The sequence below is a fragment of the Pogona vitticeps genome, chromosome 2, assembly GCF_051106095.1.
Source record: "Pogona vitticeps strain Pit_001003342236 chromosome 2, PviZW2.1, whole genome shotgun sequence".
NCBI lineage: Eukaryota > Metazoa > Chordata > Lepidosauria > Squamata > Agamidae > Pogona > Pogona vitticeps.
In genome coordinates, this window is record NC_135784.1 from 20,286,942 (window position 1) to 20,358,577 (window position 71,636).

Consider the following 71,636-nt stretch of genomic DNA (forward strand, 5'->3'; position numbering starts at 1 on the left):
GCTTCAGTCATGTCGTCTGTTAAGGAATTTATTTGCTCAGCAGGACGACAGTGGTTCGAAGACTGCGTTGGAAGTATTGTTGAGTAAAGAGTAAAATGGCAGACCAACACACACCCCTCCCCAGAGCTGGAAGACACCCAAATGTTATCCAGGTAACAAGCCTTCAGACATGCTCTGAAAGAACGGTGGAGAAGGTCCTAGATGAGGAGATGCCCAGCTCTGATATGCAGTGCCAGAAATTCAGGAAATTCTCCTACGAGGAGGCTGATGGTCCTCGAGAGGTTTGTACCCGACTCCACCACCTTTGCCATCAGTGGCTCAAGCCAGAGCGACACACAAAGGCTCAGATCCTGGACCTGGTCATCTTGGAGCAGTTCCTGGCCGTCCTCCCCCTGGAGATGTCGAGCTGGGTGAGAGAATGTGGAGCCGAGACCACTTCCCAGGCGGTGTCGCTGGCAGAAGGTTTCCTGGGTCTGAGTCAGGCAGAAGAGAGAAAGCAGGAAGAGCTAGAGGTGAGAGCAATCCATGCCAGGGCCTTAGAATCGAAATGGGGAGCCCATGACCCCTGCACACGCTCCCTGTTTGAGGCTGTTCTGCTGGAATTTATTCTTTCTGGTCCTTGAAAGGAAGATGTGGGGTCCGTGTTCATTTTATTTTGAAGCTGAATACGCGTCCCCAAAATTGGGGAGACCCTCTTCCACTTTAAAACAGCGTGCATCCTCCTCATTTGCATAGTTTTCCTATGGCACTGCACTCAATCCAGCCCTGTTGTAGGTGCAATGACACAATATGATGCCTTTCGGTCGGTTCCAGCGGGGATGGCCTTTTCTACTCCAAAGCGTCAAGAAAATGAGGAAAGAAATCCTACAAATTTTACCAATTCTCAAATGTTTTTCTTAGAAAATCTGTGGAAGATGTTTCTTCTCTTCCAGGTCCCTTTCTCATCCGCTGAGATCTTTTCCTCTTTGTTTTCTTTTCTCCCTTCTCACTGAATGTCACGGATCCTCAGTTGGGAAATCTCTCTGTAGAAAATCAGCCCGATTTCCGCAGAGCAGAGGAACCTCAGCAAGACAGTAAACAGGATCCTCAACAGGAAGAGATCAATCAAGGGAACGAAGAAGGTGTCAGCTTTATAGGTAAGATTTTGTGCTAGAAAGTTGTGTGTTTTTTAATGTGGGAAAGGAAAGACGGGCCTGTGTATGTTTTCTCCCTGACTTTTTAGCTGGGGATGGAGTGATATTCTTCTTTTGTTCTTTCTATACTTCAAACCAAGCCTCTTTAGTTTTTCAGTTTTCCGAGACCTATTATATAGCAGCCATTTCCTTTGTTTCTGTCCAGGAGACCATGTGTGAAAAGATGCATTTTTCCCATCTGAAACGGAAAACCTCTCAGGTGTAAATTTTGGATTGGGAGAGTGGTTCCGGTTCTGATAGGGTGTGGTAGTAGCATCTCTTTTTGCTACTCTATCACCCTACATTTTTATGTAACTCACTTTTTATATAGTGTTTATAGCTCAACAGTTTGGTCTAACTCATTTCCACGTGGGTTTTATGTCATTTTTTATATAGAGCCTTTTGGTCAAACTCCGGCTGTGATTCTCACTGATGTTGAGATCATGGTTTCTGACATTAATACGTAGGCGTTGCCGTAAGAGGTCCAAAGAATTCATCCGTTTAATCAAGAAATGCTTTTTAATCTGATCAGGGAAAGAGACACCATATAAATCGTCTATCCCTGGATTGAACTCCCAGCATGAACAGAAAAGTTTCTGAAACATAGGAAAGGGGAGTTCAACAGCAGCAGGGAGACAAATATGTGAGTCTGCAAGAAGGCAATAGGAAGGAGACACCCAGGAAGACCTCAAAGGCCAGGGTGTCTGAATCGAAAGATGCCCTGACTGAGACAGGTGTGTCTGTTGTACGTAAGCGTTTTTGAGAACTGTGCTCCCCCTCTGCCACTGGGTCTTTGCAGCCCAGATGATGCTAAAAGCATTCAAGGTATAGAAAACCATAGCACGCATTCAATTGATCTGGACACTACTGGCACATTGGAAATATCCATCTGGAATACCCCCCCCCAATGCTATAGAATTGGTAGAGAATGATCCCCAGCCGCCAATGGAGTGGGCAAAAGAACCCACAGAACCCTTGGATCCTGATGAGAGGAACCTCTTGGACCGTCTCTTTACTTTATGAAGTTCAAAATGCCCTAATTAAGAGATTTGAGCTTTTAAAGGGCCATGTGATAGAAATAAGGGCAAGGAAGGGAGGATTAAATGGCCACGAGAAACTTCACTGGGACAGAGAACACTCAGACACAATAAATCTAAGAACGGATCCATCTGCTTCTGAATGACAATCCATCAATGGTGGTGGAAGGTGGTGGACCCCTCTTTTCAAAGCTTTATCAGGGAATATGACACAGGACTCCGCCAGGAGACCTGGGAGAAGGAAGAGTTGGAGCTAAACGGTTTTGTAAGCTATTTATCAAAACCTGATTCCAGCTCCAGAGGAGGTCGCTCTAAAGAAGGCCTTTGCATCCTGATTTCTAACTTGGAGCCATCCACATCAGCTTAGTTCCAAATCTCTATATCCTAAGGCAATATTCATTATTGCAGAGGATTTCAATGTACACTTAGGTGCTAATGAGGAAACTTTATATCCCCACTTTCATTGGGTTATTAGATTCAGATGATTATATATTGGGCGTAAGTTGTCGACAATCCAAAGATAAAATATGGAATTATGCAGGATATTGCTTTACTCAGTTCAGAAAAAAGAGGGATCTCCTAATATTAAATGACTTTATGAAGGGAGACGGTTCTGGAGAATGTACTCATTTCACTAAGAGGGGTGGCAGTGTGATCTACATAGCTATCTTGCATTCTGCGTATTAATATATTTGCCCAATTTGAAATTGATAATACGTATTACAGAAAGTGATAATTTATGTCTGGCACTGACACTAATACACCCTCCTCGATTTGAATTACAATTGTACTCCAACAAAAATTTAGAGGTGATACAAGGAGATGTGCAAGTTGTATCTGAAGGCCTTAGGAATGGACCTCAACAGATGGGAAATCTTGACATCTGAGTGTTCAGCCTGGAGGCAGGCGATGCATCACAGCCTCTCCCATTTTGAAGAGACCCTTGTCCAGAAGGCAGAGGCAAGGAGGCAGTCCCGAAAGCAGCAAAATTAGGGAACTGGACAGGAGACAGACTGGATTTGTCTTCTGTGTGGAAGGGACTGTCACTCACATATTGGCCTTCTCAGCCACACTAGACGCTGTTCCAGGACCTCTATTCAGAGCACATTACCATAGTCTCTCTAGATTCTAGACTGAAGGATGCTTTCGTTTATTTATCTTTCTAAGACCTATGGCTAATGTAAATAAAATGATGTTTCACATCACTTTCAAATAAAAAAGACGTTCCTAAGCAAGCAGTAGTTTAGCTGTCAGGTTGCAGCACCCCAGTGCTTTAGCCCCTTCTTCAGCTCTTGCACAAAACCTCCAGACCTGGTAACCTTGAGGGATCAGAAAGGAAGTTGACTCTTCCAGGGTAAGACATACCTTTCCACAAGGAAAAATAAATTTAGGATGGGAGAGATACTGACATACATCTGTATACAGTCGTGGCCCGCTTAACGATTACTCCGTATACCAACGAATCAACGATGATGTTTTTGTGATCGCAGTTGCGATGAAAAACAATGTTTTAAATGGTTTTTTTTCGCTTTGCGAAGATCGGTTCCCTGCTTCGGGAACTGATTCTTCACATTACAACGATCAAAACAGCTGATCGTCGGGTTTTCAAAATGGCCGCTGGGTGCTCAAAATGGCTCCCCGCTGTGTTTCTGGACGAATTCCTCACTGTACAGGCACTGAAAATGTCTGACCCTATGGAGGACTGTGAGTTTTTAGCACATTGGAATGCATTAACCAGGTTTTAATACGTTTCAATGGGTTTTTTATTTTGCTTTACGACATTTTAGCTTTACAGCGATTTCGCTGGAACGAATTAACATCGTTAAGCGAGGTATCACTGTATAGCCTTGCATGCTTCAGTGAGTGGTACTCGTTTTTCTGTTATTTATCCTATATACCTTTTGAGATGCCGGTCTCTCTTTTCCTAACCACGTGTACTCTCTACAGCTAATGTTTGAAGAATTTAGCTTAACAGTTAGGAAGAAGGTAGGAAACACGGGGTGGAGAAGGGGAAAGAAACACAGAGGAAGGCAATGACTTCAGGGCAGGTGGAGAGAGACAAGGAACACCCCCACCAGATTTTGCATTCATTTTGTACAATGTGGGTTAAAACAAAGACAGAACTTGGTTTGTTTAGTGGTAATTAATAAATAAAAAGGTGATCCAGAATAAAAAAAAATTTTTTGCACAGCAGTTAAACTCTAGTATCTGGAAAAAAAGGAGAAATCATAACATTTGGTGTTTTTTAATTGTTGGAGAAATTCTTTTACTCAATAAAAAAATTAAAAGTCTCAGTCTTCTTCCCTCTTGGAATATCATTCACTCACAGTTTCCTGAAATGGCAGATTTTTTAGTATGTGAATGTGTGCCTTTAACTGCGGTGGGAATCCTCAGGTGCTAAACAAAGACTTTAGTATTTAGTCCATGTTTTTAGGATTATGATCTTCTCTTGAGAGGAGCTTCTAGGACTGGCTTCTCAACTCTTTCGTCTCTCCCGCAGGGGCCGGCGCGAGGCCAACGACAAGTAGTCCTTCATCTCTTCCTTGCTGTGGAGACGCCGATCTGGTAGGGCAAATGCCTTGTATATTTCGATTATATACTGTATATTATGCTTACAATTTATGCCTCTTGGAGTTTCTGTGGTTTCTTTAACTGCTTATTTAATGTACTACTATTATATTTTTGAAACAGAATAGTGTATGACACTTAATGGGGCAAAGAGAATGAGTGAGGGTGTATTGTGTGTCTGGTGTGTGTGTTTGTGTGTGTGTGTGTGTGTGTGTGTGTGTGTGTTTTAATTCTTTAAGGTATTTTTAATCATAGTTAATTCCTTTTTAATGTATAATTTATGCTGTTTTTAACTCTACGTTTTCCCCATGGTGAGCTGCCTTGAGTCACGTCCTCGGGAGGAAGGCAGCCCACAAGTATTGGGTTGTTTGAGCTTTTCCAAAAGTGAAGATGGAGACACCAGGAATTACTTTCCCATCTCTCCTCCCAAAGCCCAGATCATTCTAGCATTTATGTATTTATTTATTCATTCGATTTATACCCTACCCCCCTAGACAGCGTCTACTCGGGGCGGCTTACAAAATTGTAAAATCATTAAATAACAATAAAAACATCACAATCAAAAATAAACAACATTCATAGTCATAAAAATCATTTGAACAATAATATAGCATGATCAAGATGGGGAATCCAAGAACATAAAGAAAGAATTCAGGAATTGACATGAGGGAAAGCCTGTGTGAAGAGTCAAGTTTTTAAATGGCTCTTAAAAACACCCAGCGAGGGAGCCAGGTGGATCTCTGATGGAAGGCGGTTCCGTAGTGGAGGGGCCACTGCGGAGAAGGCCCGGTTTCTTTCTTTCCGGGCCTCTCTCGGCGTTAGGCCCCTCAACCGACCCTCCTGGCTATGCCGAGTAATTCGAATAGATCTGGGTTTGGAGAAGGCGATCTGCCAAATACCGAGGTCCCAACCCATTTAGGGCTTTATACGTCATCATTAACACTTTGAAGTCGATGCGAAAGCGAATGGGCAGCCAGTGTAAGGCAGCCAGAATGGGAGAGATATGGTGGTGTTTTCTCACCCCACTAAGAAGTCTGGCCACCGCGTTCTGCACCATTTAAAGCTTCCGCATCAATCTCAAAGGTAACCTCATGTAGAGCGCATTGCAGTGGTCTAATCGTGAGATTACGAGTGCGTGGATGGGAGTAGTGAGGGCCCCCCATCAAGGTAGGGTCGCAGTTGGGCAATCCGCCACAGATGACAACAGGCGGAGTGGGCCACGGACGCCACCTGGGTTTCCATGGTAAGTGCCGGGTCCAGATGTATCCCCAAGCTGCGGACCTCACTCTGTGTGGTGAGAGACAACCCCCAAAGGGAGGGAGTCTCCCAAACCGCCAATGGGGGGGCCACCCACCCTCAAGACCTCTGTCTTGTCTGGGTTCAGCCTCAACCCATTCAGCTGCATCCATTGCAGTACGGCCTCCAGGCAGCGCTGAAGGGACAGAACGGCATCCACTGAAGTACGTGAAAAGGAGATGTAAAGCTGGGTGTCATCAGCATACTGATGGCACGACGTCCCACAGCCTCTTATGACCCCACCCAGCGGCCTCATATAGATATTAAACAGCATTGGGGAGATAATCGACCCCTGTGAAACCCCACGGTTCAGAATCCACGGGGCCGAGACATTCTCCCCAATCTGTACTCTCTGGGGACTGTTCTCCAAGAAGGAACGGAGCCATGCAAAGACCAGGCCACCAATTCCCAGCTCAGAGAGCCTCCCTAGGAGGATACTGTGGTCGACGGTATCAAAGGCGGCTGAGATATCAAGGAAAACCAATGAGGACGTATTGCCCCTGTCGGCCTCCCTCAGCAGGTCATCCAACTGTGCGACCAGTGCCGTTTCTGTACTGTGGCGCGGCCTGAATCCCGACTAAAATGGATCCAGAGCGTTAGTTTCATTCAGAAGCGCCTGAAGCTGATCAGCAACCACCCTCGCTACCACTTTGCTAAGGAAGGAAACATTGGAGAGAGGCCTATAATTGCTGATTTCGTCGACCGCCAAATTTGGTTTCTTCCTAATGGGCCTAATGAGTGTCTCCTTAAGGGCAAGAGGAACCTTGCCCTCCCGGAGAGACCCATTAATTATCGCTGTGGCCTGTTCCGTTGTTATAGGCTTGGCTGCTTTAATTATCCTATTGCTGACAGAGGGTCCCTGGTTGCCTCAAGGAAGCTGACAAGGAGGGACGGTGGGTCACCAGTAGCCCTTTCCCTCCCCCTGTTCTATCCCGGCAACTGTGGTTTGGAGGCCTCTCTTCCTGGAGGGAGCATTTGGCCAAAGTGACTGGTAGCCCTTAGTAAATGTTCCCTCCAGTATTAAGTTGAAACCTATAATATGAGATCCACCAACTTCTCTTCAGTTGTTCCTTGGGATTGAGGAGGTTATCTTTATTAATCCTATGAAGAAGGCCTTCTTTCTTTTCCATTTTTAGGGTCCAGTGACCTTTGAGGAGGTGGCCGTGCACTTCACCCAGGAGGAGTGGGCAATGCTGCATCCTGACCAGAGGGCCCTCCACCAGGAGGTCATGGAAGAGAACTGGCAAATGGTATCCTCTCTTGGTAAGGCTCTCTTCTTGTTTGGTTGACGCTAATCTCCATTATTACCAGTGCAATAACAACTAGCAACAATAACAGCAACAGTAGTGTTTCCATGGTAGAATGGTGTCCCAAATCGGTTTAGCCACTGCAATGTTGGCAGATTTGTTACTGCAGTGATCCCACGGAAAATAAAAGTAAAGCCATCAAAATAACAAGAAAATACAGTGGTGTCCCAAATGACGACGATAATCCATTCCGGGAAAATCGCTGTTAAGCGAAATCATCGTCATGCAAAAAGCCTTTCCCCGTTGGAATCCATTGAAACCCATTTAATGCATTCCAATGGGGAAATTACCTCGTCGTCCAGTGAAGATCGCCCACAGGGAAGCCATTTTCCTAGCGCTGATCAGCTGTTAAATGGCTGCCCTGCGAAGCATGGGTCCGGAACACACAGGGCAGCCATTTTAAGAACCCGGCGATCAGCTGGAAAAATCGTCGACTTGAGAACAAACGGTTCGCGAAGCATGGACCTATTCAACGTCCAGTGGAACTCCCCCATTGGAATGACTGTTTTGCAAATCGCTATAGCGATCGCAAAAAGTCACCGTCCTGCGGATTCATCATACAGCGGTGTCCTCATCTAGCGAGGTACCACTGTAATAGTAAACCATATTAAGCTAAAACAAAATCTGTATTAAGATTTAAAGTCCTCATACAGTCCTAATTCTGTATAAAGACCTTGACCTGGACCTTATAAAGAGTATAATGTTGGTACCAGGAGTCCATGGAGGAAATCAGGATATTTCTCTTAGCTTTCTTAAATAAGTTTATAGATGTGATGGAAAATTAAAAGCGGAAAAAGAACAATGTATTATAGTATTTGAAAGACTGACAATTTCGTCTTTCCATTAGAGATTTCTTGCCTCAATATCTACATCTTTAAAAACGGCTCGTTTTTTTTTCATCTTTAGATTTGTTGATCTCTCTAGTTCAGCCTTTTTTACATTTGTTGTCCTTTCCTGCAGATGAATGGAGGGAGAAAAATGTACGCCCCAGATATGAAAAGACATGTACACAGAAATTAGAGGTTGCAGGACATCCGAGAACCCACACAGAAGAAACTTGTACCAAAGAGAAGCCGTACAAATGCATCATATCTGGAAAATATTTTCGTCTGATGGTAGCACGGATGGTTCACAGAAGGGTCCGCACTGAAAAGAATAGCTTTTTCCGCAAAATGTCTGGGAAATGCTTAAACTCCAAGGCAGGCTTTCTGGGCCATCGAAGAGTTTCCACAGGAAAAAAACTGTACAAATGGCAAGTGGGTAGGAAATATTTTGTTCATGATTCAAACTTTAAGAACCATAAGAGAATTCACACAGGAGAGACACAGTACAAATGTCAGCAATGTGGGAAATCTTATGCGCAGAATTCACAGCTCGTGAGTCATATGAAGTTCCACAAGGGAGAGAAACTATACAAGTGTCAGGAGTGTGGAAAATGTTTTGTGTGGAATTCACACCTTGTGAGTCATATAAGGATCCACACAGGAGAGAAACCCTACAAATGCCAGACGTGCGGGAAATCTTTTGCTCAGAATTCACACCTTCTGATTCATATGCGAGTTCACACAGGAGAGAAACCCTACAAATGCCAGGAGTGTGGGAAATGTTTTGCTCGGAATTCACACCTTCTGCGTCATATAAGGATCCACACAGGAGAGAAACCCTACAAATGCCAGACTTGCGGGAAATCTTTTGCTCAGAATTCACAGCTTGTTGGTCATATGCGAGTTCACACAGGAGAGAAACCCTACAAATGCCAGGAGTGTGGGAAATGTTTTGTTCTGAATTCAGGACTTGGGAATCATATGCGAGTTCACACAGGAGAGAAACCCTACAAATGCCAGGAGTGTGGGAAATGTTTTGTTCTGAATTCAGGACTTGGGAATCATATGCGACTTCACACAGGAGAGAAACCCTACAAATGCCAGGAGTGTGGGAAATGTTTTGTTCTGAATTCAGAACTTGGGAATCATATGCGACTTCACACAGGAGAGAAACCCTACAAATGCCAGGAGTGTGGGAAATGTTTTGCTCTGAATTCATACCTTCTGCGTCATATAAGGATCCACACAGGAGAGAAACCCTACAAATGCCAGGAGTGTGGGAAATGTTTTGCTCAGAATTCACATCTTGTCAGTCATATGCGGGTTCATACAGGAGAGAAACCCTACAAATGCCAGGAGTGTGGGAAATGTTTTGCTCAGAATTCACAGCTTGTCAGTCATATGCGGGTTCATACAGGAGAGAAACCCTACAAATGCCAGACTTGCGGGAAATCTTTTCCTCATAATTCAGAGCTTGTGAGACATATGCGAATTCACACAGGAAAGAAACCATACAAGTGCCAGGAGTGTGGGAAATGTTTTGCTCAAAATTCACAGCTTGTCAATCATATGCGGGTTCACACAGGAGAGAAACCCTACCAATGCCAGGTGTGTGGGAAATATTTTGCTCGGAATCCACAGCTTCTCAGTCATATGCGGGTTCACACAGGAGAGAAACCCTACAAATGCCAGGAATGTGGGAAATGTTTTGCTCGGAATGCACACCTTGTGCGTCATATGAGGATCCACAAAGGAGAGAAACCCTACAACTCCCATAATTGTGGGAAAAGTTTCACTTCGAATTCACCAGTTATGAGTAATATGAGGATCCACACAGGAGAGAAACCCTACAAATGCCAGGAGTGTGGGAAATGTTTTGCTCGGAATTCAACGCTTGTCAGTCATATGCGGGTTCACACAGGAGAGAAACCCTACAAATGCCAGGAATGTGGGAAATGTTTTGCTCAGAATTCAACGCTTGTCAGTCATATGCGAGTTCACACAGGAGAGAAACCCTACAAATGCCAGGAATGTGGGAAATGTTTTGCTCAGAATTCAACGCTTGTCAGTCATATGCGGGTTCATACAGGAGAGAAACCCTACAAATGCCAGGAATGTGGGAAATGTTTTGCTCTGAATTCACAGCTTGTCAGTCATATGCGGATTCACACAGGAGAGAAACCCTACAAATGCCAGGAATATGGGAAATGTTTTGCTCGGAATACACCGCTTGTCAGTCATATGCGGGTTCACACAGGAGAGAAACCCTACAAATGCCAGGAGTGTGGGAAATGTTTTGCTTGGAATTCACACCTTCTGCATCATATGAGGATCCACAAAGGAGAGAAACCCTACAAATGCCTGGAGTGTGGGAAATGTTTTGCTTGGAATTCACAGCTTGTCAGTCATATGCGGGTTCACACAGGAGAGAAACCCTACAAATGCCAGGAATGTGGGAAATGTTTTGCTTGGAATTCACACCTTGTATATCATATGAGGATCCACAAAGGAGAGAAACCCTACAAATGCCAGGAGTGTGGGAAATGTTTTGCTTGGAATTCACACCTTCTGCATCATATGAGGATCCACAAAGGAGAGAAACATTACAAATGATAGGAGTGTGATGTTTCACTTAGAATTCACAGCTTCTGAGACATAAGGGAGTCCACACAGGAGAGAAACTATACAGATGCCAGGCGTGTGAGAAATGTTTTGGTCAGATTTCACAACTTGTGAGTCATAAGATTGTCCACACTGGAGAGAACTCACAGAATTGCTAGGAGTGTGGGGATTGTTTTGCACACAGCTCAACTCTTGTGAGGCATAACGGGGGTCCGCACAGGAGAGAAACCAAATAAATGTCAGGAGTATGGGAAACGTTTTGCTGACAGTTCAGAGCTTGTGAGTAATCAGTGTCTCCACATTGGAGAGAAACCATACAAATGCTAGGAGTGTGATATGTGTTTTGTCCAAGTCTGAAGCGTAAAGGAATCCATACGTGGAGGAACACCTGGCTCAGTTTATTCATTTATTTATTAATTTACAATATTTCTACAGCACCTTTCTCCTTGAAAAGGACCAAAGGCAGCTTACAACAGTTGAAGACAGTATTCAGAGATTGGAACAATGAGTGTACAACAGTGGTTGACATCATTAGACAGAGCTAAAAATACATATAAAGAGGCATCTCATTAAAAGGGCATTTTAAAGCTAAGAACTATATGTGTACAAATATTTAAAAGGGAGGGGAAAAGTCACTTTGAGAATTAGAAAGCCCGAAACTGGAAAGCACAATAATAATCCCTCTAAAAATCACACATACAGGTGGCTAAATTACCGAGGGAAGGCTTGCCTGAAAAGGAAATTACTGAGGGAAGGCTTGCCTGAAGAGCAAGATGGGACCAGATTGGCCTCCTGTGGGAGGGAGTTCCAAAGTCTGGCAGCATCCACAGAGAAGGCCCGTTCCTGTGTTCCCATCCGATACAGTGTTGAGGGTGGGGGACGGAGGGAAAAGCCTCGCTTTGTGATCGTAAACCCCAGGCCAGCTCATAATGGGAGATTGCTTGTAGGTTAAAACTAGCAGTGCCGCATTCAGCAATGTGGCTGCTGTGTTTTGGATCTGCTGAGGCTTCTTGACACTTTCCATTGGCAGCCCCACATAAAGTGTGTTGCAGTAATCCAAGTTCTGTGATTACGTATTATCCCCTGTCTATGAAGGCTTGACGGTATTTATTTATTTATTTTATTTACAATATTTTTAGCCGCACCATTGCCAATGGCTTCTGGGCGGCGTACAACATTAAAACCTAAAAACATTAAAAACATTTTAAGAAACAGTATAAAATACCATATATTAAAATATTTCTTAAAACAATTAAAACATTAAAAGTAATTAATTAAAATGCTGGGTGAACAGAAAGGTCTTTGCCTGGCGCCGAAAGGCCAAGAGTGTCGGAGCCAGGCGGATCTCTCTAGGGAGGGTGTTCCAAAGTTGGGGGGCAACAACCGAGAAGGCCCTATTCCGACATGCCATCCCCTTCACCTCTTTCAGAGATGGCACCTTCAGAAGGGCCTCCTGGCCTGATCTTAGAGGACGGGCAGGCACATACGGAAGAAGGCGGTCCTTTAGGTAACCAGGTCCTAAGCCGTTTAGGGCTTTATATGTCAAAGTAAGCACTTTGAATTGGGCCCGAGCAGCAACCGGCAGCCAGTGTAAATTTTTCAGAACCGGCGTGATATGAGTCCGTGCGGCGGCACCACTTACCAGCTGCGCAGCCCGGTTCTGAGCCAGTTGCAGTCGTCGGACCGTCTTCAAAGGCTGCCCCACGTATAGCGCATTGCAGTAATCCAGTCTGGTTGTTACCAGTGCATGAGTGACTGCTGCCAGGCTCCGCTCATCCAGGTAAGGGCGAAGTTGATATATTCTCCGCAGCTGTAAGAAGGCACCCCTGGACACCGAGTCCACCTGGGCTTCCAAGGTCAGACTGGGGTCATTTGTGCTTGGGGTGTGCCGGGTCACACCATTCCAGCAGAAAATAACTCCTCATGCAGGACGAAACCTCTGATAAAGGTCCAGTCACCCCAACTTAGCTGCTTTCTACATGGTACCTTCTAAAATCAGACCATGATCCAAGATGGGTAATAGGAAGAGTGTGATTGCTTCAGATCCTTCCTTCCTCAATTACTTGCCTTGCACAATATTTTTATAGACAAAAATCTCGGGGGCGGGGAGAGTCCCAACAAATGTATGGGGTTTTGCCATAAGGATACAGTCCTGCCCCTTCCACTAAAATATTGGGATTAAAAACGTCCTATGCTAGCGTGGTGGATTAGGCTGATGGTGAGAAACCTGAGGGAAATATTCGGATCGTGAGAAGGCCATCCCCATTCTGAGAAGTGGAATTTTTAGCAGATACATGGAGTAGAAGAACAGTACCTTAAAACCCAACCTCTCAGTCCATTAGAATTACAGCGAGAAAAGTATCCATTGCAGAACTCCAGATACTGGGCATGGGGAAGAGTTTTGGGTGCCATGAGAGGAAGTGGCCTGAGTACACCACGACAAGGTGAGGTGAGAAGGCTGGAGGACCAGCGATGGCTCTGTTGCTGGCAGAGGAGAAGCTGTAGAAAAATAAATAAACAAGCAACCCCTCTTGGGGGACACCGTATGCAGGTGCTTATATGCAAATGCCTAAAGCATCTGAGCAAAGATTGGACAGCTGGAACATTTAGTGCCTAGGGATAACATTGATATATTGGGCATAATGGAAATCTGGTTGAATTTGGAGAACCAGTGGGATACTTCTATCCCTGGCTATAAACTCTCTAGGAGGGAGAGGGAGCGGCATGTCAGAGGTGGGGTGGCCCCTTCTATGTCAAAGAAGAGGTAGAATCCGGCAGAATGGAGATGGATAACAGATCTGACTCCAACTGAGAATCACTGTGGGTTAAACTGCCAGGCCCAAGGAGTGATGTGATAGTGGGAGGAGGAATGGTATTATCCTCCAGATCAAAAACTTGAGGGGGACCTTGAAATGAAGAGACAAATCAGGGAACTGCCCAAGAGGGACAGGACTGTAATCAAGGGAGACTTCAATTATCCTCAGTTCTGTCTCATAAGAAAACTAGTTAGAAAAAAGTTGAAAGGGTAGGTTAAAAAGAATCCAGTCTCTCCAGAGCGCATCTCTTAGGCATCCTTCAGTCTCGAGAGACTATGGTAACGTGCTCTGTATGAGTGTCCTTTCTGGAGCACGAAGCCTGAGTAAAATAATATGGAGGATAGGCTGTTACCCAAGCAGCAAATCCCCCCTCTTCACATAGCAGCTTTAAATATGTTAGAAGCAGGAAACCTGACAGAGAAGCACCTGGCCCTCAGGCTAGTGAGGGAGGTTGTTACTGCGAACCCGCGTAGAATCCAGCAGAGTTAATATTTTCAGGTCCAGAAGGCGAAATAAATCACTCAGACACATTCAGCTTTCTCCAGCACATGTATTTACAGCATATGTACAAGTGCAGAAAGCAGCAGCATGACAGCATGGCAAATGAAGGTGGTGATGCATGTTCTATACAGTCCATATATATATACAGTTGAGCCTCTGCTCTTATCCAATCACATCAGGGTCATGCAATGTTGTACTCATGTTGCATCATCCGAGGCACCACCTCTCCAGAGTCACTGTGACTCAGCACATTACACACCTGTATAACATGGCAGCCCATTATTACTTCTGCTCTGCTCTGTTCTGTTCAGGCCTGTAAATTTTCAATACTCTTGACACCCCTCCTAATTTACATCTGAACAGAAACCATACCCAGTTCCTTAGTTATTTCATCATGTCTTTGTGCATTCAAAGGTTTCATCATAATGTCAGCAACATTCTTTTCTGTTTTCCAGTACTGTACTGTAGTTCTATTAACGTTTCTTTTATAGCTTCTCTTACATTATGATATTTAACATCTACATGTTTGCTCCTATTCCTCATTTTTTCAGTTACAGCCATCTGTATGTAAGTTGTGTTGTCTTCCAACTCTTTTATTGTGTTATGTGTTTCAACCTTTAAATCTTTAATTCTTTGCTTGTACCAGACTACTTCAGAACATAATTCTGATAAAGCAGCAAATTCAGCTTCTGCTGTAGAAGTAGCAACTGAATTTTGCTTCCGAGATTTCCATCGTACTAGGGTGTTTGGAAACATTACTAAAAATCCAGACATTGTTTTCCTGTCACTTTCATCATTCGCCCAGTCGCTATCAACACAAGCCATTAAATTCAATTCTTTTGAAGGCTTTATAAATAAACATTTGTCACTTGTTCCTTTTATATACTTAAATACTCTTTTAACACCTTGCCAGTGTTTTACAGTTGGCTTTGACACATGTCTGCTAAGTATATTCACTGCTGCTGCAATGTCTGGCCTGGTCCAATTAGCTAAATACATTAAACTCCCAATTGCAGATTGGTAAATTTCTTGATTTTCGAATTCTTTGCTTAATTCATCAGACTTTTGGAAATCTATAACCATAGGGGTTTGTACACTTTTACAATCTTGCAAATTGTATCGTTCTAGCATCTGCTCAATTTTCATTTTTTGACTCAGTACAAAACCTTTGTTTTGTTTCTTTATTTGCACCCCTAAATAATTTTGTATTGAACCCAAATTTTTTAATTTAAATTTCTTTTTCAGTTGCCTTTCAAACATGTTTATCTGGCTCTGATCCTATGACATGAAACATAGGTCATCCACATATGCCAACAATATATTCAGTTCATTTCCATTCTCTTTTATATATCGGCATGGATCAGCCAGACTGTTCTTGTAATTCATTTTTTCTAACACTGCGTGAAGACATTGATTCCAGTTTCGAGTCTATTGTCGTAACCCGTAAATAGCCTTATTCAATTTCTAAACCATCCCTGGTTTTGACCCTTCAAAGCCAGGTGCTTTTGCCATGTATAACTCTTCTTTCAAGTCTGCATTTAAATATGCAGTTGTTATATCGTAATGGTTTATAAAATAATCCCTGGATGCTGCTAAGGCCAACGCTATTGTCATGGTTTCTGCTCTCACAGTAGGCGAAAACACCTCATCATAATGCAGGTTTTCCTTTTGTGTAAAGCCCTGAGCCACTTTGTACCTAAATTCTCCATTATCTTGCAGTTTTCTTTTGAAAACCCACTTGCTGCCAGTCACCTTATGCTCAGGTGGTAGCCTAGTCTCAGTGAAGACCTTGTGGTCATCCATGGATTTCACTTCCTCTTTCATGGCCTCCTGCCATTTCTTCCTCATAACTTTTAGGCTCCTGGTACACATGGCACACCCTTATTTCCCCTACTCCAAACCTTGTGGGTGGAATCCCTTTGTTGGCCCTCTCAGTTAGGACACAGTGGCCTTGCTCAGTCCTGGCTCCAGGCCTTCTTTGAGGACTATCCAGGGAGAGGGCTTCTTTCCACCCCCTTAACTCTTGTGGAGTCCCTCATGGTCAATTGTCTCCCTGTTGCCATTTAATATCTATATGATGCCTCTGCAATAGGCCTCTTTCATCAGGAGTTTTGTGTCACGATTATGTGGACAGCATACAATACTTTCTCTCCTTCCAACCCCTTTGTATTGGATGTAGTCTCATCCCTGAACAGTGGGAACAACAGACTGAGGTTGAACCCAGAAAAGACGAAGGTCCTTTGGATGGATGCCCCTGGTGTCAGCAAATTATGCAGTCAAATAATTGTGGGGGAATGCCCCTCCCCAAGCTTGCTAAGCTGTTGGCTGATTCTACAGTCGTAGAGAACGCTCTCCTGGATGACGTCACAGCTGCTTCTGAGAGGAGTAGCAGCTACCCATTCTTCCTCTTTCTCATAGTGATAGGGAGATAACTTCAAGGCCTTTCTTTGGGCCAATCCTAAAATGGCATTATGTAACCATTGTCCTATATCTATACTGTCAACTATCTGTGAGCTTGTAAGTTTAATAAAAGAGAGTCCTCCTGGGGGCGTTGCCCCAGTGCTGGATCCAGAGCTGGATCCAGAGGTGTATGTGGAGGACTCTGCTGGCAGACATCCCTGCGTGTGTGGCTGAATTCTTTAACTTCTCTCTCTAAGACTTTTTGCTATCCTAATTATCTGGTGGTCACCTAGACTTCTCATTTCATGACCCCTACAATAATGACAAGCAGTACAAAGTACAGTACATCTCTAAAGCCTGAGTCATTCCTCAATCACCATGCCATCACCAGTTTACTAAACCAGTGCACCATTAGCAGACAACTTACTAAGGAATATCCCCGTGTGGGATCGGCCCCGATCCCCCTGCTGATGAAACTGGTCTTTCCACCTCTCTGAGAGTCAGGGTGAGATTCCCGATGAGCACTTCACCTGCGAACTGGGGAGTTGGGAGTGGTGATGTAGATGATACATTTGAAGCTGCAGGTATAACCAGGGCTGGGTGGGTTTTTTATGGAGGAGCTGGAGGACTCTTGGGCGGATGCTATCGACCGGCAGGTGTTCAAGGCCCAAGAGGATTTGGCATAATTGGAACACTTGACAGCCAGCTTGAAAAAATATCAATTGCAGAACTCCAGATACTGCGCATGGGAAGAGTTTTGGGTGCTGCGAGAGGAATTGGCCCGAGTACACCCCGACAAGGTGAGGTGATAAGGCTGGAGGACCAGCGATGGCTCAGTTGCTGGGAGAGCTCTTTGGCTGCTGGGATTGGAAGTCACCAGATTCAAGGATGCCAATCTGGAAAGGAGGGAAACCATCCCCTAGAGGGGGCCGCTTCTACAGGCGATGGGCACAATATCCAGTTGCCCTGTTGATCCTCCTCATGGGGAGGCAGCAATTCAATTGTCAGGAATATAGAGTGAGAGGTTTGTGACAGCTGTGAAGACCGCACGGTGACTTACCTGACTGGTGCAAAGGTTACAGACATCACGTATCCTCTGGATCGGCTGGTACAGAATGCCGGGGAGAAAGTAGTGGTGTTGTATGTCAGCACCAAGGACATGGGGGAATGTAGCCAAAAGGCCCTGGATGCCAAATTTAGGTTGCTAGGGAAGAAGCTCAAAGCCAGGACCTCAATGGTAGTGTTCTTGGAAGTCCTCCCTCTTCCGCGCACAGGGCCAGCTGGGGCAGGTGGAGCTCAGGGGTCTCAACACGTGGAGGTCAGGGGGAGGAGTTTAGATTTATTAGACACTGGGGAACAATTTGGGAGAAGCCGGGCCTCTACAAGAGGGACGGGCTTCACTTGAACAAACACAGAACCAGACTGCTGGTGCGTATCATTAAAAAGTTGGCAGAGCAGCTTTTTAAACTGAATCCCAGGGAAAAGCTGAATGATACCGAGTGGTGTCTGGTTCAGGACGCCTCATCCCTGTGGAATGAGGGTGGAGAGGGTTGTTGTTTAGTTGTTAAGTCATGTCTGAATCTTCGTGACCCCATGCCAGGCGAGGTGAAGAGGACAAAGCAAAGTGTGATGCTTATATACCGCCCCATAGCGCTTCAAGCACTCTTTGGGCGGTTTACAATTTAATTATGCAGGCTACACATTGCCCCCCCCCCAACGAGCTGGGTACTCATTTTACCGACCTCGGAAGGATAGAAGGCTGAGTCAACCTTGAGCCGGCTACCTGGGATTTGAACAGTACAGCGGTTTAACCACTGTGCCACGAGGACAGTGTAATAATTAGGAGTGTGATGGGACGTGAGAGTTGGTCCATTGGAATGAGAAGCTGTGGGAGGAAAAAAAAGAAACAGCACTTCTTGAGGGACATTGTATGGGGGTGCTTATACAGTATGCAAATGCCAGAAGCATTTGAGCAAAGATGGGAGATTTGGAACATTTAGTGGCTAGGGTTAACACTGAAATAGTGGCCATAACAGAAGCCTGGTGGAATTCGGAGAACCAAGGGGACACTTCTATCCCAGGCTATAAACTCTATAGGAGGGAGAGGGGGATATGTCGGAGGTGGGGTGGCCCCTTCTATGTCAAAGAAGGGTTAGAATCCAGCAGAATGGAGATGGATGGTGGGTCTGACTCCATCATAGAATACCTGTGGGTTAAACTACTAGGCCCAAGGAGCGATGTGATAGTGGGAGGGGGTTTCTGTCACCCTCCAGATCAAAAACTTGAAGGGGACCTTGAAACAAGGAGACAAATCGGAGGAGTCCAAGAGAGACAGGATTGTAATCATGGGGGTGTGAGTAGAAAATTGCTGAGAGTTTGACTTCTTCACTAAGGAGGAGTAAGGGGCATCGGTGTGTGAGTTGTAATTAAATCCTTGCTGAAAGTTTGACTTCTTCACTAAGGAGGAGTAAGGAGCCATCTGTGTGTGTGGGTCTAATTAAATTCCTGAGCTGATAAGATATAGCTGACTTAGGAAGATGCAGACTCCGTAAAAGCGAGGCTGCGCAGTAGAAATAGAATGTTTTTGCAACCTAATGAAATTGTAGTAAGTTTGTGAGCCATAACGGACCGCCCGGACGGACAGCCTATATAATGTGTACTCTTCCTTTGTTCCCCAGAGAAACCAACGCCTTGCGTGGCTTGGCTTGCTTTCTCTCCGCTTTCTGCAGCAGCGAATAATAAATAGCCTCCACTTTGTAGCCTTCGTGTCTCTGTCCATTTCTGTTGGGGGAATTCATAAGGGTCTTGAATTCTGATTAACAGGGGACTTCAATTATCCTCACATTGACTGGGGCAATGCATGCTCGGGTCAAGAAAGAGAGACTGGATTTCTTGACATGTTAAATGACTGTGAAGCCAATCTCTCCAGAGTGCCTGGAGCCTGTTTAAAACAACGATAGTAAAAACTAAAAATCCCAACACTTGTTTGAGGTATAGAAAGAACTAAAGAACAGCATCCCTCCACTCCCAGTCCCGTAAATCCAAGAGAGGAATATACATAGACCTTTCCTTTCACAGAGGAGAAAAATACATATCCTCATAGTATTACACATCAAAACGGCAAAACAGCAACTTCCTCAGTTCCCCAATTGTTTTATCACTGGAGACTCCTTTTGCTATCAAACGAAGGTTTCTCAGCCATGGGGAAAGTTTTTTTGCTTTTCTGCTTCCTCACCTCCACCCCCTTTCTTGCCACAGACTTGGGAAAACTTGTTCCAGGGCCACCGCTTGGGAAGTGGTCACAGCTCCATATTCTCTCACCCACTTCAACCTCCCCGTGAAGTTAATGGTCAGGAAGCACTTCAGGATCACTAGGTCCAGGATCTGAGCCTTTGTGTGTTGCTTTTGTCCAACATTTTATTTTGCACCTAACAATGCCTCTAATGGGGGTCTCAGAGCCAGTAGTATTTTCCTGCTGGCCAAAGGCTGCCTGAACAGACCAGACCACTGAAGCTCTGCCAATCCCATCCCAAGACTCAGATGGAGGGAAGGAAGGTGGGATTCTGCCTTCCCCTGAAAGCCACAGACGGATGGGCTTGAAAACATGGGAGAGTCAGATAGGGAAGCATCTACGAGGCTGAAGTTAGCTTCTTATTCGGCCAGCTTCTTATTCACTTCTTATTCGTGTCCCAGCTTCTTATTCAGAACATGTTGTATTTAAACTATGAAACCAAGTTGGATCACTCAAATATCAGTGTATTAATAATGATGTGTAGCCTGTATAATTAAAATTGTAAACCGCCCGAAGAGTGCTTGTAGCGCTATGGGGCGGTACATAAGTCAAATAAACAAATAAATAAACAAAAAATAAACAAAAAATAAACAAATAAACAAATAAATAAATAAATCATATCTCTAACACAAAATACAATAGTATTTTGCCTGGACCAATGCTGTTTTGGGCATGGAATAGGCTGGCAAAGTGGGCACCGCTGCATATTTTACCATTTTGAATAAGAAGCTGGAGTTCTGCAAGGGTTAATGATCCTTGGGCCACAAATTTCACACCGGAAACCAGCAGAGGGGGGTCACTTACATATGACCCACTTGTACTTTGCCTGGCCCAATGCTGTTTTGGGCAAGGAATAGGCTGGCAACCTCCCCCCTTTTTCTATTACTTTAAACAATAGTCAGGAAAGTCACTAAGATTATTTTGACATGATCTCCCACCAGTCAATCCATGCTGCTTTGGATCATGTAAATTGCTATATTAAGATTTCCATACTAATAACGTAAGGGTCACAGGTTGCCAGCTTCTTTCCTACATTCAGTTTTATAAAGAGGGACTACTAGTTAATTTTGTTAACCAAACCTCCGCCCGGTGCCAATGATGCTTCCCTGGCCCTATTTCAGGGTATCCGGAAGCGAAGAGTTAAACACACAGAGTCTCTATTCCTAGAAGGGAAACTTGGAAGAGGGAGCGGAGCCAGTCCCCATAGAAACGGTCCCATTTGAAAAAGCGTCCCTTCCGGTCTTCTTTTACTTCTTCCGGACAGAAAGCGGGCCTTCGGCTGCTAGAAAGGCTGCCTGGGATCCGAGGAACGCCTTGCAAGAAGGAGGGAGGGTGAGTCGGGGTTGGAGGGGGGAGGGAACTGGGGGAGACTGGGAGGGAGGGGAGGGGCGGGAGGGGGAGAGAAGGAGGGAAGGGCCCCCCAACTCCGAGGCCATCCGAGGGAAGGGAAGCCCCCCCCCCAAGACCGGGCAGGAGAGGCAGCCAGAGGGGAGCCCCCAAGCAAGGGCTGTTTGCGGCCCAAGCCTTTCTGCTGCCTGAAGGGCCACATCCACCACCACCCCCTCCTTCCACCTCTCCTGCCCACAAAAGGGCTGATCCTGCACCTTCCGAGCCACTTCCAGGGGGGGAGAAGGTTCCCCTGTTTGCCTCCCTTGGAGGGCGAAAGGGTGGCGCTTGGTGGCCCCCCCCCCCCCCCCATTTAATGGAGGACACCTTCAGCCAACAACTCATGAGATCCCGAAACTCTGGGATTCCCTCGCCTGGGATACGAGGCTGGTTCCCTCTTGGCTGACCTTCCACAGGGGGATGAAGGCCATCCTCTCCAGGCAGGCTTTCCTTGAGGGACTGACTGGTGGGTCTGAGAGGGACCTTTCGAGGGATTCTTATGGCTTTGAAATGTCTTTTTAGTCTTGGGTTTGATTTACAATCTTTAATCTATTCTTTGTTCCATTTTTAAAAGGTCTGTGGATACTTACTGTTGTTGCTTCTAAATATTCTTTTTCGTGATGTAAATCACCTTGGATCCTATTTAAGCACATAGATTGGATAAAATTATTTTAAATAATAAATAAAATAATTAATAAATACAGGAGGGAAATTATGAGCTGTCTATGTAAAGGATTCTGTTTGATGCAGATTTGTCCTGTTCTAGCCAGGAAATTAGACTAGCCGCCCAGAATAGACTTCAGTCTAAATGGGTATAAATTTAATGAATAAAAATGAAATAAATGAACTCGTACCTGGTGAAATATGTAGTAGAACAGTCACCTGCTAAAGATCTCTTCCTGAATAAGCAGGGAATATTTTTATGAGATTATTTTTCAAAACCAATTGAATGTAAAACAATGACTGTAAGAAACCAAAATACAAGTGAGTGTTTCACAAGATTGTGTAGATGATCTGAACGGAGGCACTGCTTTGATTGATGCCTAGCCTTTTAAAAGCCAAGCAATGGTTGCCTGAGGATTTTTTTCCACATCAAAAGGAGCTCTGTGAACACCTAATATTAAGGCAGCAAAGTATAAAAGAAAGTCAGAGGAAAGGCTTATGTTTTGGCTTAAGGTGAAGAATGAATCTGAATAGTTAGAAAGGGATCAGGAAAAAAGGGAAGATGGCCCCACTACTGCGTCTCTGACGATCTCAAGCCCATTGGTCTGTTCCTCTCAGGTGAACGGACAAGAGCCCCATCCTTCTGTCTTCCCTGTTGGAGATGATACTTGGTTGGTTTCCCTTTGTAGCATTTTTTTTTGGTCTGGCACATGCTCACTTGGGAGTGTCTTTGCTTTGCAGAGCTTCAGTCATGTCGTCTGTTAAGGAATTTATTTGCTCAGCAGGACGACAGTGGTTCGAAGACTGCGTTGGAAGTATTGTTGAGTAAAGAGTAAAATGGCAGACCAACACACACCCCTCCCCAGAGCTGGAAGACACCCAAATGTTATCCAGGTAACAAGCCTTCAGACATGCTCTGAAAGAACGGTGGAGAAGGTCCTAGATGAGGAGATGCCCAGCTCTGATATGCAGTGCCAGAAATTCAGGAAATTCTCCTACGAGGAGGCTGATGGTCCTCGAGAGGTTTGTACCCGACTCCACCACCTTTGCCGTCAGTGGCTCAAGCCAGAGCGACACACAAAGGCTCAGATCCTGGACCTGGTCATCTTGGAGCAGTTCCTGGCCGTCCTCCCCCTGGAGATGTCGAGCTGGGTGAGAGAATGTGGAGCCGAGACCACTTCCCAGGCGGTGTCGCTGGCAGAAGGTTTCCTGGGTCTGAGTCAGGCAGAAGAGAGAAAGCAGGAAGAGCTAGAGGTGAGAGCAATCCATGCCAGGGCCTTAGAATCGAAATGGGGAGCCCATGACCCCTGCACACGCTCCCTGTTTGAGGCTGTTCTGCTGGAATTTATTCTTTCTGGTCCTTGAAAGGAAGATGTGGGGTCCGTGTTCATTTTATTTTGAAGCTGAATACGCGTCCCCAAAATTGGGGAGACCCTCTTCCACTTTAAAACAGCGTGCATCCTCCTCATTTGCATAGTTTTCCTATGGCACTGCACTCAATCCAGCCCTGTTGTAGGTGCAATGACACAATATGATGCCTTTCGGTCGGTTCCAGCGGGGATGGCCTTTTCTACTCCAAAGCGTCAAGAAAATGAGGAAAGAAATCCTACAAATTTTACCAATTCTCAAATGTTTTTCTTAGAAAATCTGTGGAAGATGTTTCTTCTCTTCCAGGTCCCTTTCTCATCCGCTGAGATCTTTTCCTCTTTGTTTTCTTTTCTCCCTTCTCACTGAATGTCACGGATCCTCAGTTGGGAAATCTCTCTGTAGAAAATCAGCCCGATTTCCGCAGAGCAGAGGAACCTCAGCAAGACAGTAAACAGGATCCTCAACAGGAAGAGATCAATCAAGGGAACGAAGAAGGTGTCAGCTTTACAGGTAAGATTTTGTGCTAGAAAGTTGTGTGTTTTTTAATGTGGGAAAGGAAAGACGGGCCTGTGTATGTTTTCTCCCTGACTTTTTAGCTGGGGATGGAGTGATATTCTTCTTTTGTTCTTTCTATACTTCAAACCAAGCCTCTTTAGTTTTTCAGTTTTCCGAGACCTATTATATAGCAGCCATTTCCTTTGTTTCTGTCCAGGAGACCATGTGTGAAAAGATGCATTTTTCCCATCTGAAACGGAAAACCTCTCAGGTGTAAATTTTGGATTGGGAGAGTGGTTCCGGTTCTGATAGGGTGTGGTAGTAGCATCTCTTTTTGCTACTCTATCACCCTACATTTTTATGTAACTCACTTTTTATATAGTGTTTATAGCTCAACAGTTTGGTCTAACTCATTTCCACGTGGGTTTTATGTCATTTTTTATATAGAGCCTTTTGGTCAAACTCCGGCTGTGATTCTCACTGATGTTGAGATCATGGTTTCTGACATTAATACGTAGGCGTTGCCGTAAGAGGTCCAAAGAATTCATCCGTTTAATCAAGAAATGCTTTTTAATCTGATCAGGGAAAGAGACACCATATAAATCGTCTATCCCTGGATTGAACTCCCAGCATGAACAGAAAAGTTTCTGAAACATAGGAAAGGGGAGTTCAACAGCAGCAGGGAGACAAATATGTGAGTCTGCAAGAAGGCAATAGGAAGGAGACACCCAGGAAGACCTCAAAGGCCAGGGTGTCTGAATCGAAAGATGCCCTGACTGAGACAGGTGTGTCTGTTGTACGTAAGCGTTTTTGAGAACTGTGCTCCCCCTCTGCCACTGGGTCTTTGCAGCCCAGATGATGCTAAAAGCATTCAAGGTATAGAAAACCATAGCACGCATTCAATTGATCTGGACACTACTGGCACATTGGAAATATCCATCTGGAATACCCCCCCCCAATGCTATAGAATTGGTAGAGAATGATCCCCAGCCGCCAATGGAGTGGGCAAAAGAACCCACAGAACCCTTGGATCCTGATGAGAGGAACCTCTTGGACCGTCTCTTTACTTTATGAAGTTCAAAATGCCCTAATTAAGAGATTTGAGCTTTTAAAGGGCCACGTGATAGAAATAAGGGCAAGGAAGGGAGGATTAAATGGCCACGAGAAACTTCACTGGGACAGAGAACACTCAGACACAATAAATCTAAGAACGGATCCATCTGCTTCTGAATGACAATCCATCAATGGTGGTGGAAGGTGGTGGACCCCTCTTTTCAAAGCTTTATCAGGGAATATGACACAGGACTCCGCCAGGAGACCTGGGAGAAGGAAGAGTTGGAGCTAAACGGTTTTGTAAGCTATTTATCAAAACCTGATTCCAGCTCCAGAGGAGGTCGCTCTAAAGAAGGCCTTTGCATCCTGATTTCTAACTTGGAGCCATCCACATCAGCTTAGTTCCAAATCTCTATATCCTAAGGCAATATTCATTATTGCAGAGGATTTCAATGTACACTTAGGTGCTAATGAGGAAACTTTATATCCCCACTTTCATTGGGTTATTAGATTCAGATGATTATATATTGGGCGTAAGTTGTCGACAATCCAAAGATAAAATATGGAATTATGCAGGATATTGCTTTACTCAGTTCAGAAAAAAGAGGGATCTCCTAATATTAAATGACTTTATGAAGGGAGACGGTTCTGGAGAATGTACTCATTTCACTAAGAGGGGTGGCAGTGTGATCTACATAGCTATCTTGCATTCTGCGTATTAATATATTTGCCCAATTTGAAATTGATAATACGTATTACAGAAAGTGATAATTTATGTCTGGCACTGACACTAATACACCCTCCTCGATTTGAATTACAATTGTACTCCAACAAAAATTTAGAGGTGATACAAGGAGATGTGCAAGTTGTATCTGAAGGCCTTAGGAATGGACCTCAACAGATGGGAAATCTTGACATCTGAGTGTTCAGCCTGGAGGCAGGCGATGCATCACAGCCTCTCCCATTTTGAAGAGACCCTTGTCCAGAAGGCAGAGGCAAGGAGGCAGTCCCGAAAGCAGCAAAATTAGGGAACTGGACAGGAGACAGACTGGATTTGTCTTCTGTGTGGAAGGGACTGTCACTCACATATTGGCCTTCTCAGCCACACTAGACGCTGTTCCAGGACCTCTATTCAGAGCACATTACCATAGTCTCTCTAGATTCTAGACTGAAGGATGCTTTCGTTTATTTATCTTTCTAAGACCTATGGCTAATGTAAATAAAATGATGTTTCACATCACTTTCAAATAAAAAAGACGTTCCTAAGCAAGCAGTAGTTTAGCTGTCAGGTTGCAGCACCCCAGTGCTTTAGCCCCTTCTTCAGCTCTTGCACAAAACCTCCAGACCTGGTAACCTTGAGGGATCAGAAAGGAAGTTGACTCTTCCAGGGTAAGACATACCTTTCCACAAGGAAAAATAAATTTAGGATGGGAGAGATACTGACATACATCTGTATACAGTCGTGGCCCGCTTAACGATTACTCCGTATACCAACGAATCAACGATGATGTTTTTGTGATCGCAGTTGCGATGAAAAACAATGTTTTAAATGGTTTTTTTTCGCTTTGCGAAGATCGGTTCCCTGCTTCGGGAACTGATTCTTCACATTACAACGATCAAAACAGCTGATCGTCGGGTTTTCAAAATGGCCGCTGGGTGCTCAAAATGGCTCCCCGCTGTGTTTCTGGACGAATTCCTCACTGTACAGGCACTGAAAATGTCTGACCCTATGGAGGACTGTGAGTTTTTAGCACATTGGAATGCATTAACCAGGTTTTAATACGTTTCAATGGGTTTTTTATTTTGCTTTACGACATTTTAGCTTTACAGCGATTTCGCTGGAACGAATTAACATCGTTAAGCGAGGTATCACTGTATAGCCTTGCATGCTTCAGTGAGTGGTACTCGTTTTTCTGTTATTTATCCTATATACCTTTTGAGATGCCGGTCTCTCTTTTCCTAACCACGTGTACTCTCTACAGCTAATGTTTGAAGAATTTAGCTTAACAGTTAGGAAGAAGGTAGGAAACACGGGGTGGAGAAGGGGAAAGAAACACAGAGGAAGGCAATGACTTCAGGGCAGGTGGAGAGAGACAAGGAACACCCCCACCAGATTTTGCATTCATTTTGTACAATGTGGGTTAAAACAAAGACAGAACTTGGTTTGTTTAGTGGTAATTAATAAATAAAAAGGTGATCCAGAATAAAAAAAAATTTTTTGCACAGCAGTTAAACTCTAGTATCTGGAAAAAAAGGAGAAATCATAACATTTGGTGTTTTTTAATTGTTGGAGAAATTCTTTTACTCAATAAAAAAATTAAAAGTCTCAGTCTTCTTCCCTCTTGGAATATCATTCACTCACAGTTTCCTGAAATGGCAGATTTTTTAGTATGTGAATGTGTGCCTTTAACTGCGGTGGGAATCCTCAGGTGCTAAACAAAGACTTTAGTATTTAGTCCATGTTTTTAGGATTATGATCTTCTCTTGAGAGGAGCTTCTAGGACTGGCTTCTCAACTCTTTCGTCTCTCCCGCAGGGGCCGGCGCGAGGCCAACGACAAGTAGTCCTTCATCTCTTCCTTGCTGTGGAGACGCCGATCTGGTAGGGCAAATGCCTTGTATATTTCGATTATATACTGTATATTATGCTTACAATTTATGCCTCTTGGAGTTTCTGTGGTTTCTTTAACTGCTTATTAAATGTACTACTATTATATTTTTGAAACAGAATAGTGTATGACACTTAATGGGGCAAAGAGAATGAGTGAGGGTGTATTGTGTGTCTGGTGTGTGTGTTTGTGTGTGTGTGTGTGTGTGTGTGTGTGTGTGTTTTAATTCTTTAAGGTATTTTTAATCATAGTTAATTCCTTTTTAATGTATAATTTATGCTGTTTTTAACTCTACGTTTTCCCCATGGTGAGCTGCCTTGAGTCACGTCCTCGGGAGGAAGGCAGCCCACAAGTATTGGGTTGTTTGAGCTTTTCCAAAAGTGAAGATGGAGACACCAGGAATTACTTTCCCATCTCTCCTCCCAAAGCCCAGATCATTCTAGCATTTATGTATTTATTTATTCATTCGATTTATACCCTACCCCCCTAGACAGCGTCTACTCGGGGCGGCTTACAAAATTGTAAAATCATTAAATAACAATAAAAACATCACAATCAAAAATAAACAACATTCATAGTCATAAAAATCATTTGAACAATAATATAGCATGATCAAGATGGGGAATCCAAGAACATAAAGAAAGAATTCAGGAATTGACATGAGGGAAAGCCTGTGTGAAGAGTCAAGTTTTTAAATGGCTCTTAAAAACACCCAGCGAGGGAGCCAGGTGGATCTCTGATGGAAGGCGGTTCCGTAGTGGAGGGGCCACTGCGGAGAAGGCCCGGTTTCTTTCTTTCCGGGCCTCTCTCGGCGTTAGGCCCCTCAACCGACCCTCCTGGCTATGCCGAGTAATTCGAATAGATCTGGGTTTGGAGAAGGCGATCTGCCAAATACCGAGGTCCCAACCCATTTAGGGCTTTATACGTCATCATTAACACTTTGAAGTCGATGCGAAAGCGAATGGGCAGCCAGTGTAAGGCAGCCAGAATGGGAGAGATATGGTGGTGTTTTCTCACCCCACTAAGAAGTCTGGCCACCGCGTTCTGCACCATTTAAAGCTTCCGCATCAATCTCAAAGGTAACCTCATGTAGAGCGCATTGCAGTGGTCTAATCGTGAGATTACGAGTGCGTGGATGGGAGTAGTGAGGGCCCCCCATCAAGGTAGGGTCGCAGTTGGGCAATCCGCCACAGATGACAACAGGCGGAGTGGGCCACGGACGCCACCTGGGTTTCCATGGTAAGTGCCGGGTCCAGATGTATCCCCAAGCTGCGGACCTCACTCTGTGTGGTGAGAGACAACCCCCAAAGGGAGGGAGTCTCCCAAACCGCCAATGGGGGGGCCACCCACCCTCAAGACCTCTGTCTTGTCTGGGTTCAGCCTCAACCCATTCAGCTGCATCCATTGCAGTACGGCCTCCAGGCAGCGCTGAAGGGACAGAACGGCATCCACTGAAGTACGTGAAAAGGAGATGTAAAGCTGGGTGTCATCAGCATACTGATGGCACGACGTCCCACAGCCTCTTATGACCCCACCCAGCGGCCTCATATAGATATTAAACAGCATTGGGGAGATAATCGACCCCTGTGAAACCCCACGGTTCAGAATCCACGGGGCCGAGACATTCTCCCCAATCTGTACTCTCTGGGGACTGTTCTCCAAGAAGGAACGGAGCCATGCAAAGACCAGGCCACCAATTCCCAGCTCAGAGAGCCTCCCTAGGAGGATACTGTGGTCGACGGTATCAAAGGCGGCTGAGATATCAAGGAAAACCAATGAGGACGTATTGCCCCTGTCGGCCTCCCTCAGCAGGTCATCCAACTGTGCGACCAGTGCCGTTTCTGTACTGTGGCGCGGCCTGAATCCCGACTAAAATGGATCCAGAGCGTTAGTTTCATTCAGAAGCGCCTGAAGCTGATCAGCAACCACCCTCGCTACCACTTTGCTAAGGAAGGAAACATTGGAGAGAGGCCTATAATTGCTGATTTCGTCGACCGCCAAATTTGGTTTCTTCCTAATGGGCCTAATGAGTGTCTCCTTAAGGGCAAGAGGAACCTTGCCCTCCCGGAGAGACCCATTAATTATCGCTGTGGCCTGTTCCGTTGTTATAGGCTTGGCTGCTTTAATTATCCTATTGCTGACAGAGGGTCCCTGGTTGCCTCAAGGAAGCTGACAAGGAGGGACGGTGGGTCACCAGTAGCCCTTTCCCTCCCCCTGTTCTATCCCGGCAACTGTGGTTTGGAGGCCTCTCTTCCTGGAGGGAGCATTTGGCCAAAGTGACTGGTAGCCCTTAGTAAATGTTCCCTCCAGTATTAAGTTGAAACCTATAATATGAGATCCACCAACTTCTCTTCAGTTGTTCCTTGGGATTGAGGAGGTTATCTTTATTAATCCTATGAAGAAGGCCTTCTTTCTTTTCCATTTTTAGGGTCCAGTGACCTTTGAGGAGGTGGCCGTGCACTTCACCCAGGAGGAGTGGGCAATGCTGCATCCTGACCAGAGGGCCCTCCACCAGGAGGTCATGGAAGAGAACTGGCAAATGGTATCCTCTCTTGGTAAGGCTCTCTTCTTGTTTGGTTGACGCTAATCTCCATTATTACCAGTGCAATAACAACTAGCAACAATAACAGCAACAGTAGTGTTTCCATGGTAGAATGGTGTCCCAAATCGGTTTAGCCACTGCAATGTTGGCAGATTTGTTACTGCAGTGATCCCACGGAAAATAAAAGTAAAGCCATCAAAATAACAAGAAAATACAGTGGTGTCCCAAATGACGACGATAATCCATTCCGGGAAAATCGCTGTTAAGCGAAATCATCGTCATGCAAAAAGCCTTTCCCCGTTGGAATCCATTGAAACCCATTTAATGCATTCCAATGGGGAAATTACCTCGTCGTCCAGTGAAGATCGCCCACAGGGAAGCCATTTTCCTAGCGCTGATCAGCTGTTAAATGGCTGCCCTGCGAAGCATGGGTCCGGAACACACAGGGCAGCCATTTTAAGAACCCGGCGATCAGCTGGAAAAATCGTCGACTTGAGAACAAACGGTTCGCGAAGCATGGACCTATTCAACGTCCAGTGGAACTCCCCCATTGGAATGACTGTTTTGCAAATCGCTATAGCGATCGCAAAAAGTCACCGTCCTGCGGATTCATCATACAGCGGTGTCCTCATCTAGCGAGGTACCACTGTAATAGTAAACCATATTAAGCTAAAACAAAATCTGTATTAAGATTTAAAGTCCTCATACAGTCCTAATTCTGTATAAAGACCTTGACCTGGACCTTATAAAGAGTATAATGTTGGTACCAGGAGTCCATGGAGGAAATCAGGATATTTCTCTTAGCTTTCTTAAATAAGTTTATAGATGTGATGGAAAATTAAAAGCGGAAAAAGAACAATGTATTATAGTATTTGAAAGACTGACAATTTCGTCTTTCCATTAGAGATTTCTTGCCTCAATATCTACATCTTTAAAAACGGCTCGTTTTTTTTTCATCTTTAGATTTGTTGATCTCTCTAGTTCAGCCTTTTTTACATTTGTTGTCCTTTCCTGCAGATGAATGGAGGGAGAAAAATGTACGCCCCAGATATGAAAAGACATGTACACAGAAATTAGAGGTTGCCGGACATCCGAGAACCCACACAGAAGAAACTTGTACCAAAGAGAAGCCGTACAAATGCATCATATCTGGAAAATATTTTCGTCTGATGGTAGCACGGATGGTTCACAGAAGGGTCCGCACTGAAAAGAATAGCTTTTTCCGCAAAATGTCTGGGAAATGCTTAAACTCCAAGGCAGGCTTTCTGGGCCATCGAAGAGTTTCCACAGGAAAAAAACTGTACAAATGGCAAGTGGGTAGGAAATATTTTGTTCATGATTCAAACTTTAAGAACCATAAGAGAATTCACACAGGAGAGACACAGTACAAATGTCAGCAATGTGGGAAATCTTATGCGCAGAATTCACAGCTCGTGAGTCATATGAAGTTCCACAAGGGAGAGAAACTATACAAGTGTCAGGAGTGTGGAAAATGTTTTGTGTGGAATTCACACCTTGTGAGTCATATAAGGATCCACACAGGAGAGAAACCCTACAAATGCCAGACGTGCGGGAAATCTTTTGCTCAGAATTCACACCTTCTGATTCATATGCGAGTTCACACAGGAGAGAAACCCTACAAATGCCAGGAGTGTGGGAAATGTTTTGCTCGGAATTCACACCTTCTGCGTCATATAAGGATCCACACAGGAGAGAAACCCTACAAATGCCAGACTTGCGGGAAATCTTTTGCTCAGAATTCACAGCTTGTTGGTCATATGCGAGTTCACACAGGAGAGAAACCCTACAAATGCCAGGAGTGTGGGAAATGTTTTGTTCTGAATTCAGGACTTGGGAATCATATGCGAGTTCACACAGGAGAGAAACCCTACAAATGCCAGGAGTGTGGGAAATGTTTTGTTCTGAATTCAGGACTTGGGAATCATATGCGACTTCACACAGGAGAGAAACCCTACAAATGCCAGGAGTGTGGGAAATGTTTTGTTCTGAATTCAGAACTTGGGAATCATATGCGACTTCACACAGGAGAGAAACCCTACAAATGCCAGGAGTGTGGGAAATGTTTTGCTCTGAATTCATACCTTCTGCGTCATATAAGGATCCACACAGGAGAGAAACCCTACAAATGCCAGGAGTGTGGGAAATGTTTTGCTCAGAATTCACATCTTGTCAGTCATATGCGGGTTCATACAGGAGAGAAACCCTACAAATGCCAGGAGTGTGGGAAATGTTTTGCTCAGAATTCACAGCTTGTCAGTCATATGCGGGTTCATACAGGAGAGAAACCCTACAAATGCCAGACTTGCGGGAAATCTTTTCCTCATAATTCAGAGCTTGTGAGACATATGCGAATTCACACAGGAAAGAAACCATACAAGTGCCAGGAGTGTGGGAAATGTTTTGCTCAAAATTCACAGCTTGTCAATCATATGCGGGTTCACACAGGAGAGAAACCCTACCAATGCCAGGTGTGTGGGAAATATTTTGCTCGGAATCCACAGCTTCTCAGTCATATGCGGGTTCACACAGGAGAGAAACCCTACAAATGCCAGGAATGTGGGAAATGTTTTGCTCGGAATGCACACCTTGTGCGTCATATGAGGATCCACAAAGGAGAGAAACCCTACAACTCCCATAATTGTGGGAAAAGTTTCACTTCGAATTCACCAGTTATGAGTAATATGAGGATCCACACAGGAGAGAAACCCTACAAATGCCAGGAGTGTGGGAAATGTTTTGCTCGGAATTCAACGCTTGTCAGTCATATGCGGGTTCACACAGGAGAGAAACCCTACAAATGCCAGGAATGTGGGAAATGTTTTGCTCAGAATTCAACGCTTGTCAGTCATATGCGAGTTCACACAGGAGAGAAACCCTACAAATGCCAGGAATGTGGGAAATGTTTTGCTCAGAATTCAACGCTTGTCAGTCATATGCGGGTTCATACAGGAGAGAAACCCTACAAATGCCAGGAATGTGGGAAATGTTTTGCTCTGAATTCACAGCTTGTCAGTCATATGCGGATTCACACAGGAGAGAAACCCTACAAATGCCAGGAATATGGGAAATGTTTTGCTCGGAATACACCGCTTGTCAGTCATATGCGGGTTCACACAGGAGAGAAACCCTACAAATGCCAGGAGTGTGGGAAATGTTTTGCTTGGAATTCACACCTTCTGCATCATATGAGGATCCACAAAGGAGAGAAACCCTACAAATGCCTGGAGTGTGGGAAATGTTTTGCTTGGAATTCACAGCTTGTCAGTCATATGCGGGTTCACACAGGAGAGAAACCCTACAAATGCCAGGAATGTGGGAAATGTTTTGCTTGGAATTCACACCTTGTATATCATATGAGGATCCACAAAGGAGAGAAACCCTACAAATGCCAGGAGTGTGGGAAATGTTTTGCTTGGAATTCACACCTTCTGCATCATATGAGGATCCACAAAGGAGAGAAACATTACAAATGATAGGAGTGTGATGTTTCACTTAGAATTCACAGCTTCTGAGACATAAGGGAGTCCACACAGGAGAGAAACTATACAGATGCCAGGCGTGTGAGAAATGTTTTGGTCAGATTTCACAACTTGTGAGTCATAAGATTGTCCACACTGGAGAGAACTCACAGAATTGCTAGGAGTGTGGGGATTGTTTTGCACACAGCTCAACTCTTGTGAGGCATAACGGGGGTCCGCACAGGAGAGAAACCAAATAAATGTCAGGAGTATGGGAAACGTTTTGCTGACAGTTCAGAGCTTGTGAGTAATCAGTGTCTCCACATTGGAGAGAAACCATACAAATGCTAGGAGTGTGATATGTGTTTTGTCCAAGTCTGAAGCGTAAAGGAATCCATACGTGGAGGAACACCTGGCTCAGTTTATTCATTTATTTATTAATTTACAATATTTCTACAGCACCTTTCTCCTTGAAAAGGACCAAAGGCAGCTTACAACAGTTGAAGACAGTATTCAGAGATTGGAACAATGAGTGTACAACAGTGGTTGACATCATTAGACAGAGCTAAAAATACATATAAAGAGGCATCTCATTAAAAGGGCATTTTAAAGCTAAGAACTATATGTGTACAAATATTTAAAAGGGAGGGGAAAAGTCACTTTGAGAATTAGAAAGCCCGAAACTGGAAAGCACAATAATAATCCCTCTAAAAATCACACATACAGGTGGCTAAATTACCGAGGGAAGGCTTGCCTGAAAAGGAAATTACTGAGGGAAGGCTTGCCTGAAGAGCAAGATGGGACCAGATTGGCCTCCTGTGGGAGGGAGTTCCAAAGTCTGGCAGCATCCACAGAGAAGGCCCGTTCCTGTGTTCCCATCCGATACAGTGTTGAGGGTGGGGGGACGGAGGGAAAAGCCTCGCTTTGTGATCGTAAACCCCAGGCCAGCTCATAATGGGAGATTGCTTGTAGGTTAAAACTAGCAGTGCCGCATTCAGCAATGTGGCTGCTGTGTTTTGGATCTGCTGAGGCTTCTTGACACTTTCCATTGGCAGCCCCACATAAAGTGTGTTGCAGTAATCCAAGTTCTGTGATTACGTATTATCCCCTGTCTATGAAGGCTTGACGGTATTTATTTATTTATTTTATTTACAATATTTTTAGCCGCACCATTGCCAATGGCTTCTGGGCGGCGTACAACATTAAAACCTAAAAACATTAAAAACATTTTAAGAAACAGTATAAAATACCATATATTAAAATATTTCTTAAAACAATTAAAACATTAAAAGTAATTAATTAAAATGCTGGGTGAACAGAAAGGTCTTTGCCTGGCGCCGAAAGGCCAAGAGTGTCGGAGCCAGGCGGATCTCTCTAGGGAGGGTGTTCCAAAGTTGGGGGGCAACAACCGAGAAGGCCCTATTCCGACATGCCATCCCCTTCACCTCTTTCAGAGATGGCACCTTCAGAAGGGCCTCCTGGCCTGATCTTAGAGGACGGGCAGGCACATACGGAAGAAGGCGGTCCTTTAGGTAACCAGGTCCTAAGCCGTTTAGGGCTTTATATGTCAAAGTAAGCACTTTGAATTGGGCCCGAGCAGCAACCGGCAGCCAGTGTAAATTTTTCAGAACCGGCGTGATATGAGTCCGTGCGGCGGCACCACTTACCAGCTGCGCAGCCCGGTTCTGAGCCAGTTGCAGTCGTCGGACCGTCTTCAAAGGCTGCCCCACGTATAGCGCATTGCAGTAATCCAGTCTGGTTGTTACCAGTGCATGAGTGACTGCTGCCAGGCTCCGCTCATCCAGGTAAGGGCGAAGTTGATATATTCTCCGCAGCTGTAAGAAGGCACCCCTGGACACCGAGTCCACCTGGGCTTCCAAGGTCAGACTGGGGTCATTTGTGCTTGGGGTGTGCCGGGTCACACCATTCCAGCAGAAAATAACTCCTCATGCAGGACGAAACCTCTGATAAAGGTCCAGTCACCCCAACTTAGCTGCTTTCTACATGGTACCTTCTAAAATCAGACCATGATCCAAGATGGGTAATAGGAAGAGTGTGATTGCTTCAGATCCTTCCTTCCTCAATTACTTGCCTTGCACAATATTTTTATAGACAAAAATCTCGGGGGCGGGGAGAGTCCCAACAAATGTATGGGGTTTTGCCATAAGGATACAGTCCTGCCCCTTCCACTAAAATATTGGGATTAAAAACGTCCTATGCTAGCGTGGTGGATTAGGCTGATGGTGAGAAACCTGAGGGAAATATTCGGATCGTGAGAAGGCCATCCCCATTCTGAGAAGTGGAATTTTTAGCAGATACATGGAGTAGAAGAACAGTACCTTAAAACCCAACCTCTCAGTCCATTAGAATTACAGCGAGAAAAGTATCCATTGCAGAACTCCAGATACTGGGCATGGGGAAGAGTTTTGGGTGCCATGAGAGGAAGTGGCCTGAGTACACCACGACAAGGTGAGGTGAGAAGGCTGGAGGACCAGCGATGGCTCTGTTGCTGGCAGAGGAGAAGCTGTAGAAAAATAAATAAACAAGCAACCCCTCTTGGGGGACACCGTATGCAGGTGCTTATATGCAAATGCCTAAAGCATCTGAGCAAAGATTGGACAGCTGGAACATTTAGTGCCTAGGGATAACATTGATATATTGGGCATAATGGAAATCTGGTTGAATTTGGAGAACCAGTGGGATACTTCTATCCCTGGCTATAAACTCTCTAGGAGGGAGAGGGAGCGGCATGTCAGAGGTGGGGTGGCCCCTTCTATGTCAAAGAAGAGGTAGAATCCGGCAGAATGGAGATGGATAACAGATCTGACTCCAACTGAGAATCACTGTGGGTTAAACTGCCAGGCCCAAGGAGTGATGTGATAGTGGGAGGAGGAATGGTATTATCCTCCAGATCAAAAACTTGAGGGGGACCTTGAAATGAAGAGACAAATCAGGGAACTGCCCAAGAGGGACAGGACTGTAATCAAGGGAGACTTCAATTATCCTCAGTTCTGTCTCATAAGAAAACTAGTTAGAAAAAAGTTGAAAGGGTAGGTTAAAAAGAATCCAGTCTCTCCAGAGCGCATCTCTTAGGCATCCTTCAGTCTCGAGAGACTATGGTAACGTGCTCTGTATGAGTGTCCTTTCTGGAGCACGAAGCCTGAGTAAAATAATATGGAGGATAGGCTGTTACCCAAGCAGCAAATCCCCCCTCTTCACATAGCAGCTTTAAATATGTTAGAAGCAGGAAACCTGACAGAGAAGCACCTGGCCCTCAGGCTAGTGAGGGAGGTTGTTACTGCGAACCCGCGTAGAATCCAGCAGAGTTAATATTTTCAGGTCCAGAAGGCGAAATAAATCACTCAGACACATTCAGCTTTCTCCAGCACATGTATTTACAGCATATGTACAAGTGCAGAAAGCAGCAGCATGACAGCATGGCAAATGAAGGTGGTGATGCATGTTCTATACAGTCCATATATATATACAGTTGAGCCTCTGCTCTTATCCAATCACATCAGGGTCATGCAATGTTGTACTCATGTTGCATCATCCGAGGCACCACCTCTCCAGAGTCACTGTGACTCAGCACATTACACACCTGTATAACATGGCAGCCCATTATTACTTCTGCTCTGCTCTGTTCTGTTCAGGCCTGTAAATTTTCAATACTCTTGACACCCCTCCTAATTTACATCTGAACAGAAACCATACCCAGTTCCTTAGTTATTTCATCATGTCTTTGTGCATTCAAAGGTTTCATCATAATGTCAGCAACATTCTTTTCTGTTTTCCAGTACTGTACTGTAGTTCTATTAACGTTTCTTTTATAGCTTCTCTTACATTATGATATTTAACATCTACATGTTTGCTCCTATTCCTCATTTTTTCAGTTACAGCCATCTGTATGTAAGTTGTGTTGTCTTCCAACTCTTTTATTGTGTTATGTGTTTCAACCTTTAAATCTTTAATTCTTTGCTTGTACCAGACTACTTCAGAACATAATTCTGATAAAGCAGCAAATTCAGCTTCTGCTGTAGAAGTAGCAACTGAATTTTGCTTCCGAGATTTCCATCGTACTAGGGTGTTTGGAAACATTACTAAAAATCCAGACATTGTTTTCCTGTCACTTTCATCATTCGCCCAGTCGCTATCAACACAAGCCATTAAATTCAATTCTTTTGAAGGCTTTATAAATAAACATTTGTCACTTGTTCCTTTTATATACTTAAATACTCTTTTAACACCTTGCCAGTGTTTTACAGTTGGCTTTGACACATGTCTGCTAAGTATATTCACTGCTGCTGCAATGTCTGGCCTGGTCCAATTCGCTAAATACATTAAACTCCCAATTGCAGATTGGTAAATTTCTTGATTTTCGAATTCTTTGCTTAATTCATCAGACTTTTGGAAATCTATAACCATAGGGGTTTGTACACTTTTACAATCTTGCAAATTGTATCGTTCTAGCATCTGCTCAATTTTCATTTTTTGACTCAGTACAAAACCTTTGTTTTGTTTCTTTATTTGCACCCCTAAATAATTTTGTATTGAACCCAAATTTTTTAATTTAAATTTCTTTTTCAGTTGCCTTTCAAACATGTTTATCTGGCTCTGATCCTATGACATGAAACATAGGTCATCCACATATGCCAACAATATATTCAGTTCATTTCCATTCTCTTTTATATATCGGCATGGATCAGCCAGACTGTTCTTGTAATTCATTTTTTCTAACACTGCGTGAAGACATTGATTCCAGTTTCGAGTCTATTGTCGTAACCCGTAAATAGCCTTATTCAATTTCTAAACCATCCCTGGTTTTGACCCTTCAAAGCCAGGTGCTTTTGCCATGTATAACTCTTCTTTCAAGTCTGCATTTAAATATGCAGTTGTTATATCGTAATGGTTTATAAAATAATCCCTGGATGCTGCTAAGGCCAACGCTATTGTCATGGTTTCTGCTCTCACAGTAGGCGAAAACACCTCATCATAATGCAGGTTTTCCTTTTGTGTAAAGCCCTGAGCCACTTTGTACCTAAATTCTCCATTATCTTGCAGTTTTCTTTTGAAAACCCACTTGCTGCCAGTCACCTTATGCTCAGGTGGTAGCCTAGTCTCAGTGAAGACCTTGTGGTCATCCATGGATTTCACTTCCTCTTTCATGGCCTCCTGCCATTTCTTCCTCATAACTTTTAGGCTCCTGGTACACATGGCACACCCTTATTTCCCCTACTCCAAACCTTGTGGGTGGAATCCCTTTGTTGGCCCTCTCAGTTAGGACACAGTGGCCTTGCTCAGTCCTGGCTCCAGGCCTTCTTTGAGGACTATCCAGGGAGAGGGCTTCTTTCCACCCCCTTAACTCTTGTGGAGTCCCTCATGGTCAATTGTCTCCCTGTTGCCATTTAATATCTATATGATGCCTCTGCAATAGGCCTCTTTCATCAGGAGTTTTGTGTCACGATTATGTGGACAGCATACAATACTTTCTCTCCTTCCAACCCCTTTGTATTGGATGTAGTCTCATCCCTGAACAGTGGGAACAACAGACTGAGGTTGAATCCAGAAAAGACGAAGGTCCTTTGGATGGATGCCCCTGGTGTCAGCAAATTATGCAGTCAAATAATTGTGGGGGAATGCCCCTCCCCAAGCTTGCTAAGCTGTTGGCTGATTCTACAGTCGTAGAGAACGCTCTCCTGGATGACGTCACAGCTGCTTCTGAGAGGAGTAGCAGCTACCCATTCTTCCTCTTTCTCATAGTGATAGGGAGATAACTTCAAGGCCTTTCTTTGGGCCAATCCTAAAATGGCATTATGTAACCATTGTCCTATATCTATACTGTCAACTATCTGTGAGCTTGTAAGTTTAATAAAAGAGAGTCCTCCTGGGGGCGTTGCCCCAGTGCTGGATCCAGAGCTGGATCCAGAGGTGTATGTGGAGGACTCTGCTGGCAGACATCCCTGCGTGTGTGGCTGAATTCTTTAACTTCTCTCTCTAAGACTTTTTGCTATCCTAATTATCTGGTGGTCACCTAGACTTCTCATTTCATGACCCCTACAATAATGACAAGCAGTACAAAGTACAGTACATCTCTAAAGCCTGAGTCATTCCTCAATCACCATGCCATCACCAGTTTACTAAACCAGTGCACCATTAGCAGACAACTTACTAAGGAATATCCCCGTGTGGGATCGGCCCCGATCCCCCTGCTGATGAAACTGGTCTTTCCACCTCTCTGAGAGTCAGGGTGAGATTCCCGATGAGCACTTCACCTGCGAACTGGGGAGTTGGGAGTGGTGATGTAGATGATACATTTGAAGCTGCAGGTATAACCAGGGCTGGGTGGGTTTTTTATGGAGGAGCTGGAGGACTCTTGGGCGGATGCTATCGACCGGCAGGTGTTCAAGGCCCAAGAGGATTTGGCATAATTGGAACACTTGACAGCCAGCTTGAAAAAATATCAATTGCAGAACTCCAGATACTGCGCATGGGAAGAGTTTTGGGTGCTGCGAGAGGAATTGGCCCGAGTACACCCCGACAAGGTGAGGTGATAAGGCTGGAGGACCAGCGATGGCTCAGTTGCTGGGAGAGCTCTTTGGCTGCTGGGATTGGAAGTCACCAGATTCAAGGATGCCAATCTGGAAAGGAGGGAAACCATCCCCTAGAGGGGGCCGCTTCTACAGGCGATGGGCACAATATCCAGTTGCCCTGTTGATCCTCCTCATGGGGAGGCAGCAATTCAATTGTCAGGAATATAGAGTGAGAGGTTTGTGACAGCTGTGAAGACCGCACGGTGACTTACCTGACTGGTGCAAAGGTTACAGACATCACGTATCCTCTGGATCGGCTGGTACAGAATGCCGGGGAGAAAGTAGTGGTGTTGTATGTCAGCACCAAGGACATGGGGGAATGTAGCCAAAAGGCCCTGGATGCCAAATTTAGGTTGCTAGGGAAGAAGCTCAAAGCCAGGACCTCAATGGTAGTGTTCTTGGAAGTCCTCCCTCTTCCGCGCACAGGGCCAGCTGGGGCAGGTGGAGCTCAGGGGTCTCAACACGTGGAGGTCAGGGGGAGGAGTTTAGATTTATTAGACACTGGGGAACAATTTGGGAGAAGCCGGGCCTCTACAAGAGGGACGGGCTTCACTTGAACAAACACAGAACCAGACTGCTGGTGCGTATCATTAAAAAGTTGGCAGAGCAGCTTTTTAAACTGAATCCCAGGGAAAAGCTGAATGATACCGAGTGGTGTCTGGTTCAGGACGCCTCATCCCTGTGGAATGAGGGTGGAGAGGGTTGTTGTTTAGTTGTTAAGTCATGTCTGAATCTTCGTGACCCCATGCCAGGCGAGGTGAAGAGGACAAAGCAAAGTGTGATGCTTATATACCGCCCCATAGCGCTTCAAGCACTCTTTGGGCGGTTTACAATTTAATTATGCAGGCTACACATTGCCCCCCCCCAACGAGCTGGGTACTCATTTTACCGACCTCGGAAGGATAGAAGGCTGAGTCAACCTTGAGCCGGCTACCTGGGATTTGAACAGTACAGCGGTTTAACCACTGTGCCACGAGGACAGTGTAATAATTAGGAGTGTGATGGGACGTGAGAGTTGGTCCATTGGAATGAGAAGCTGTGGGAGGAAAAAAAAGAAACAGCACTTCTTGAGGGACATTGTATGGGGGTGCTTATACAGTATGCAAATGCCAGAAGCATTTGAGCAAAGATGGGAGATTTGGAACATTTAGTGGCTAGGGTTAACACTGAAATAGTGGCCATAACAGAAGCCTGGTGGAATTCGGAGAACCAAGGGGACACTTCTATCCCAGGCTATAAACTCTATAGGAGGGAGAGGGGGATATGTCGGAGGTGGGGTGGCCCCTTCTATGTCAAAGAAGGGTTAGAATCCAGCAGAATGGAGATGGATGGTGGGTCTGACTCCATCATAGAATACCTGTGGGTTAAACTACTAGGCCCAAGGAGCGATGTGATAGTGGGAGGGGGTTTCTGTCACCCTCCAGATCAAAAACTTGAAGGGGACCTTGAAACAAGGAGACAAATCGGAGGAGTCCAAGAGAGACAGGATTGTAATCATGGGGGTGTGAGTAGAAAATTGCTGAGAGTTTGACTTCTTCACTAAGGAGGAGTAAGGGGCATCGGTGTGTGAGTTGTAATTAAATCCTTGCTGAAAGTTTGACTTCTTCACTAAGGAGGAGTAAGGAGCCATCTGTGTGTGTGGGTCTAATTAAATTCCTGAGCTGATAAGATATAGCTGACTTAGGAAGATGCAGACTCCGTAAAAGCGAGGCTGCGCAGTAGAAATAGAATGTTTTTGCAACCTAATGAAATTGTAGTAAGTTTGTGAGCCATAACGGACCGCCCGGACGGACAGCCTATATAATGTGTACTCTTCCTTTGTTCCCCAGAGAAACCAACGCCTTGCGTGGCTTGGCTTGCTTTCTCTCCGCTTTCTGCAGCAGCGAATAATAAATAGCCTCCACTTTGTAGCCTTCGTGTCTCTGTCCATTTCTGTTGGGGGAATTCATAAGGGTCTTGAATTCTGATTAACAGGGGACTTCAATTATCCTCACATTGACTGGGGCAATGCATGCTCGGGTCAAGAAAGAGAGACTGGATTTCTTGACATGTTAAATGACTGTGAAGCCAATCTCTCCAGAGTGCCTGGAGCCTGTTTAAAACAACGATAGTAAAAACTAAAAATCCCAACACTTGTTTGAGGTATAGAAAGAACTAAAGAACAGCATCCCTCCACTCCCAGTCCCGTAAATCCAAGAGAGGAATATACATAGACCTTTCCTTTCACAGAGGAGAAAAATACATATCCTCATAGTATTACACATCAAAACGGCAAAACAGCAACTTCCTCAGTTCCCCAATTGTTTTATCACTGGAGACTCCTTTTGCTATCAAACGAAGGTTTCTCAGCCATGGGGAAAGTTTTTTTGCTTTTCTGCTTCCTCACCTCCACCCCCTTTCTTGCCACAGACTTGGGAAAACTTGTTCCAGGGCCACCGCTTGGGAAGTGGTCACAGCTCCATATTCTCTCACCCACTTCAACCTCCCCGTGAAGTTAATGGTCAGGAAGCACTTCAGGATCACTAGGTCCAGGATCTGAGCCTTTGTGTGTTGCTTTTGTCCAACATTTTATTTTGCACCTAACAATGCCTCTAATGGGGGTCTCAGAGCCAGTAGTATTTTCCTGCTGGCCAAAGGCTGCCTGAACAGACCAGACCACTGAAGCTCTGCCAATCCCATCCCAAGACTCAGATGGAGGGAAGGAAGGTGGGATTCTGCCTTCCCCTGAAAGCCACAGACGGATGGGCTTGAAAACATGGGAGAGTCAGATAGGGAAGCATCTACGAGGCTGAAGTTAGCTTCTTATTCGGCCAGCTTCTTATTCACTTCTTATTCGTGTCCCAGCTTCTTATTCAGAACATGTTGTATTTAAACTATGAAACCAAGTTGGATCACTCAAATATCAGTGTATTAATAATGATGTGTAGCCTGTATAATTAAAATTGTAAACCGCCCGAAGAGTGCTTGTAGCGCTATGGGGCGGTACATAAGTCAAATAAACAAATAAATAAACAAAAAATAAACAAAAAATAAACAAATAAACAAATAAATAAATAAATCATATCTCTAACACAAAATACAATAGTATTTTGCCTGGACCAATGCTGTTTTGGGCATGGAATAGGCTGGCAAAGTGGGCACCGCTGCATATTTTACCATTTTGAATAAGAAGCTGGAGTTCTGCAAGGGTTAATGATCCTTGGGCCACAAATTTCACACCGGAAACCAGCAGAGGGGGGTCACTTACATATGACCCACTTGTACTTTGCCTGGCCCAATGCTGTTTTGGGCAAGGAATAGGCTGGCAACCTCCCCCCTTTTTCTATTACTTTAAACAATAGTCAGGAAAGTCACTAAGATTATTTTGACATGATCTCCCACCAGTCAATCCATGCTGCTTTGGATCATGTAAATTGCTATATTAAGATTTCCATACTAATAACGTAAGGGTCACAGGTTGCCAGCTTCTTTCCTACATTCAGTTTTATAAAGAGGGACTACTAGTTAATTTTGTTAACCAAACCTCCGCCCGGTGCCAATGATGCTTCCCTGGCCCTATTTCAGGGTATCCGGAAGCGAAGAGTTAAACACACAGAGTCTCTATTCCTAGAAGGGAAACTTGGAAGAGGGAGCGGAGCCAGTCCCCATAGAAACGGTCCCATTTGAAAAAGCGTCCCTTCCGGTCTTCTTTTACTTCTTCCGGACAGAAAGCGGGCCTTCGGCTGCTAGAAAGGCTGCCTGGGATCCGAGGAACGCCTTGCAAGAAGGAGGGAGGGTGAGTCGGGGTTGGAGGGGGGAGGGAACTGGGGGAGACTGGGAGGGAGGGGAGGGGCGGGAGGGGGAGAGAAGGAGGGAAGGGCCCCCCAACTCCGAGGCCATCCGAGGGAAGGGAAGCCCCCCCCCAAGACCGGGCAGGAGAGGCAGCCAGAGGGGAGCCCCCAAGCAAGGGCTGTTTGCGGCCCAAGCCTTTCTGCTGCCTGAAGGGCCACATCCACCACCACCCCCTCCTTCCACCTCTCCTGCCCACAAAAGGGCTGATCCTGCACCTTCCGAGCCACTTCCAGGGGGGGAGAAGGTTCCCCTGTTTGCCTCCCTTGGAGGGCGAAAGGGTGGCGCTTGGTGGCCCCCCCCCCCATTTAATGGAGGACACCTTCAGCCAACAACTCATGAGATCCCGAAACTCTGGGATTCCCTCGCCTGGGATACGAGGCTGGTTCCCTCTTGGCTGACCTTCCACAGGGGGATGAAGGCCATCCTCTCCAGGCAGGCTTTCCTTGAGGGACTGACTGGTGGGTCTGAGAGGGACCTTTCGAGGGATTCTTATGGCTTTGAAATGTCTTTTTAGTCTTGGGTTTGATTTACAATCTTTAATCTATTCTTTGTTCCATTTTTAAAAGGTCTGTGGATACTTACTGTTGTTGCTTCTAAATATTCTTTTTCGTGATGTAAATCACCTTGGATCCTATTTAAGCACATAGATTGGATAAAATTATTTTAAATAATAAATAAAATAATTAATAAATACAGGAGGGAAATTATGAGCTGTCTATGTAAAGGATTCTGTTTGATGCAGATTTGTCCTGTTCTAGCCAGGAAATTAGACTAGCCGCCCAGAATAGACTTCAGTCTAAATGGGTATAAATTTAATGAATAAAAATGAAATAAATGAACTCGTACCTGGTGAAATATGTAGTAGAACAGTCACCTGCTAAAGATCTCTTCCTGAATAAGCAGGGAATATTTTTATGAGATTATTTTTCAAAACCAATTGAATGTAAAACAATGACTGTAAGAAACCAAAATACAAGTGAGTGTTTCACAAGATTGTGTAGATGATCTGAACGGAGGCACTGCTTTGATTGATGCCTAGCCTTTTAAAAGCCAAGCAATGGTTGCCTGAGGATTTTTTTCCACATCAAAAGGAGCTCTGTGAACACCTAATATTAAGGCAGCAAAGTATAAAAGAAAGTCAGAGGAAAGGCTTATGTTTTGGCTTAAGGTGAAGAATGAATCTGAATAGTTAGAAAGGGATCAGGAAAAAAGGGAAGATGGCCCCACTACTGCGTCTCTGACGATCTCAAGCCCATTGGTCTGTTCCTCTCAGGTGAACGGACAAGAGCCCCATCCTTCTGTCTTCCCTGTTGGAGATGATACTTGGTTGGTTTCCCTTTGTAGCATTTTTTTTTGGTCTGGCACATGCTCACTTGGGAGTGTCTTTGCTTTGCAGAGCTTCAGTCATGTCGTCTGTTAAGGAATTTATTTGCTCAGCAGGACGACAGTGGTTCGAAGACTGCGTTGGAAGTATTGTTGAGTAAAGAGTAAAATGGCAGACCAACACACACCCCTCCCCAGAGCTGGAAGACACCCAAATGTTATCCAGGTAACAAGCCTTCAGACATGCTCTGAAAGAACGGTGGAGAAGGTCCTAGATGAGGAGATGCCCAGCTCTGATATGCAGTGCCAGAAATTCAGGAAATTCTCCTACGAGGAGGCTGATGGTCCTCGAGAGGTTTGTACCCGACTCCACCACCTTTGCCGTCAGTGGCTCAAGCCAGAGCGACACACAAAGGCTCAGATCCTGGACCTGGTCATCTTGGAGCAGTTCCTGGCCGTCCTCCCCCTGGAGATGTCGAGCTGGGTGAGAGAATGTGGAGCCGAGACCACTTCCCAGGCGGTGTCGCTGGCAGAAGGTTTCCTGGGTCTGAGTCAGGCAGAAGAGAGAAAGCAGGAAGAGCTAGAGGTGAGAGCAATCCATGCCAGGGCCTTAGAATCGAAATGGGGAGCCCATGACCCCTGCACACGCTCCCTGTTTGAGGCTGTTCTGCTGGAATTTATTCTTTCTGGTCCTTGAAAGGAAGATGTGGGGTCCGTGTTCATTTTATTTTGAAGCTGAATACGCGTCCCCAAAATTGGGGAGACCCTCTTCCACTTTAAAACAGCGTGCATCCTCCTCATTTGCATAGTTTTCCTATGGCACTGCACTCAATCCAGCCCTGTTGTAGGTGCAATGACACAATATGATGCCTTTCGGTCGGTTCCAGCGGGGATGGCCTTTTCTACTCCAAAGCGTCAAGAAAATGAGGAAAGAAATCCTACAAATTTTACCAATTCTCAAATGTTTTTCTTAGAAAATCTGTGGAAGATGTTTCTTCTCTTCCAGGTCCCTTTCTCATCCGCTGAGATCTTTTCCTCTTTGTTTTCTTTTCTCCCTTCTCACTGAATGTCACGGATCCTCAGTTGGGAAATCTCTCTGTAGAAAATCAGCCCGATTTCCGCAGAGCAGAGGAACCTCAGCAAGACAGTAAACAGGATCCTCAACAGGAAGAGATCAATCAAGGGAACGAAGAAGGTGTCAGCTTTATAGGTAAGATTTTGTGCTAGAAAGTTGTGTGTTTTTTAATGTGGGAAAGGAAAGACGGGCCTGTGTATGTTTTCTCCCTGACTTTTTAGCTGGGGATGGAGTGATATTCTTCTTTTGTTCTTTCTATACTTCAAACCAAGCCTCTTTAGTTTTTCAGTTTTCCGAGACCTATTATATAGCAGCCATTTCCTTTGTTTCTGTCCAGGAGACCATGTGTGAAAAGATGCATTTTTCCCATCTGAAACGGAAAACCTCTCAGGTGTAAATTTTGGATTGGGAGAGTGGTTCCGGTTCTGATAGGGTGTGGTAGTAGCATCTCTTTTTGCTACTCTATCACCCTACATTTTTATGTAACTCACTTTTTATATAGTGTTTATAGCTCAACAGTTTGGTCTAACTCATTTCCACGTGGGTTTTATGTCATTTTTTATATAGAGCCTTTTGGTCAAACTCCGGCTGTGATTCTCACTGATGTTGAGATCATGGTTTCTGACATTAATACGTAGGCGTTGCCGTAAGAGGTCCAAAGAATTCATCCGTTTAATCAAGAAATGCTTTTTAATCTGATCAGGGAAAGAGACACCATATAAATCGTCTATCCCTGGATTGAACTCCCAGCATGAACAGAAAAGTTTCTGAAACATAGGAAAGGGGAGTTCAACAGCAGCAGGGAGACAAATATGTGAGTCTGCAAGAAGGCAATAGGAAGGAGACACCCAGGAAGACCTCAAAGGCCAGGGTGTCTGAATCGAAAGATGCCCTGACTGAGACAGGTGTGTCTGTTGTACGTAAGCGTTTTTGAGAACTGTGCTCCCCCTCTGCCACTGGGTCTTTGCAGCCCAGATGATGCTAAAAGCATTCAAGGTATAGAAAACCATAGCACGCATTCAATTGATCTGGACACTACTGGCACATTGGAAATATCCATCTGGAATACCCCCCCCCAATGCTATAGAATTGGTAGAGAATGATCCCCAGCCGCCAATGGAGTGGGCAAAAGAACCCACAGAACCCTTGGATCCTGATGAGAGGAACCTCTTGGACCGTCTCTTTACTTTATGAAGTTCAAAATGCCCTAATTAAGAGATTTGAGCTTTTAAAGGGCCACGTGATAGAAATAAGGGCAAGGAAGGGAGGATTAAATGACCACGAGAAACTTCACTGGGACAGAGAACACTCAGACACAATAAATCTAAGAACGGATCCATCTGCTTCTGAATGACAATCCATCAATGGTGGCGGAAGGTGGTGGACCCCTCTTTTCAAAGCTTTATCAGGGAATATGACACAGGACTCTGCCAGGAGACCTGGGAGAAGGAAGAGTTGGAGCTAAACGGTTTTGTAAGCTATTTATCAAAACCTGATTCCAGCTCCAGAGGAGGTCGCTCTAAAGGAGGCCTTTGCATCCTGATTTCTAACTTGGAGCCATCCACATCAGCTTAGTTCCAAATCTCTATATCCTAAGGCAATATTCATTATTGCAGAGGATTTCAATGTACACTTAGGTGCTAATGAGGAAACTTTATATCCCCACTTTCATTGGGTTATTAGATTCAGATGATTATATATTGGGCGTAAGTTGTCGACAATCCAAAGATAAAATATGGAATTATGCACGATATTGCTTTACTCAGTTCAGAAAAAAGAGGGATCTCCTAATATTAAATGGCTTTATGAAGGGAGACGGTTCTGGAGAATGTACTCATTTCACTAAGAGGGGTGGCAGTGTGATCTACATAGCAATCTTGCATTCTGCGTATTAATATATTTGCCCAATTTGAAACTGATAATACGTATTACAGAAAGTGATCATTTATGTCTGGCACTGACACTAATACACCCTCCTTGATTTGAATTACAATTGTACTCCAACAAAAATTTAGAGGTGATACAAGGAGATGTGCAAGTGGTATCCGAAGGCCTTAGGAATGGACCTCAACAGATGGGAAACCTTGACATCTGAGCGTTCAGCCTGGAGGCAGGCGATGCATCACGGCCTCTCCCATTTTGAAGAGACCCTTGTCCAGAAGGCAGAGGCAAGGTGGCAGTCCTGAAAGCAGCAAAATCAGGGAACTGGACAGGAGACAGATTGGATTTGTCTTCTGTGTGGAAGGGACTGTCAGTCACATATTGGCCTTCTCAGCCACAATAGACGCTGTTCCAGGACCTCTATTCAGAGCACATTACCATAGTCTCTCTAGAGTCTAGACTGAAGGATGTTTTCGTTTATTTATCTTTCTAAGACCTATGGCTAATGTAAATAAAATGATGTTTCACATCACCTTCAAATAAAAAAGAAGAAGTTCCTAAGCAAGCAGTAGTTTAGCTGTCAGGTTGCAGCACCCCAGTGCTTTAACCCCTTCTTCAGCTCTCGCACAAAACCTCCAGACCTGATAACCTTGTGGGATCAGAAAGGAAGTTGACTCTTCCAGGGTAGACATACCTTTCCACAAGGAAAAATAAATTTAGGATTGGAGAGATACTGACATACCTCTGTATACAGTCGTGGCCCGCTTAACGATTACTCCGTATACCAATGAATCCACTTCACGACGATGTTTTTGCGATCACAGTTGCGATCAAAAACAATGTTTTAAATGGTTTTTTTTTTCGCTTTGCGAAGATCGGTTCCCTGCTTCGGGAACCGATTCTTCACATTACGAGGATCAAAACAGCTGATCGTCGGGTTTTCAAAATGGCCGCTGGGTGCTCAAAATGGCTCCCCGCTGTGTTTCTGGACGGATTCCTCACTGTATAAGCACTGAAAATGTCCGACCCTATGGAGGGTCTTCACTGGATTGTGAGTTTTTAGCACATTGGAATGCATTAACCGGGTTTTAATACGTTTCAATGGGTTTTTTATTTTGCTTTACAACATTTTAGCTTTACAGCGATTTCGCTGGTACGAATTAACATCGTTAAGTGAGGTACCACTGTATAGCCTTGCATGCTTCAATGAGTGGTACTCGTTTTTCTGTTATTTATCCTATATACCTTTTGAGATGCCGGTCTCTCTTTTCCTAGCCACGTGTACTCTCTACAGCTAATGTTTGAAGAATTGAGCTTAACGTTTAGGAAGAAGGTAGGTATCATGGGGTGGAGAGGGGGAAAGAAACACAGAGGAAGGCAATGGTTTCACAGCAGGTGGAGGGAGACAAGGAACACCCCCACCAGATTTTCCATTCATTTTCTACAGTGTGGGTTAAAACAAAGAAAGACAGAACTTGGTTTGTTTGTTTTTATCTCCTGAAAAAGGGTGGTAATAAATAAAGAAAAAGATGATCCAGAATAAAAGAAAAATTCTGGCGCAGCAGTTAAACTCTAGTATCTGGAAAAATGGAAAAATCATAACATTTGATTTTTTTAATTGTTAGAGAAATTCTTTTACTCAATAAAAAACAAATATAAAAAGTCTGAGTCTTCCTCCCTCTTGGAATATCATTCATGCACAGTTTCCTGAAATGGCAGAATTTTTAGTATGTGAACTGAATCCTCAGGTGCTAAATTAAGAGTTTAGTTTTTGGTCCACGTTGTTAGGATTATGATCTTCTCTTGAGAGGAGCTTCTAGGACTGGCTCCTCGACTCTTTTGTCTCTCCCGCAGGGGCCAGAGCGAGGCCAACGACATGTAGTCCTTCAACTCTTCCTTGCCATGGAGCAGCCGATCTGGTAGGACAAATGCCTTGCGTATTTCGATTATATACTGTATTTTGTTAGGGTTTTGGCAACAGTAAAATACGCAGAGTTATTGAAGACACTTTACCAGTTCTTCTTTGTTGCAAGACAGTTGTATTTACACGTATTTACAGTTATATACAGGCAGGTATCTTAACAGCACAGCAGGAACTCTTTATACAAACGGACAGCATGCGTGGCAGCAAGTGATAGTGGAGGAAGAGAAAGAAGCAAACATATTTTGTCCAATCAGAAAACAGATGACTTCATGCTTTGCACCTGGTCTTCTCCTGGTTTCAAGTCATTACATCATGTCCAGAGTGATTCAGCACTCTCACATCTGTGCACAATGGCAGCTCGCTAATGAAACACATATACAGGTTCAGGCTTATAAAATTTCTATACTCTGACATATATTATGCTTACAATTCATGCTTCTTAGAGTTTCTGTGGTTTCTTTAACTGCTTATTTAATGTACTACTATTATATTTTTGAAACAGAACAGTGTATGACACTTAATGCGGCAGAGAGAATGAGTGAGAGTGTAGTGTGTGTGTGTGTGTGTGTTTAATTCTTTAAGGTATTTTTAATCATAGTTAATTCCTTTTTAGTGTATAATTTATGCTGTTTTTGACTCTACGTTTTCCCCATGGTGAGCTGCCTTGAGTCACTTCCCCGGGAGGAAGGCAGCCCACAAGTATTGGGTTGTTTGAGGTTTTCCAAAAGTGAAGGTGGAGACACCAGGAATTACTTTCCCATCTCTCCTCCCAAAGCCCGAATTATTCTAGCATTTATGTATTTATTTATTCATTCGATTTATACCCTGCCCCCCTAGACAGCGTCTACTCGGGGCGGCTTACAAAATTGTAAAATCATTAAATAACAATAAAAACATCACAATCAAAAATAAACATCATTCATAATCATAAAAATCATTTGAACAATAATATAGCATGATCAAGATGGGGAATCCAAGAACAGAAAGATAGAATTCAGGAACTGACATGAGGGAAAGCCTGCCTGAAGAGCCAAGTTTTTAAATGGCTCTTTAAAAACACCCAGTGAGGGAGCCAGGCAGATCTCTGATGGAAGGCGGTTCCGTAGTCGAGGCACCACTGCGGAGAAGGCCCGGTTTCTTTCTTTCCGGGCCTCTCTCGGCGTTAGGCCCCTCAACCGACCCTCCCGGCTATGCTGAGTAATTCGAATAGATATGGGTGGGAGAAGGCGATCTGCCAAATACCGAGGTCCCAACCCGTTTAGGGCTTTATACGTCATCATTAACACTTTGAAGTCGATGCGGAAGCGAATGGGCAGCCAGTGTAAGGCAGCCAGAATGGGAGAGATATGGTGGTGTTTTCTCACCCCACTAAGAAGTCTGGCCACCGCGTTCTGCACCATTTAAAGCTTCCGCATCAATCTCAAAGGTAGCCTCATGTAGAGCGCATTGCAGTGGTCTAATCGTGAGATTACGAGTGCGTGGATGGGAGTAGTGAGGGCCCCCCATCAAGGTAGGGTCGCAGTTGGGCAATCCGCCACAAATGAAAATAGGCAGAGTGGGCCACGGACGCCACCTGGGTTTCCATGGTAAGTGCCGGGTCCAGATGTATCCCCAAGCTGCGGGCCTCACTCCGTGTGGTGAGAGACACCCCCCCAAAAGAGAGGGAGTCTCCCAAACCGCCTATGGGGGGGCCACCCACCCTCAAGACCTCTGTCTTGTCCGGGTTCAACCTCAATCCATTCAGCTGCACCCATTGCAGTACGGCCTCCAGGCAGCGCTGAAGGGACAGAACGGCATCCACTGAAGTAGGTGAAAAGGAGATGTAAAGCTGGGTGTCATCAGCATTCTGATGGCACGAAGCCCCACAACCTCTGATGACCCCACCCAGCGGCCTCATATAGATATTAAACAGCATTGGGGAGATAATCGACCCCTGTGGAACCCCACAGTTGAGACTCCATGGGGCCGAGACATTCTCCCCAAACTGTACTCTCTGGGAAAGGTCCTCCGAGAAGGAACGGAGCCAGACAAACATCAGGCCACCAATTCCCAGCTCAGAGAGCCTCCCCAGGAGGATACCGTGGTCGACGGTATCAAAGGTGGCTGAGATATCGAGGAGGACCAACGAGGACATATTGCCCCTGTCGGCCTCCCTCAACAGGTCATCCAACAGTGCGACCAGTGCTGTTTCTGTACCGTGGCGCGGCCTCAATCCCGACTAAAATGGATCCATAGCGTTAGTTTCATCCAGAAGCTCCTGAAACTGATCAGCAACCATCCTCTCTACCACTTTGCTAAGGAAGGAAACATTGGCGACAGGCCTATAATTGCTGATTTTGTCGACCGTCAAATTTGGTTTCTTCCTAATGGGCATAATGAGTGTCTCCTTGAGGGCAAGAGGAACCTTGCCCTCCTGGAGAGACCCATTAATGATCGCTGTGGCTCATTCCGTTGTTATAGGCCTGGCTGCTTTGATTATCCTGTTGCTGATAGAGGGTCCCTGGTTGCCTCAAGGAAGCTGACAAGGAGGGACGGTGGGTCACCAGTAGCCCTTTCCCTCCCCCTGTTCTTTCCCAGCAATAGCAGTTTGGAGGCCTCTCTTCCTGGAGGGAGCATTTGGCCAAAGTGACTGGTAGCGGTAGCCCTTAGTAAATGTTCCCTCCAGTATTAAGTTGAAACCTACAGTATTAGATCCACCAACTTCTCTTCAGTTGTTCCTTGGGATTGAGGAGGTTATCTTTATTAATCCTAAAAAGAATGCCTTCTTTCTTTTCCATTTTTAGGGTCCAGTGACCTTTGAGGAGGTGGCCGTGCACTTCACCCAGGAGGAGTGGGCACTGCTGGATCCTGACCAGAGGGCCCTCCACCAGGAGGTCATGGAAGAGATCTGGCAAATGGTATCCTCTCTTGGTAAGGCTCTCTTCTTGTCTGGTTGACACTGATCTCCATCATTACCAGTGCAATAACGACTAGCAACAATAACAGCAACAGTAGTGTTTCCATGGTAGAATGGTGTCCCAAATCACTTTAGCCACTGCAATGTTGGCAAATTGGCTGCAGTGATCCCATGGAAAATAAAAGTAAAGCCATCAAAATAACAGGAAAATACAGTGGTGCCCCGTATGACGACGATAATCCATTCCGGGAAAATCGCTGTTAAGCAAAATCGTTGTCATGCAAAAAGCCTTTCTCCATTGGAATGCATTGAAACCCATTTAATGCGTTCCAATGGGGAAATTATCGTATTTTTTGCTCCATAAGATGCACCGGATCTTAAGACGCACATAATTTTTAGAAAAGTAAAACAGGGAAATATGTTCTGAACCAAATAGTGTAATAAAATATTTAATAAACTATAACAGAATAACATTTGAACCATGTAAAGTGAACAGCAGTCAACAGTGGTATTAAGAACCATTACCACTGTCTTTAACAAATGGAGAGACTTAAAGCTTTGTGTACTCATGTACCATAAATTTAATTCAAGTACATATAGACCATTATCAGCCAGTGATAAGACCTATACCACGCTACTTATATTTTACATTTCCTTTCATCCACCTCCTCCCCATGCTTATAGAAATGACAGATGAGATTGTTGTGCAACTCTGCCCATCTACAGCTCAAGCCTATATTAAATTAGAAATGGTTTGTCTGATTTGGACTCCATTGAGAGGTCCCTTTTAGTTGTGTGGAGGATAAATAGTGGAATTAAACTATTTGACAGCTGGTTTTCCTTATTTACTTTAGGTTATGCAAAAGCACAGCAACACAAATCTTAACCTGATCCCATTCACCAGCAGTAGCACATGCTCAGCATAAGACCAAATCTCCATTTTCTGACGTAATTCAACGCTTCAAAGCTCCCACCGCTCAGCTGGGGGAAAATTGGGCTATGGGGAAAAATCGCAAAGCGATTTCCCCCCATAGTCAACATCGTAATGCGATCGCAAAAGCGATCGCAAAATCCACATCGGTATGCGGATTCATCGTTAAATGGGGCGCTCGTTAAGCGAGGCACCACTGTATAGTATTTCAAAGACTGACAATTTCGTCTTTCCATTAGAGATTTCTTGCCTCAATATCCACATCTTTAGAAACCGCCCACTCTTTTTTTCATTTCTAGATTATTTCATCTCTCTAGTTCAGCCTTTTTTGCATTTGTCGTCCTTTCCTGCAGATAAATGGAGGGAGAAAAATGTATACCCCAGATATGAAAAGACATGTACACAGAAATTAGAGGTTCCAGGACACCCGAGAACCCACACAGAAGAAACCTGTATCCAAGAGAAGCCATACAAATGCATCATGTGCGGAAAACATTTTCCTCTGATGGTAGCAAAGATGGTTCACAGAAGGGGCTGCACTGAAAAGAATAGCTTTTTCCGCAAAATGTCTGGGAAAGGCTTAAACTCCAAGGCAGGTGTTCTGACCCATCGAAGAGTTTCCACAGGAGAAAAACTGTACAAATGGCAAGTAGGTAGGAAATATTTTGTTCATGGTTCAAACTTTAAGAACCATAAGAGAATTCACACAGGAGAGACACAGTACAAATGTCAGCAATGTGGGAAATCGTATGTACAGAATTCACAGCTTGTGGGTCATATGAAGTTCCACAAGGGAGAGAAACTATACAAGTGTGAGGACTGTGGAAAATGTTTTACTCAGAATTCACAGTTTGTGAGACATATGCGAATTCACACAGGAGAGAAACCCTACAAATGCCAGGAGTGTGGGAAATGTTTTGCTCAGAATTCACAGCTTGTCAGTCATATGCGGGGTCACACAGCAGAAAAACCCTACAAATGCCAAGAATGTGGGAAATCTTTTGCTTGGAATTTACAGCTTGTGAGACATATGCGAATTCACACAGGACAGAAACCATACAAATGCCCGGCATGTGGGAAATCTTTTGCTCAGAATTCACAGCTTGTCAGTCATATGTGGGTTCACACAGAAGAGAAACCCTACAAATGCCAGCAGTGTGGGAAATGTTTTGCTCGGAATTCACAGTTTGTGAGACATATGCGAATTCACACAGGACAGAAACCATACAAGTGCCAGGAGTGTGGGAAATGTTTTGCTCAAAATTCACAGCTTGTCAGCCATATGTGGGTTCACACAAGAGAGAAACCCTACAAATGCCAAGAATGTGGGAAATCTTTTGCTTGGAATTTACAGCTTGTGAGACATATGCAAATTCACACAGGACAGAAACCATACAAATGCCCGGCGTGTGGGAAATGTTTTGCTCAGAATGCACACCTTCAGAGACATATGCGAGTTCACACAGGAGAGAAACCCTACAAATGTCAGGAGTGTGGGAAATGTTTCACTTCGAATTCATCACTTATGAGTCATATGAGGATCCACAAAGGAGAGAAACCCTACAAATGCAAGAAGTGTGGTAAATGTTTTGCTCGGACTTCACAGCTTATGAGACATATGCGAACTCACACAGGAGAGAAACCCTACCAATGCCAGGAGTGCGGGAAATGTTTTGCTCAGAATTCACACCTTCTGAGTCATATGCGGGTTCACACAGGAGAGAAACCCTACCAATGCCAGGAGTGTGGGAAATGTTTTGCTTGGAATTCACACCTTGTGTATCATATGAGGATCCACAAAGGAGAGAAACCCTACAAATGCCAGACTTGCGGGAAATCTTTTGCTCAGAATTCACAGCTTATGAGGCATATGAAGATCCACACAGGAGAGAAACCCTACAAATGCCAGGAGTGTGGGATATCTTTTGCTTGGAATTCACATCTTGTGAGTCATAAGAGTGTGCACACTGGAGAGAAATCACAGAAATGCTAGGAGTATGGGAAACGTTTTGCTGACAGTTCAGAGCTTGTGAGTAATCAGTGTTTCCACATTGGAGAGAAACCATACAAATGCAAGGAGTTTATGTGTTTTGGCGAAGTCTGAAGTATAAAGGAATCCATAGATGGAGGAACACCTGGCTCAGTTTATTCATTTATTTATTATTTTACAATATTTCTATAGCACCTTTCTCCTTCAAAAGCACCGATGGCAGCATTCAACAGTCTAAGTATTCAGAGTTTGGAACAATGAGTGTACAACAGTGGATAACATCATTAGACAGAGCTAAAAATATATATAAAGAGGCATCTCATTAAAAGGCCATTTTAAAACTAAGAACTGTATGTGTACAAATATTTAAAAGGGAGGGGAAAAATCACTTTGAGAATTGGAAAAGCTGAAACTGGAAAGCACAATAATAATCCATCTAAGAATCAAATACAGGTGGCTAAATTACTGAGGGAAGGCTTGCCTGAAGAGGAAGGTCTTTTCCTTGTCATGGAAGGATATCAAAGATGGGGCCAGCTTGGCCTCCTGTGGGAGGGAGTTCCAAAGTCTGGCAGCAGCCACAGAGAAGGCCCGTTCCTGTGTCCCCATCCGATATAGTTGTGAGGGTGGGGGGACGGAGGGAAAAGCCTCGGCTTGTGATCGTAAACCCCAGGCCAGCTCTTAATGGGAGATAACGTGTAGGTTAAAACTAGCAATGCCGCATTCAGCAATCCGGCTGCTGTGTTTTGGATCTGCTGAAGCTTCCTGACACTTTCCGTTGGCAGCCCCATATAAAGTGTGTTACAATAATCCAGGTTCTGCCCTATATCTGCTGTTACGTATTATCCCCGGCTATGAAGAAGAGGCTGGGCAGGGTATTTGTACTTGGGATAAGCAGGGTCACACCATTCTAGTAGCAACTAACTCCTCATGGAGGACGAAACCCCTGATAAAGATCCAGTCACTCCAACTTAGCTGCTTTCTACATGGTACCTTCTAAAATCAGACCATGATCCACAATGGGTAATAGGAAGAGTGTAATTGCTTCAAATCCTTCCTTTCTCAATTACTTGCCTTGCACAATATTTTTATAGACAAAAGTCTCAAGGGGGGGAGTCCCAACAAATGTATGGGTTTTGTGCCATGAGGACATAGTCCTGCCCCTTCCACTATAATATTGGGATTAAAAACGTCCTATGCTAACATGGTGGATTAGGCTGATGGTGAGAAACCTGAGGGACATATTTGGATCGTGAGAAGGCCATCCCCATTCTGAGAAGTGGAATTTTTAGCAGATATATGGAGTACAAGAAGAGTATCTTAAAACACAACCTCTCGGTCCGTTAGAAATACAGCAGTGGTGTAGAAATACCGAGTGGTGTCTGGTTCAGGACTCCTCCTCCCTGTGGACTGAGGATGGAGAGGGTTGTTGTTGTTTAGTTAACTTGTCCCAATATTCATGACACCATGGACCAGAGTACCACTGGAAGGAGAAGGTGTGCGGGAAAAAAGAAACAAGTAACCCCTCTTGGGGGACATCTTATGGAGGTGCGTATATGCAAATGCCTAAAGCATCTGAGCAAAGACTGGACAGGTGGAACATAAAAAGGAACACAAACTCTGGCAAAAGAAATGTAAGAAGATGAGAGAGAAGGCAAAGAAAGATTTTGAGGGACGTATGGCCAGCAAAATAAAGGGGAATAAGAAGAGCTTCTTTAAATATGTTAGAAGCAGGAAACCTGCCAGAAAAGCACCTGGCCCTCAGGCTAGTGAGGGAGGTTGTTACTGCGAACCCATGTAGAATCCAGCAGAGTTAATATCTTCAGGTCCAGAAGGCGAAATAAATCACTCAGACACGTTCAGCTTCCTCCAGCACGTGTATTTACAGCATATGTACAAGTGTAGAAAGCGGCAGCATGACAGCATGGCAAATGAAGGTGGTGATACATATTCTCTATACAGTCCATATATATACAGTTGAGCCTCTGCTCTTATCCAATCACATCAGGGTCATGCAATGTTGTACTCATGTTGCATCATCCAAGGCACCACCTCTCCAGAGTCACTGTGACTCAGCACAATACACACCTGTATAACATGGCAGCCCATTATTACTTCTGCTCTGTTCTGTTCTGTTCAGGCCTGTAAATTTTCAATACTCTTGACACCCCTCCTAATTTACATCTGAACAGAAACCATACCCAGTTCCTTAGTTATTTCATCATGTCTTTGTGCATTCAAAGGTTTCGTCATAATGTCTGCAACATTCTTTTCTGTTTCGAAGTACTGTAGTTCTATTACCTTTCTTTTATAGCTTCTCTTACATTATATTTAATATCTACATGTTTGCTCCTATTCCTCATTTTTTCAGTTACAGCCATCTGTATGCAAGTTGTGTTGTCTTCCAACTTTTATTGCGTTATGTGTTTCAACCTTTAAATCTTTAATTCTTTGCTTGTACCAGACTACTTCAGAACATAATTCTGATAAAGCAGCAAATTCAGCTTCTGCTGTAGAAGTAGCAACTGAATTTTGCCTCCTAGATTTCCATCCTACTAGGGTGTTTGGAAACATTACTAAAAATCCAGACATTGTTTTCCTCTCACTTTCATCATTCGCCAAGTCGCTATCAACGTAAGCCATTAAAATCAATTCTTTTGAAGGCTTTATAAATAAACATTTGTCACTTGTTCCTTTTAAATACTTAAATACTCCTTTAACACCTTGCCTGTGTTTTACATTTTGTTTGACACATGTCTGCTAAGTATATTCACTGCTGCTGCAATGTCTGGCCTGGTCCAATTCGCTAAATACATTAAACTCCCAATTGCAGATTGGTAAATTTCTTGATTTTCGAATTCTTTGCTTAATTCATCAGACTTTTGGAAATCTATAACCATAGGGGTTTTAGATTTTACAATCTTGCAAATTGTATCATTCTAGCATCTGCTCAATTTTCATTTTTTGACTCAGTACAAAACCTTTGTTTTGTTTCTTTATTTCCACCCCTAAATAATTTTGTATTGAACCCAAATTTTTTAATTTAAATTTCTTTTTCAGTTGCCTTTCAAACATGTTTATCTGGCTCTGATCCTATGACATGAAACATAGGTCATCCACATATGCCAACAATATATTCAGTTCATTTCCATTCTCTTTTATATATCGGCATGGATCATATTTTCTAACACTGCATGAAGAGATTGATTCTAGTTTCGAGCCTATTGTCGTAACCCGTAAATAGCCTTATTCAATTTCTAAACCATCCCTGGTTTTGACCCTTCAAAGCCAGGTGCTTTTGCCATGTATAACTCTTCTTTCAAGTCTGCATTTAAATATGCAGTTGTTATATCGTAATGGTTTATAAGATAATCCCTGGATGCTGCTAAGGCCAATGCTATTCTCATGGTTTCTGCTCTCACAGTAGGCGAAAACACCTCATCATAATGCAGGTTTTTTCTATTGTGTAAAGCCCTGAGCCACTAACCTTGCTTTGTACCTAAATTCTCCATTATTTTGCAGTTTTCTTTTGAAAACCCACTTGCTGCCAATCACCTTATGCTCAGGTGGTAGCCTAGTCTCAGTGAAGACCTTGTGGTCATCCATGGATTTCACTTCCTCTTTCATGGCCTCCTGCCATTTCTTCCTCATAACTTTTAGGCTCCTGGTACACATGGCACACCCTTATTTCCCCTACTCCAAACCTTGTGGGTGGAATCCCTTTGTTGGCCCTCTCAGTTAGGACACAGTGGCCTTGCTCTGTCCTGGCTCCAGGCCTTCTTTGAGGACTATCCGGGGAGAGGGCTTCTTTCCACCCCCTTAACTCTTGTGGGGTCCGTCGTGGTCAATTGTCTCCCTGTTGCCATTTAATATCTATATGATGCCTCTGCAATAGGCCTCTTTCATCAGGAGTTTTGTGTCACGATTATGTGGACAGCATGCAATACTTTCTCTCCTTCCAACCCCATTGCATTGGATGTTGTCTCATCCCCGAGTGCTGGGAACAACAGACTGAGGTTGAACCCAGAAAAAACGAAGGTCCTTTGGATGGATGCCCCTGATGTCAGCATATTATGCAGTCAAACAATTATGGGGGAATGCCCCTCCCCAAGCTTGCTAAGCTGTTGGCTGATTCTACAGTCGTAGAGAACAGTACATCTCTAAAGCCCGAGTCATTCCTCAATCACCATGCCATCACCAGTTTACTAAACCAGTGCACCATTAGCAGACAACTTACTAAGGAATATCCTCTTGGGGGATCGGCCCCGAGTTGTGATGTTGGGAGTGGTGATGTAGATGATACATTTGAAGCTGCAGGTGTAACCAGGGGTGGGTGGGGTTTTTATGGAGGAGCTGGAGGACTCTTGGGCAGATGCTATCGACCGGCAGGTGTTCAAGGCCTAAGAGGATTTGGCATTTTTGGAACACTCAACAGCCAGCTTGGAAAACTATCAACTGCAGAACTCCAGATACTGGGCATGGGGAAGTGTTTTGGGTGCTGCGAGAGGAAGTGGCCCGAGTACACCCCGACAAGGTGAGGTGATAAGGCTGGAGGACCGGCGATGGCTCTGTTGCTGGGAGAGCTCTTCGGCTGCTGGGATTGGAAGTCACCAGACTCAAGGATGCCAATCTGGAAAGGAGGGAAACCATCCCCTAGAGGGGGCCGCTTCTACAGGCGATGGGCACAATATCCAGTTGCCCTGTTGATCCTCCTCATGGGGAGGCAGCAATTCAATTGTCAGGAACATAGAGTGAGAGGTTTGTGACAGCTGTGAAGACCGCGCGGTGACTAACATGACTGGAGCAAAGGATACAGACATCACTTATCTCTGGATCGGCTGGTAGAGAATGCCGGGGAGAAAGTAGTGGTGTTGTATGTCAGCACAAAGGACATGGGGGAATGTAGCCACAAGGCCCTGGAGGCCAAATTTAGGTTGCTAGGGAAGAAGCTCAAAGCCAGGACCTCAATGGTAGTGTTCTCAGAAGTCCTCCCTCTTCCGCGCACAGGGCCAGCTGGGGCAGGTGGAGCTCAGGGGTCTCAACACATGGAGGTCAGGGGGAGGAGTTTAGATTTATTAGACACTGGGGAACAATTTGGGAGAAGCCAGGTCTCTACAAGAGGGATGGGCTTCACTTGAACAAACACAGAAGCAGACTGCTAGTGCGTATCATTAAAACATTGGCAGAGCAGCTTTTAAACTGAATCCCAGGGAAAAGCTGAATGATACTGAGCGGTGTCTGGTTCAGGACGCCTCATCCCTGTGGAATGCGGGTGGAGAGGGTTGTTGTTTCGTTGTTAAGTCATGTCTGAATCTTCGTGACCCCATGGACCAGAGCATGCCAGGCCAGGTGAAGAGGGCAGTGTAATAATTAGGACATATGTTCACAGTATTACATATCAAAACGGCAACTTCCTTAGTTCCTCAATTGTTTTCTTATCACTGGAGACTCCTTTTGGTGTCAAATGAAGGTTTCTCAGCCATGGGGAAATCAGCCTGAGGAGCGCCTGAGGGTCCATGACATACAACAGGAAAATAAGCTTGACAGGGACGTGGGCAGCAGGGATGGTGGACTGCAGACGTTGAGTCTCCAGCAGGAATTACTCTCAAGTTTTGCTTTTCTTGCTCCCCCCCCTCCTCTTTCTTGCCATAGACTTGGGAAACCCTGTTCCAGGGCCACCGCTTGGGAAGTGGTCACAGCTCCATATTCTCTCACCCAGTTCAACCTTGCCATGAAGTTAATGGTCAGGAAGCACTTCAGGATCACTAGGTCCAGGATCTGAGCCTTTGTGTGTTGCTTTTGTCCAACATTTTATTTTCCACCTAAGAATGCCTCCAATGGGGTCTCAGAGCCAGTAGTATTTTCCTGCTGGCCAAAGGCTGCCTGAACAGACCAGACCACTGAAGCTCTGCCAAGATAATCCCAAGGCTCAGATGGAGGGAAGGAAGGTGGGATTCTGCCTTCCCCTGAAAGCCACAGACGGATGGGCTTGAAAACATGGGAGAGTCAGAAGAGGGAAGCATCTCCCCTGTGCCTGATCTTTCTAATTTTTAAAATGATTCTCAACCCAAAGCCACCAAAACATAATGTGACTTCTTCCCGAGTTTCTTTTGTTCTTTATCAAAAAAGACAGACGGAGGGTTAAACGCACAGAGTGGCAGTTCCTAGAAGGGCATCTTGGAAGAGGGAGCGGCGTCAGTCCCCATAGAAACGGTCCCATTTGAAAAAGCGTCCCTTCCGGTCCTCCTTTTTTACTTCCTCCGGACAGAAAACGGGGCTTGGGCTGTTTTAAAGGCTGCCTGGGATCCGAGGAGAGGCTTGCAGCAAGGAGGGAGGGTGAGTCGGGGTTGGAGGGGGGAGGGAACTGGGGGAGACTGGGAGGGAGGGGAGGGGCGGGAGGGGGAAGAAAGGAGGGAAGGGCCCCCCAACTCCGAGGCCATCCGAGGGAAGGGAAGCCCCCCAAGACCGGGCAGGAGAGGCAGCCGGAGGGGAGCCCCCCCAAGGCCTGTTTGCGGCCCAAGCCTTTCTGCTGCCTGAAGGGCCGCATCCACCCCCCCTCCTTCCACCTCTCGTGCCCACAAAAGGGCTGATCCTGCACCTTCCGAGCCACTTCCAGGGGGGGGGAGAAGGTTCCCCTGTCTGGCTCCCTTGGAGGGCGAAAGGGTGGCGCTTGGTGGGCCCCCCCATTTAATGGAGGACACCTTTAGCCAACAACTCATTAGATCCCGAAACTCTGGGATTCCCTCGGATGGGATACGAGGCTGGTTCCCTCTTGGCTGACCTTCCAGACGGGGATGAAGGCCATCCTCTCCAGGCAGGCTTTCCTTGAGGGACTGACTGGTGGGTCTGAGAGGGAACTTTCAAGGGATTCTTATGGCTTTGAAATGTCTTTTTAGTCTTGGGTTTTATTTACAATGTTTAATCTAGTCTTTGTTTTATTTTGACAAGCTCTCTGGATACTTACTGTTTTTACTGCTAAATATTCTTTTTAGTGATGTAAATCACCTTGGATCCTGTTTAAGGAGATAGGTTGTATAAAATGATTTTAAATAAAAATAAATAAATGTGGGAGGGAAATTATGAGGTGTCTACCTAAAGGATTCTGTCAGATGGAGAGCTTTATCCTGTTCTAGTTAGGAAACTACACTAGCTGCCCAGAACAGACTTTGGTCTAGATGGGTATAAATTTAATGAATAAAAATAAAATAAATAAATTCCTTGCTGGTGATATATGCAATAGAACAGTCACCTGCTAAAGCTCTCTTCCTGAATAAGCAGAGAATGTTTTATGAGATTGTTTTTCAAAACTAATTGAATGTAAAACAATGACTACAAAACCAAAATACAAGTGAGTGTTTCACAAGATTGTGTAGATGTTATGAACAGAAGAACTGCTTTGATTGATGCCTAGCCTTTTAAAAGCCAAGCAGTGGTTGCCTGAACATTTCTTCCACATCAAAAGGATATAAAAGCAGCAAAGTATAAAAGAAACTCAGGGGAAAGGCTAAGGTTTTAGCGGCTTAAGGCGAAGAATGAATCTGAATAGTTAGAAAGGGATCAGGAAAAAAGGGAAGATGGTTCCACTTGTCAGTCTCTGACGGTCTCAAGCCCATTGGTCTGTGCCTCTCAGGTGAACGGACAAGAGCCCCATCCTTCTGTCTTCCCTGTTGGAGATGAGACTTGGTTGGTTTCCCTTTGTAGCATTTTTTTTTGGTCTGGCACATGCTCACTTGGGAGTGTCTTTGCTTTGCAGAGCTTCAGTCATGTCGTCTGTTAAGGAATTTATTTGCTCAGCAGGACGACAGTGGTTCGAAGACTGCGTTGGAAGTATTGTTGAGTACAGAATAAAATGGCAGACCAACACACTCCTCTCCCCAGAGCAGGAAGAGACCCAGATATTATGCAGGTAACTAGCCTTGGGACGTGCTCTGAAAGAACGGTGGAGAAGGTCCTAGATGAGGAGATGCCCAGCTCAGATATGCAATGCCAGAAATTCAGGGAATTCTCCTCCAAGGAGGCTAATGGTCCTCGAGAGGTTTGTACTCGACTCCACCACCTTTGCCGTCAGTGGCTCAAGCCAGAGCGACACACAAAGGCTCAGATGCTGGACCTGGTCATCTTGGAGCAGTTCCTGGCCATCCTCCCCCTGGAGATGTCGAGCTGGGTGAGAGAATGTGGAGCCGAGACCACTTCCCAAGCGGTGTCGCTGGCAGAAGGTTTCCTGGGTCTGAATCAGGCAGAAGAGAGAAAGCAGGAAGAGCTAGAGGTGAGAGTAATCCATGCCAGAGACATAGAAACTGAAATGGGGAGCCCATGACCCCTGCACTCGCTCCCTGTTTGAGGCTGTTCTGCTGGAATTTATTCTTTATGGTCCTTGAAAAGAATAACCATCCCCAAGATTGGGGAGACCCTCTTCCACTTTAAAACAAGGTGCATCCTCCTCAGCTGCATAGTTTTCCAAGTAAATTTCAGGTTTACCTCTACCCTTGGCACTGCACTCAATCCAGCCCTGTTGTAGGTGCAATGACACAATATGATGCCTTTCGGTGGGTTCCGGTGGGGATGGCCCTTTTCTACTCAAACGGGTCAAGAAAATGAGAGTAGAAATCTACAAATTTTACTAATTGCCTATATTTTTCTTAGAAAATCAGTGGAAGATGTCCCTTCTCTTCGAAATCCCAGCCTAATCTGCTGAGATCTTTTCCTCTTTCTTTTCTTCTCTACCTTCTTATTGCATGTCACGGATCCTCAGATGGGAAATCTCTCTGTAGAAGATCAGTCTGATTTCCCCAGAGCAGAGGAATCTCAGTTTGACACCAGACAGGATTCTCAGCAGGAAGAGATCAATCAAGGGAACGAAGGAGGTGTCAGCTTTATAGGTGAGGCTTTGTGCTAGAAAGGCGTGTTTTTCCCCCCTGTGGGAAATGTTTATCCTGTGACTTTTCAGCTGGGGATGGAGTGACATTCTTCTTTTGTTCTTTCTTTATTTCAAACCTACCACTTTAGTTTTTCAGTTTTCTGAGACTTATTATATAGCAGCCAGTTCCTTTGTTTCTGTCAAGGAGACCATGTGTGAAAAGATGCATTTCTCCCATGAAAACCTCTCAGATGTAAATTTGGGATTGGGAGGGATGTTCCCATTATGATAGGGTATGGTAGTAGCATCTCTCCTTGTTGCTCCTTCACTCTTCATTTTTTTCTAATTCCCTTTTTATATAGTGTTTATACAATATTTTGATCTAACTCCTTTCCATGTAGATTTTACGTCATTTTTGATATAGCACCTTTTTGTCAAACTCCGGCTGTGATTCTGACTGATTTTGAGATCATGGTTTCTGACATTGATATATAGGTGTTGCCGTAAGAAGTCCAAAGAATTCTGCCTTTTTATATATATAAAAAAATAACTCATCTGATCAGGAAAAGAGACACCATCTGAACAGTCTATCCCTGGTCTGAACTCCCAGCATGAACAGAAAAGTTTCTAAAACATAGCAAAGGGGAGTTCAACAACAGCTAGGAGACAAATATGTGAATCTGAAAGAAGGCAATAGAAATGAGACACCCAGGAAATTTGAATTTCCCACCCTTTTCCCCTGCCTTTTTTCCTTTGGAGGTCGAGTCTCCATTCGCAGGTCGAAGCCCCTTTTTCAAATGGAGTCATTCATAACTCGAATTGTTTGCAACTAGGGACGTTCGTAAGTCGAGGTCCCACTGTACACTTAGGTGCTAATGATGGAAGTTTATAGACCCACTTTCATTGGGTTATTAGATCCACATGATTATATACTGGGGGAACATTGTCGAAAATCCAAATATAAAATATGCAGTTAGACAGGGTATTGCTTTGCTCAGTTCACAAAAAAGAGGGATCGCCTAATATAGTGGGGTCTCGACTTACGAACGACCCTTCTTGTGAACAATTCATCTTACGAACCCGCCCTATAGGGAAATAAGGACTCGACATGCGAACTTCCCTCGAGTTACGAACAGGAAAAAAGTGCCCCCTCCCTCCCCTTAGAGGCTTCTGGAGGGGAAAAAAAGGTCAGAATCTTAAGAATAAATAAAAGAAAGTCTCTTACCAGGCCTTGGTAGCCCTGAAACAGCAGGAAAAAGAGCAGGAAACAGCTAAAAGCCCACACCAGAAGGGAGCCTGGCAGCCATTTTGTGCTTTCCCCGTCCCCGCTCCTTCCCCCTCCTCTCCCCGCTTATCAGCTGATCAGCTGGCTCTGAAGAAGCTTGGGGAGGCTTGCTCAGCACCTAAAAAGTCTGCCTGTGTGTCTTTGTGCTGAAAAAATCAGCACAACATGCTTTAAAACATGATTTAAAATTGGCTTCATTGAAAAAAAAAGATTTCAAAAGTGCTTTGCAAACTGTTCCCTGCCTCTCCCCTCCTTTCCTGAACCTAAGGGAAAAAAAGAAAAAATATCCCCCTCTAGTGGCAGAAGGCAGAATAGCAGCTTCCCATTAGTTTCTATGGACGGAAAAGAGCAGATACGGATTAAATAGTTTTCAATGCATTCCTATGGGAAAGGCAGATTCGACCTACGACCTTTTTGACCTACGAACCACCTTCCAATACGGATTAAGTTTGTAAGTCGAGACCCCACTGTATGATATGGTTCTGTGAAGGGAGATTCTTCTGGGGAATGTACTCATTTCACTAAGGGGTGGGCAGTGTGATCTCCTACATAGCAATCTTGCATTCTGTGTATTAATATGTTGCCCAATTTGAAATTGATAGTACAGTGGTGCCCCGCATAGCGATGTTAATCTGTTCCATATTAATCGTCGCTATGGGGAAACATCGCTAAACGGAAAGGAAAAACCCATAGGAATGCATTAAACTTTGTTTAATGCCTTCCTATGGGGCCCAAACTCACCGTTCAGCGAAGATCCTCCACAGTGCCGCCATTTTCGCATCCTCGGTAAGCGAGGGCAGGGCGCGAAAACACTTATGGTGGCCAGTTTGGGCACCCAGTGGCCATTTTGGAACCGCCAATCTGCTGTTTAAAAAAACATCACAATGCGAAAATCGGCAAGCGAAACACTTACCGATCATCGCGATCCGATGTTTTCCTATTCAGAACATTGCAATGCGATCGCATTAGCGATCTAAAAAATAGATCGCTATGCAGATTCGTCGTTAAACGGTGCACTCATTAAGCGAGGCACCACTGTATTACAAAAAGTGATAATTTACCTCTGGCACTGACAGTAATATACCCAACATGTAATCCTCATCAATTGCAATTACAATTGTACTCCATCAAAAATTTAGAAGTGACTGGTCACAAGAGAATTAAATGGTCACCAGTGGTAGATATGGCACTGACTCAGCTACTGAAGACTGAGGAATATATGAATGCCTGTAGCACCATTCTCACTGCCAGCAATGACACTGAGGCAATAAAGCTATTTCAAATCCTGACTGTAAAACATGGAGCACACCTAAAAATGCGGGCAACCTCTACTTATGCTTAATCCATCTCAGAAAATGTTTGTTAGTTGCAACGTTCATAAGCAGAAGCAAAATTTCCTGTAGGACTGCATTGAAAACCATTTAATCTGTTCCAGCTGTTTTTCGTTCTTATCTAGAGCCAAGCCAAGTCAAGCACCTTTTAGCTTTAAAAAAGGGCAGGAAAGGAGGGATGGGGGAGAGAGGGAAGGAAGGAACAATGGCGAAAAGAGGAAAGAAAGAGGGGCACACAGACCCCTCAGACAAAGGTTTGTGCTGTTAAGCACGAAAAGAGAGGAGAGAGAGAGAGAGAAGACAAGGGGGCAGAGCCTTGAGTCTACAGTAGACTCCATTTTAAAACTCCATTTTAAAGCCTGCCTGCCTGCATCAACAAGCACCACAGTTTTCTAATTTTAAAAGAGACAGACTTTGGAGCCACATTTTAAACACACATTTTAAAACAAAAGACAGGTCACAGTACACAAACCCTAGAAGCCACAGAATCCAGCAAGCGTTATTCCGGCGCAGAACTCCTCATCACAAAAAGAGAGTCTAAACTGCATTTTACAGCCTGCCTGCATCAACAGCCAGCACAGCCCCTCACAGAATATCTTCTGATTTTAAGGGAAAAAGACTGTGGAGTCTAAACTGCATTTTACAGCCTGCCTGCATCAACAACCAGCAACAATTATTACAGCAAACAAATCTCCAAAGGAAAAAAAAAGACTTTGGAGTCACATTTTCAGCCCACACATTTTAAAACAACAGAGGTCACAGTACACAAATGTGGGGATCTGCAAGATGAGGGGAAGTAGGGGTCTTGCAGATGAAGCCTGTCTCGGGATCTGCAGATGAAACCTCCCTCCCCTCTTGACCTGCAAGGAGAAAGGAGACGAGCGCTCAGGGGTATGTTTCAGGGCGGGATCCGGATGAACAAGGACAGCGTGCCGTCAGGCCTCTGTCCGGATGGAATCTCCTCCTCCTTTGCCGCGCCCCCTTTTTTATTGTACTCTACTACCTTTGCACTAGTTAATCAATACAGAGGTAACTAATTTCCTTGAATACACAGCAGAATAACCAGAGTGCTGGTAAACAGAGACAGCTAATTTCCTTGAATACAAAGGCATCAGTAAACAGAGTGGTTGGTAAACAGACAGGCTGGTAAACAGACAGTTAATAGTAAACAGACACAGATAACTCCAAATATACAGACAATGTAAACATTCCTGAGGAAGACACTTTAACTACATTACCCAGAGACAATAGACAGCAGGTTAATGATCATCCTTACTGGAAACTAGTGACTTGCAGTTTTAGCATGAGGCCTGCCATTGCCATAGATATATACATTTGCTACTGCCACAGACATATACATTGTAACAGCATAACAGCATAAATTTTCCCCACACACAAACCCTAGAAGCCGCAAAATTTTACATTTTAAAAATTGCAATCTAATTTTCACATTTAATTTTGATTTAATAGTACAGTCTACTTTTCACATTTTAAATCCACACTGGGAGACCCAGCAGGGCACAGAAACATAACCCCCCACCTAGCCCTAACCCCCACCAAGCTGCAAAAAACCCTCTACACTACAGTAAATACTGTACAGTGTATGTACTCACCCAGAACAGGCAGTCTCTCTATTTAAAAAAAAAGTCAAAAATCCAAAAATAATAAAAAGCAAAAAAACACATACACACACACAGTCCATACAGTACAGTACCAGGCAATACCAGGTAGTACAGTACCAGGCAGTTTTAAGACTGTCCCTAGCCACTCTTTAACTGCTTGGACGAGCGATGTTGCAGACAGACAGCCTCTTTGCTGGCCAATGGTCAACCGAAAGTTCAAATTTTATGCTTTCCCCGCGTCCCCCGCATTTTTTGTCTGTATCTTGAAGCTCCGTTCGCAAGTAGAAGCAACATTTTGCAGACGGAGGTGTTCGTAAGTTGGATCGTTCATAGGTAGGGACGTTCGTAAGTAGAGGTTCCACTCTAGACTCTGGAAGAGCTTAAAAAACAGCCAGCTGGTTTGATAGTGAATATAAGCAGGCCAAGACCCAAATGAGGGAAATTTATTATAAGTACAGTGGTGCCTCAAATAGCGAGCGCCACTATTAACGAAAAAACTAAATAGCGATGTGGTTTTCGAGGCATTTTTAAGCCTTGATTAGCGATTTTCCTATGGGCAATTTTCAAATAGCGATCTTCGGGACCGCGCTTCGAATAGCGAGTCTGTTTTAGGTCCCCTGTTTTCGATTAGCAAGTTTTTAAACAGCCGCGCAATCGCTATTTTTAAAAGGGTTTAAAGTTAAGGTTTAGGGTTTGAAATGTTTGAGATAATAAAGTGCACTGAATAAAACCTTTGTTAACCCAATTTGACCTTGTTCTGACTCTTTGTTAGTTTGTTGTGGAATTCCCCCCCCTTGATATGCATTGAATAGGTTTCAATGCATTTCAATGGGGGAACCGCGTTTTGAATAGCGAGGTTTCCTATGGAGATTTTCCATTAACGACGGCAATTTGTTCCTATGGGAACGGATTAACCGGCTTTCAATGCATTTGAATGCGAAACCCCATTTTGAATAGCGAAAAAATCCAATAGCGATGTTTTTTGCGGAACGGATTAACATCGCTATTGGAGGCACCACTGTACATGAAAACTCAATCGCAATCTTTGTTGAATGAGAATGTTGCCAACAGACAAGCACATAAATTATTAATTAAGGAGAAAAAGGAACTAGCAGCTATAAATGCATGAGAAATGTTGATAAAAGTCTCTAGTGATGGAGATACTGGGCTTTTTTGGGCGCACAATAACAAGTTTAAGGAACAATGGCTGCTCAATCCCAACGTGTATTATAGGTTCCCATAAATGGCTGCAGCACTGCAAGGCATTATTATTCTTTGATTCTAATCCCCAGGATAGCCAAACAATGGTAGCAATATATTTGCGAAGGCTTTCACGGCCAGGATCTGATGGTTTTTGTGGGTCTTTTTGGCTCTTTGGCCATGTTCTGATGGTTGTTCTTCCAAACGTTTCGCCAGTCTCTGTGGGCAGGAGTCAGAACTTCAGAGGACACAGTTTCTGACTGGCGAAACGTTAGGAAGAACAACCTTCAGAACACGGCCAAAGAGCCCAAAAAACCCACAACAACCAACGGTTGCAATGGTAAAAATCTCCTTGATTCGTCACCAGTTTCAGTAAACTGGGTTGAGAGCTTTATCCACCAAGTTTAAAACAAGGCACCATCTGCATATAGTAGAGCTGAAATGGGTTTAGTTGGCAGTTTAGGGCCATTCATTTTGTACAATGTGGGTTAAAACAAAGAAAGACAGAACTTGGTTCGTTTGTCTATATTTCCTGAAAAAGGGTGGTAATAAATAAATAAAAAGATGATCCAAAATACAGTGGTGCCTCGAATAGCGAGGTTAATGCGTTCCGAAAAAAACCTCGGTATTCAAATTCATCGCTATTCAAAACGCGGTTTCCCATTGAAATGCATTGAAAGCTGGCTAATCCATTCCAATTGGAACGAACTGCCGTTGTTAATGGAAAATCTCCATAGGAAACCTCGCTATTCAAAACGCAGTTCCCTAATTGAAATGCATTGAAACCTATTCAATGTATCTCAATGGGGGGAAAAATTCCACAACAAATTAACAAAGAGTCAGAACAAGGTCAAAATGGGTTAACAAAGGGTTTATTAAGTGCACTTTACGATCGCAAACATTTCAAACCCTAAACCTTAACTTTAAACCCTTTTAAAAATAGCGATCGCACGGCTGTTTAAAAACTTGCTAATCGAAAACAGGGGACCTAAAACGGACTCGTTATTCGATGCGCGGTCCTGAAGATCGATATTAGAAAATCGCCCATAGGAAAAATCGCTAATCAAGGCGAAAAAATGCCCCAGAAACCACATCGCTATTCGTTTTCCTCATTAATAGAGGCGGCTCGCTATTCGAGGCACCACTGTAAAAGAAAATTCTGGTGCAGCAGTTGAACTCTAGTATCTAGAAGAAAGGAGAAATCCTGACATTTTGTGTTTTTTAATTGTTGGAGAAATTCTTTTACTCAATAAAAAATAAAAAGTCTCAGTCTTCTTCCCTCTTGGAATATCATTCATTCAGGGTTTCCTTAAATTGCAGAATTTTCAGTGCGTGAATGTGTGCCTTCAACTGTGGCGGGAATCCTCAGGTGCTAAACAAAGACTTTAGTATTTAGTCCATGTTTTTAGGATTATGATATTCTCTTGAGAGGAGCTTCTACGTCTGGCTCCTCAACTTCTTTCGTCTCTCCTGCA

At 44.4% G+C, this 71,636-nt stretch overlaps 4 protein-coding genes across 4 annotated transcripts in view; all 4 read left to right on the forward strand.

Moving 5' to 3' along the window:
- The window catches only part of LOC140703996 (uncharacterized), a 12,485-nt gene extending 1,064 nt beyond the window's left edge, over positions 1 to 11,421 (forward strand). The window contains exons 1-5 of the mRNA XM_078388216.1: positions 1 to 512; positions 1,010 to 1,136; positions 4,710 to 4,774; positions 7,210 to 7,336; positions 8,341 to 11,421. The exon at positions 1 to 512 is cut by the window's left edge and continues 1,064 nt beyond it. Of these exons, the coding sequence (XP_078244342.1) occupies positions 96 to 512; positions 1,010 to 1,136; positions 4,710 to 4,774; positions 7,210 to 7,336; positions 8,341 to 10,817 (3,213 nt within the window). The 5' untranslated portion in view covers positions 1 to 95 and the 3' untranslated portion in view covers positions 10,818 to 11,421. The remainder of the gene's footprint in view (positions 513 to 1,009; positions 1,137 to 4,709; positions 4,775 to 7,209; positions 7,337 to 8,340) is intronic.
- A 10,165-nt stretch (positions 11,422 to 21,586) lies between these two features.
- LOC144587492 (uncharacterized) lies at positions 21,587 to 56,217 on the forward strand. The gene is given in 6 exon segments (XM_078388295.1): positions 21,587 to 23,138; positions 23,636 to 23,762; positions 27,336 to 27,400; positions 29,836 to 29,962; positions 30,967 to 33,405; positions 54,740 to 56,217. Coding segments are annotated over 6 exon segments (4,419 nt in total). The 5' UTR covers positions 21,587 to 22,721; the 3' UTR covers positions 55,984 to 56,217.
- On the forward strand, positions 43,851 to 54,606 carry LOC144587491 (zinc finger and SCAN domain-containing protein 21-like). The gene is made up of 4 exons (XM_078388293.1): positions 43,851 to 45,758; positions 46,256 to 46,382; positions 49,983 to 50,047; positions 54,233 to 54,606. Exons 1-4 carry the CDS (start codon positions 45,342 to 45,344, stop codon positions 54,290 to 54,292), a joined length of 669 nt encoding a protein of 222 aa, XP_078244419.1. The 5' UTR covers positions 43,851 to 45,341; the 3' UTR covers positions 54,293 to 54,606.
- A 6,053-nt stretch (positions 56,218 to 62,270) lies between the features above and the next one.
- LOC110071426 (uncharacterized) overlaps positions 62,271 to 71,636 on the forward strand; it is a 19,552-nt gene continuing 10,186 nt past the window's right edge. The window contains 2 exon segments of the mRNA XM_072988322.2: positions 62,271 to 64,132; positions 64,619 to 64,745. Of these exon segments, the coding sequence (XP_072844423.2) occupies positions 63,716 to 64,132; positions 64,619 to 64,745 (544 nt within the window). The 5' untranslated portion in view covers positions 62,271 to 63,715.

Coding starts and splice junctions, on each gene's coding strand:
- LOC144587491 (XM_078388293.1), top strand. CDS start 45,342: ATGGCAGACCAACACACACCCCTCCCCAGAGCTGGAAGACACCCAAAT. Junction 45,759..46,255: donor GAAAGCAGGAAGAGCTAGAG/GTGAGAGCAATC, acceptor ACGGATCCTCAG/TTGGGAAATCTCTCTGTAGA. Junction 46,383..49,982: donor AGAAGGTGTCAGCTTTATAG/GTAAGATTTTGT, acceptor TCTCTCCCGCAG/GGGCCAGAGCGAGGCCAACG.